The sequence below is a fragment of the Tiliqua scincoides genome, chromosome 3, assembly GCF_035046505.1.
Source record: "Tiliqua scincoides isolate rTilSci1 chromosome 3, rTilSci1.hap2, whole genome shotgun sequence".
NCBI lineage: Eukaryota > Metazoa > Chordata > Lepidosauria > Squamata > Scincidae > Tiliqua > Tiliqua scincoides.
In genome coordinates, this window is record NC_089823.1 from 161,400,400 (window position 1) to 161,472,488 (window position 72,089).

Here is a 72,089-nt window from a genome sequence, read left to right on the forward strand (position 1 = left end):
GACTCCTGAAGCCTTTTCCATAACTGGATGTAGCCACAAGGCAGTGGAGGTTTGGGATCAGAGTTTTCCTTCTCTCAGATGAGTTGCCTTCCCAGGCTAACGAGTCCCATCTACCTGGTGGTAGCATCCAGTCTAATATATTAAAAATAAAATATTGAAATGAATGGGGACCCACCTGAAATTGGCTTGTGACCCACCTAGTGGGTCCCAACCCACAGTTGAAGAAACACTGTTATAGCGAAATCCCTGATAACCTGGAAAACCATTACGCTACATCTCCCTTTCTTCTCTGTGCTCTTGCTTTGTGAACGTGCAGGGGCACTTCAGGTTAAGATGGCAAAGTAAAACATGCTTCCCGGGAAGTATAGCATCTGTACACCAGACTGTGTACAATTTGGACATGTAAACCAATCATCAGTGCTCTACTCATTCAGTTTGCTATGTTTTGCAGGATGGAGGAAAATTTGGGTAAACCCGGCATTCCTAGGCCTTCCTTTGTCACAGCTGTTGAGATGTCCCCAAGAGCTGGTCCTGTGGATGCTAATGATATTAAGAGAAATCTCTATGGTGACTTTTCCTCAGCTTCTGATATCAGCCAGGTAAGAGAACCAAGTGCCTGATCTATTTTGCTTTTACAGCATAGGGCAGGTTGCTTATCATATCCCCCCCCCCAACAAGGATGCTTTTTTGTTCTTTCATTTTCTAAATGTTGATGTCTAATTCTGCCTCATATCCTCATACAAGTGTTGTGATAATGGCCAAGCTTTTTTGTCCTTATAATAAGTTATTTCACACTCACAAATAAGTTATTTAGAATTTTTACCATGTTTTTTTCTCCAAAGGATCTTCAACATGGGTAATCATCTCACAATATCACTCAGTCTTTATTGTATTGCACATGAGTGTAGCCCTAATAGGGCAGCCTAATCCTAACCACCGCCGGCAAAGCCAAGCTGCATGGCCTGTGCTGTATCCAGCACAGGTTAGGAGGTGGCTGGAGGTCTCATCAGGGTAAGGGGATATTTTAAGCCTTACCGTATGTCAAGTCCTACCTGCTCTATGGGGCTTCTGGGATCCACACCAGCTGTATAGCTGGCCCAAATCCATGAAGCCTAGCATAAAGCCAGGAAGGGGGTTAGGATACGACAGAGGAAGATGAATACTTTAACTGCAGCACTGGCTTTGGTCTTCATTGCCTCCTTGGAAGTGATGGCTACCAATGGCACGGCTAACTGGAACTAACTTGCTGATCATTTGACTGAGGCTTCTAGCATAATTAGAATCTTGCTAAGAGCTGGCTTCCAACATTTCATCTTATCATCTGAACTGTGTTCTTACAGAGCTTGTGCTCTGAGCTATGCTTTTTTTGTTTGAGATGGTAATTTTGCTCCTTTTTCATTCTCCCCCCCCCCAAAAAGGCTGATGGAGGGGAGAAGATCTTGCCTGACGTGTTCTTAAATAACTGAGATACACAAACCTGTCACAGACCATTATGATGCTACAGCAATATCTTGCACTTTTGTCTGGTGAGGGACCAGGGCATGGGCCCTGATGACAGGCAAAGGATGAATGAAAGCCTTATTTAGCTTGTAAATTTATTTTGCCCAACAAAAAGGTAACTATATAACATGTGCAAAACCTAAATAGAGAGAAATAAAAGAAAATAGATGAAACTTGCAATGTGGTTATACTTGAAAACAGCTGGAAGAGCAAAGCAATGAAAGTCAAAGTGTTGCTGCACATGGCAACAGGCCTTCTTGGAGTCCTTGCAGCGATGACAGGAGAAGTGTGTAGTTATCTCCAGTATATGTGTGGGAGAGAGTGCCTGAAGAAATAACTTGTCTGCAAAAACTTGAGATTAACACCACAAGATATATGAAAGTGTTTCTTGAACAGTAACTATTTTATGCTCATGTTTCCTGTTTAGAGAGACAGCTTGGAATCCAGAGAACGTGTTCACGTTTGCCTTCGTGTTAGACCACTTATGCAGTCAGAAAAAGAGAGTGATTCTCAGGTGCAACTTTAAAAAACAACCTGTACACACAAGTTTCACTAAACATGTGTTCTCTGCTAGGCTAAATATTTCTTTATATTTTTACAGGACTGTATTTCTGTTCTTGACTCAACAAGTATTGTATTAAAAGCTCCCAAAAGCTCCATGGTGTTTCGTCTCAGTGAAAAAAATTTGGGTCAGGTGGTGCAGAAATTCACATTTTCACAGGTAAGTTAAAGCTGCTGGCAACTTTTTAGTGGTATGGAAGTACTGTAGATGAACAGCAACAAATACAGGGGACCCCTATATCCGTGGATCCCCTATCTGCAGTTTCAGTTAACTCTGGATGCAGGTGGGGCCCCCCATGCCTCTGCGGGTCTCAGAATGACTATTAGGACTATTAGAAAAAAGTCATTCTGAGGTTTACATAGGCCGTGGACAGATATGTGTAGCCTCTGCAGGGCTCAGAAGACCCTCTGGAGGCGAGGGGAGCCCAGCTCCCCTTCTTTCCATAGGGAGGGGGTCACCCTCCATATCCACGAGAGGTTCTGGAATGGAACGCCTTGCAGATATGGGGGCATGCCTGTACTTGTGCAATCTGAAGAGTTTTTAAGAGAATCTATTTTTTCAGAATGAGTTTGACATAAGAGAAAAATAATTGTCCATAACTTTAGTTTTTAAAGCCTTTAAAAATCCCACTTGTTAATTCATTAGGTTTTTGGACCTGAAACAACTCAAGAAGAATTCTTTGAAGGTACTGTGAAACAACCAGTGCAGGACTTCCTGAAGGGCCACAGTCGCCTAGTTTTTACTTACGGTGTTACAAATGCCGGAAAAACATATACATACCAAGGTATAGTGGAACTTTCTTTGAAAAAAAATATTAACTTTAGCTGTACTTTCTCCGCTGAGACTGCCCTTGATATCTAAGCAGGCTATAATTTAATTATTCTGATTTTTTTAGACTGTGTATTCCTTTTGATGCTTCTGCTTCAGTTGAATAAAGGTTTCATATGTGTGCAGGTCAGAAGGAATGCAGATATGGAATTGGGTTTAGAACTAGTGTGTATTGGAAACAGTCCTGTACGTCTCCGATAGTGATTCAAATGCAGGGAATCCCCTTAACTCTATGCACACGGTTGATGCTCTTCTTGCATGTCATCCCACTTGCTTAACATCAGCTTGATGAAGTTTCAGAAAAAGGTTTTATGACTGTCCATCCATGTGATCTTGTAAGAAGAAGGGGCAGAAGTTTGTGTTCTTAGGGTTTCTGGCACTGTAGTTTTGTTCATTCAGGATTCCCCCCCCCCCCCAAAAAAAAACCCAGAAATGACAATACTGGCTTAGTGCAGAGATTAGTTTAAAGAAATTGGTGCCCAAACGCACCTAAAGGTGGTGTTCTACCCATTTTTGCCAAACTGTTCTCCCCCCCCCGGTATGCCACTGATATGATTTCTGAATTTATTTTGTACTTAAGAGATGACTCTCATTCAGAATTTGATTAGTTCATCTTTTTCTGAGAGAGGAAAAACATTTTTGCTGTTCCTGATTTTTGCCCTGGTACCCAACGTCCTGATGGGTCTTGCATTCTACATGACAGGCACAGATGAAAACATTGGGGTTCTCCCAAGGGCACTGGACATGTTGTTTAAAAGCATTCAAGGTCAGCTATATCCAGAAATGAATCTCAAGCCCCATAGATGCCGAGAACATAAAAAGCTGAGTAAAGAAGAAGTGAGAGAAGAAATGGCTGTCAAAAACTCATTACTCCGTCTCATGAAAGAGGTATGATAATTTTATTTAGGAAGAGCAATTAAAAATTGCTGTGAAGAAGCTCAAAGCGGTTTATAAATACATACCAACTTAAAATTAAAAAAAAAAGCCTAAAACTGTTGGACTTGCCTTTATTGTAGCAGTCAATAGAATAACCAACAAACTTAAGTCATTTTTTAATAGCTTGACTGGTGCATTGTCAAGAAAAGGCTTTGAAGGCCAACAGGGCTAAATTGCTTAAAATATATGTGCGTACGAAAGAGGGCAGTGCAGTTCTACAGAATGATTTTTCTGATTGTTCTGTGTTGCTGCTGTTCTTTATGCAAGTATGGTGTCTTCTATTAGTGTTATATGTGTTATGATTTTTGATTTCTTCTTGTAAAAATATCTCCTGTGGATTGCAGGAGTGAATTATATAATGAATTATATCATAATTTTTTTTAACCTAAACCTTCCTGCTAACGGTGACAGTCCAAAGTCTTTACCTGTGATACTGGCAATATTACTGAAATATTTCATTATAAATATTTTATTAAAATACTATTACTAAATATTTATTATTATTATAAAGAACTTCCACGGAGCAGAGAACTTGCTGGGCTTATGCTTGGAAATCATACTGCATAGCTATATGAATAGTGATCCAATTTAGAAATGGAAATGGCGTAAAGGTTTTAATCTGGAAAAGAATATGGGCATGTAAGAGAACTTCAGTTTGGCTTACTATGGCTGGGTTCAGACATACTGTAAATCATGATTCTACACTGACTGTAGTTAAGAACCCACATCCTCGTTTGAGCTACTTACTACACATGCAGTAGGCAAACCATGGCCTAGAGCTGCTTGTTGACTCCTGATTCCTTTCTTGTCAGGACTGTTCATAAAGTTTACTCTTGTTTCCATGGTGCAGCAGCCTCTTGAGGTGAATTAATGGTCCCAATGATGGTTTGTCAATTGCTTGTGAATTCAGACATTACATAAAACCATAGAACGCACAAGCTGTGCTATAATCAACTTCATGTTGTCATGTCAGACACTGGTTAGTCATCCCCAAACATGCAAACTACATTGTGGACAGGCTTGGATTTGGATATGAGTGAAACCATAGTTTCTTGATATGTGATTAAACCCAGCCTAAGGCAAACTACCCAATGGAGGTCATATCTAGGGGGGAAATGTTTAAAATATAGTAAGGCACACATACTTCCAAGATTTTTTCTTTTGACTGCGTTTTTTTAACATGAACAAATTCGCCCCGAATGTGTAGATTGCTGATCTTTGCCAAGGCAAAGGTTGACATTTCTTTCAACATTGCAAAATTGGTTGTTTTGCTAGTCTGAAAGCTCTGAATAACGACAGTTTGCATTCCGGTGAAAGATTACATCTTGATTGTATTGATCCTAATAATATATGTACTTCTTTGGGGGAAAAAACAGAGCACTATATAAGTGCTATTGAAACCGTGCCAATGGGGCATGCACTGCATCCTGTGGTGGGGAGGCGGTCAGGTCTCCTCAAGGTAAGGGAAGGTTTGTTCCTTTATCTTGGGGCCGCATTGCAGATGCTTCCAAACTGGAAAATTGGGTAGAATTGGACCCCGAGTTTCACTGAAATGTGTTAAACTGTATTAACAGGTGGAATAACACACAGGAAAGAGTTGCATATCAATAGCCATGTGTTTTTGTAATGTGAAGTGAGGTTTAGGAAACTGAACAAAGTGACAATGTGTCACATGTTCTGTTCTAGCACATATTTTGGGGGGAGAGAGAAGAGACACTGGGCAGCTATTTTTTGGCAGCAGCCACACATCTTCATGTGTACTTTTGGCTCTGGAGATGACAGTAAGAGTTATCTTGCTCTACAAACTCTTAGAAACTCTTTCATTGGCATGTCATAAGTTTCTAATGTTGGAATATAAAGGATGACAATCTGCATTTCAGAATATTTGACTATATGCTGGTCTTAATTTCCAGGTGGATTATCAAAATGGTATAAATGGGAATTGCAGCAGAAATGCCAGTAATTCTGAAGGTAAGTTGCATATGGAAGGAATGAAAGCCAGCCTATGTAAATTCCATGTGAATGATTTATGTAACAAGAAGTGTTGGAAGCAGACTTTCTCTGAGATCTTGAGGTATGTGTGCATGTTTAACTTGGATCTCCCACTGCAAAGATACTGTTAAACAATACTGTTTTACATTTGTGATGTCTAGAATAGTGTTTCTCAAACTGTGGATAGGGACCCACTAGGTGGGTTGCAAGCTAATTCCAGGTGGGACAATGGGACTTACTTGATCGTCAATTGGACTTACTTCTGGGTAAGTGTGGGTAGGATTGCAGCCTAGGATTGTAAAAAGTTTTCCTGCTTGATGTCACTTTCGGTCATGACATCACTTCAAGTGGGTCCTGACAAATTATCATTCTAAAAGGAGGATCCCGTTGCTAAATGTGTGAGCACCACTGGTCTAGAAGGACTCATTTCCATCAGGATGTTCTTGTAATTCAAAATGTTTTAGCAGTGTTGGCAGAAACCTTCAAAGAAGCTGAGCAATGGAACATGGAGAATGCGAAAGGAGCACAATACTCTGTCTGGGTTTCATTTTGTGAAATCTACAATGAGTGCATTTATGACTTGCTGCTCCCTATATCCAATGACAAGAGAAGAAAGCTGCTGCGCCTTGCCCAGGATGTCAAAGGCTGTTCCTATGTTAAAGGTAATGAGCATTCTGGGTGTGAACAACCACAATTCCAGCAGCCTTAAGATGGTAGCTTATTCAATGTGTGCTAGCTTCCCCTGAACAAAACCCAGCCCTGTGATGCAAAGGGAAAGCACTGTTTCTTCCCCCGCCTGCCCTGAGAGTGCTTAGGGCAGACTAGGCCATCATCTTCAGTCACCAAATGCATCTTTTCCTTCTTCAAATACTGTTTTTTGGCTCTGTCAATTTAAAATCCTTTATATAAACAATAACCTTGATATGCTGTACCACAACTTTTGATCTTTGGGTTTATGCTGAATCTTCTAAGCAGGATAAAATTATTGTGTTCCAAATATTGAGGGTTTTTAAGACTTCAAATGTACTGTCTTCTATCAAAAAGCATTTCTGCAGTCTAGGAAAAGCAATAACACTTCTTTCCTCCCACCCTTGCTCTTCACTGAAGACCTTCTAGAATGAGCTTAAGTTTTTTTTTTTTAATTCAAACCCATCTGCTTGTCAAAGATAAAGCTACAAAGGAGAGCTCTGTAAATAGACACAATATCTGAGAGGTTGTTCATGTGTGGCCTGGTCATGTAGAGCACATAGTAGGCTGCAGAACCATGATTCCCGCCCCTCTTTCATTATTGACTTTGTAATGACCTGTCCTCTCATGAGCAGGCCTTATTGCACAGACCTTTGGCAGCATAAAGTGTGACATCCTTTAATGCATGATGTGGGAGTGTGAAGGTTTGTTGCTGCACTTAATTAAGCACAGATGCAGCTTGGCTGAGGTGAAAAACCAGCTCTGAAGAATACTTTTAAACCAGTCTCTTCCTATCAGTTTCCTGCTTTTGTGTGTATTGTCATAAATACTATGTGCAGTTGTTACTAAAATAACTTTAATATTTCTTAAAGATCTACAATGGATTCAGGTTTCAAATTCTAAAGAAGCTCTCAGGCTCATGAAACTAGGTCTGAGGCATCAGAGTTCTGCTTCTACAAAACTGAACGCCAACTCTAGTAGAAGGTAAGAGAGTGACCCTTGGCGAGGGCCTAGGTTCTGATGCATGCAACTCCTATTCTGTTTCATCCCCATTGGTTCTGGTTACTACCTTTTTAAAAAAAACCTTAAATAGATTAGGACCAAGTTGTTTGGAGCAGCATTGCTCCCAGTATGAAGCTACCAAGTCACAAAAACCTTCAGCAGAAGCCCTTCTTCCTTTCAGAAGTTTGGTTGGTGGGGGTGTATGACAGGGCCACTTTGTTACAGAACCCAGGTCCCTGCCCCATTAGGTCAGTCGAGCACCTTGCTATTGCATTTTTTTGGCGAAGAGCTTTTTTTCATTTCACCACGCTTTTAATTTAGGACAATTACACTCTGGTGCAGTTGCATGTCAGCGCTGCTTTGTAGCTGTTTAAATTTGTGTTTGGTTTTGTTACGTTTCAGTTGAGTGCTATCTGTTGTGTCAGGTGGGGATAGGGCCATGTTAAGGTGGAATGTGACTTGTAATTCCTAGATAAAGCTAACATGGAATTCCATGTGGAATAATGGCAAACTTGTATGATTGTCTTTATTTTCTGAGAGTGACTTGTTAAAACTGTGCCCCTAGAATTGATTGAAACACTTATGCCCACACACTCCCCCCATCCCTCAAGATATACCACAGACTCAAATCAATCTGAATGTTTTTTTAATTGCTTGAACTCCTTGAGAACCCACTGTGGTCTTCTGCATTAAGTTAGTGGGGCAGTGAAGGAGCCTGAAATATTCTAAAATCCACAGCAGTGGTATTATGACAGTACTTCCCAAACTTACTGTGGTCATGGTGCCCTTCTTTTGCTGTGGCCTCTTCTTCCTGGCTGTCCTGGGTGCCGCCATCTTGGGTTGCACAAGACCCAAGATAGTGGTGCCTGGGAGAGCTGGGAAGAAGAGGCCACTGGGGATATCTTGCGACACCCCTGTGAATTTGCCGTGGCGCCATGAGATGCTGCAGTGCATGGTTTAGGAATTGCTGTATTGGGGGTGTGGGTGTGGTGACAAACACACAAACTTCCAACAAACTTTTGAAGTTTTAGTTTTGTTGGAAGTAAGGTTGGGACTTGAATGCAGTAATGTTTTTACTAATTTTTAAAAATAGCAATGCTGGAAGTGGACTAGTTTTTTGTGTCTTATCTTTCAGCCATAGCATATTCACTGTGAAAATGCTAAAAATTGATTCTGGAGCAACTCGTGTCTTGCAAGTCAGTGAGTAAGTGATTGTGCTTTGAAAGAACTGTGCTCATTGTCAATTCTTCAAAACTTCACAAATAGCAACCTAAAATCCTTGCTCTATATTTGGTTTCTTTCTCTACCTCCAGATTATTTCTGTGTGACCTGGCTGGCTCGGAGCGTTGTACCAGAACCCACAATGAAGGAGAGCGGTTGAAAGAGAGTGGAAATATTAACACTTCCTTGCACATTCTGGGCAAATGTATCCATGCCCTAAAGACCAGCCAGCAGTCAAAGTAGGTTCTGGAGGGCATGGGAAACCTTAAGCCTTCCAGCTGGCCTTTTTTGTGAAGCATTAGCCTTGAGGTGTTGGGCCTTCGCTCTTTGTCTGTTAGACACTTGGTCAATCCTAAAAACACCATTGTGGTCTCCCAAGTGCCTTCCATCCCTCAAAAAGGGATCAACCCTGTTTTGTGTGTTTACAATGCCTATAATCTCATTGTTCCTGACATTTTGGTCAAAACTGATTATAGAGCCTGAGCATGAATGTCATGTGTTGGAGAGCAAAATAGCAGTAGTTGCTCATATCTGCCTGAAAACAAAATGAGCTGTAACTGATAAAATGTAACATTGTCTCATTCTAGACTGCAGCAGCACATACCTTTTCGTGAAAGTAAGCTAACACACTTCTTCCAAGGCTTCTTCAGCGGTAAAGGGAAGGTGTGCATGATTGTGAATGTCAGCCAGAATGCCTCTGCATATGATGAAACGCTCAATGTGCTCAAGTTTTCAGCAATTGCTCAAAAAGTAAGCATGTACATGGGGGCTGAGTTTAAACTATTGCAGAAAGCTTACTTATTTACCCTGCCATCAAACTGTTTGGGAATAGGAAAGGTCCTGCATATAGAGCAAATACGTGTATGTTTCTACTACAGTTGTCCTGACACCAATCTTGCATGGTGCTAAGCGTACCATGGACATTGCATGCATTTCTAGAACTTGATCTCTGTTACTCAAAGGATGTTACTAAAAAGATCAGTGCTTAACTAGACAAAAGACTGAGTCTTCCAAATAGCTCAACAACAATATTTAATATCCAGGTTTAGAAGTATGTCTTTGAATATCAGTTACTGAATGGCAAAGCATGGGGGGCGGGCTCCTTCCAATTACCACATGACTACTACATGTGGCATAACGTGTGTCTGGTTTTGCAACATTATTATTATTATTATTATTATTAATTTATACCCCGTCTTTTTGCCCAACAGGCACACAAGGCGGCTTACAAACACTTTAAAAAATACAACATTAAAAACAAACAAACCCCTTGGACAAACATAGGTTCCCTCCAACAAGTACTAGAATAACTTCTACGCATGAAACTCATTGTGAGCCATATACTACGTATATGTGATGTCATCTGTGGGATTTGCCAGACTGTATAAATATTCATTATTTCCCCAGAAGTTAATAAAAGCTTGCCAGTTCTCCCAAACTAATTGCAACATTATGTAATCAGTCTAAGAATCCAGTGTTGCAGCATTTGGTGTTACAATTCTTTTTCATTGTGATCCTGTGTGTGTGTAAGCATATAAACAACAAGTATGCAAAGTGTGAGGATTTGCATACTAAAACCGCGACAAATTAAGCTATATAGCAAGAATGTTGACTTTCTTGGAAAAAGTGTAGTTTTCACAGAATTTTTCTTCGCATGGGATTGCCTTAAAACTATAACTTTTTGTGGGAAGTTCTAACCAGCTACAATGTATCTTGTTGCTGCCATTGGCAAGGACAAATCTGACATTACTTTTCTTACTGAATAGGTCATGGTCCTTGATTCTTCCAGTTCTCCTCAAGAAGAGTTGCTTGATCAAATATCAGTCAAATCTGACTCTGAAATTAGTACTGAAGAAGGTGTGTCTTTACCTGTTAAAAGAGCAACTTTGTGCTGGGAAAGTACTCTGGAAGATGTGATGGAAGATGAAGAAGAGTTGCTAGCTGACAGCAGTGAGGTACATGAAGAAACCCGTATGGCAAAAACCACCCTTGGGAAGGAGGAGGAACCTGAGGTGATAGAAGAGGCCATCAGTGAGGAGGATGAAGACAGTGACATAGTCATGGGAAAAGAATACTATCAGGTATGCCTTGCTAGAGGAGAAACTGTGTTTGTCTTTAGCAGCAAGAGGCAGAAAGCCTGCGGGCCAACTAATTGTTGCTTTCTCATGAAACTTACTGTGTGACCTTTTGATCAGTCACTTGCAATCAGCCAAACCTACCTCCCAGGGTAAGAGAATTACTTGTAGCTACACTGCCCTGAGGTGTCTTCAAGGATGTGTTTTTAAAAAATAGTAAAAAATGGTGAACCAAAAGGCAATGACCATGCAGAAAATGTACATTTTGATAAAATGGGTACATACTCTGACTGTATTGGCACCAATGGTTGGACATGGGAAGCAAGTTTACATGGTGCCAAAGTATTGTTTCTTCTAGTCTTGTACTAGCCACTCCTGGCTGACAACAGCTGTCAAGGATCCCAGGCAAGCACCTCTTCCAGCCTTGCTACCTGAGAACCATTAATTGCCTGAAAGGCTGGGGATTGAACCTCAATTGATGTGAAGCCTAACCTATAGCATTGAGTTATAGTGCCCTGTGTGCTTCCCATGCTCGTATTCTGGCCGCCTCCTCCCCCCTCCCATCTACCCAAGAAATGGAAGGGATTGTTTTGGTCTATGGGAATCTCTCAATACATGGCCACTACACCCATATAGGGACAGGTCATGCTGTTGTGTCTAGAATTTTTCACTTCAAGTCAGTAAGCTAGTGGTCTAGTATGTCTTGTCTATTTACATGTAATAACACGAATATTGAAAATAAGTCTGGAATCACCAGCCTTTTAAATGAGAGATGGAATTCCAGTACTGCCTGTATTTCCATTTAATGTTTTCAGTCTAGTCCTTGTGATTCCATGATAGCATCTTTTCATTCTTATGGATAAACTGTGAGAAGCCAGAGATTCTGGTGTAATCCCTACAAAAGAACTTCCAAATGCTCCTAACTTGATGATTTCTGCATACTGACACCACCCCATGTGATCATGTTTAGAGGCTGCTGAATATAATAGAGGACCTGAAAAACAAGCTGATTGATGAAAGAAAAGATAAACTACTGTTGGAACTTAGAATCCGTGAAGAAGTCGTACAGGAGTGCTCTCAGCATCTTGCTAAAAAGGAGAGTAATCTCAGGTGAGTTTGCTGTTGGTTTATGTTTACTGCTGTGCAGGGTTGGCATCCACATAGAACTGAATGAATGACATATAGGTTGCTGAGGGAATTGGGGAGAGGAACCTAGTGTGTCTGAATTCTTAATGTGCCTGTTTGACACTACTGCCAAGCTGTCCTGTGGTGGTGGTTAGCAAAAAAGCCCTGGTTATGTACATAGCTCATCTGGGGTGATATTTATTATACTGCTTTTCAACAAAGAAGAGTTCACAAGGTGGTTTACATAGAAAATATGTCAATGAATGGTTTCCTGTGCTTGGAGGGCTCAAAGTCTAAAAGGAGGTGCAAGAGAGACACCTACCAACAGCCACTGGAAAAGGCACCATGGAGTATATTTACCACCCCTGCTAATTATAAGATGACATCACTTTAAAAGGTGCCTCTTTGGGGTAACACAGTTCATTAATATCTGGGGCCTTTTCAGAAGGTAGTCAGATTCTCTTACCCCTGTGCCCAAAATTATGGCAAATTCCTTGTGCCCTTTAAAGAAATGCTTCAAGATAAGGTTCAATTCTCCTAGAAGAGCACTTCAGTTGGCAGAAATAGCACAGTATAGAGGGTTCTTCAGGAGGAAAGCAAACTGTATAATTCCATGGCTGCTGCTTGAACCTAGGGAATATTTTGACCGCAAGGAAGAAATGATGGAGGACAACTGTGAGGCACGCATGCAGCTTTACAAGGAGCTGGTGCAGGACTGTATCCAACTGACAAATGGCAAAGATGGAGAAGAGACTTGGTCTAATGAGCAGGATGAAACTCTGGTAAGTTTGTGCTACCTCTAGAGGCCACAGATGTATTTCTAAAGGCTACCTTTGGTACTTGATGGGGGGGGGGTTAAACAGCATAAAAAATGAATGTGGTGGTTGAAAGCTTGTTTGCTAGATCTTGGGCCATTTAGATCAAGATCTTACTGGTAATTTTACTGCTATTCATTAAATTTGATAATAAGATATTCATATTGCTCACATTTTGAGACTTCAGGGATCTTTCCAATGAGTGCTTCCTTTAAAATTGAAATGCACACTTCTGGATAAGTTAATAAGGTAATGAGCTACTGAGTTTTCTGATTGTACTATTATGAAATGGCCACAGGTAGGGTGGCTTTTTACTTCAAGGACTGCTCTTGTCTCATCAAGCAAAGTTTACTGGGCTGTGTGAACAGGCTTGGTTGGCTAAGCGCTGTCCCATAGCCTTGCTCCATTGCCAGATATATCAATAGTGGCCCGGCATGATGCTCTGGCATTCTTAGTAACTGCAGAGGCTTCTGCAGATCCTCACAGACAGTTTTCACATTTACTTTACATTTTGTGTCTTGCAACAAGGGAAGTGAAGCTAGAGAATCGGGAAATGCTGCTGATCTTGTCTGCATAGTAGAGTCGCTGCAACAGAACGTCGCGGATATTAAACAGAAGGCAGAAACTATATTTGAGCTGCTCGGTGGTTTAGAAGATCCTCAAACCACCATAGAGTGGCTCAAAAAACAATTGACTGAAATCACAGCAGAGTTATCCAAAACTCAGGAGGAGTTGTTGTGCAGAAGTAAAGGTGAGCATTATGGGAACATTTAAATAGAATCATGGGCCAAGATCTCATCCACCCATGCAACCAATTTCATACTTCCAAGGTGACTCACTTAGTTCTTGAATGACTGCTCTTCATTGAGCAAGCTGCTTTTGAAATTTGAAAAGCTTTCAAAAAGCAGTTTGAGAAAGTGTAGTTTGTGGTGGTGGTGGGGGAAGTAAAACAATCCCACTGGAAAAAATATGAGCCATTGTGAATACCTATAGTAGCCCTTTGGATGCCAGCCCCAACATGGCATGTCACAAGTGCCAGCCTTCTACCTCCACCCCAATCCAAAATCAACAGATTTGATCTTTCTATGTACGTGTTGTATTTTTAACATATAAAGACATATTAATATTCTGTTAATATGTACTCTTGAAAAACCTCTGCATTATAGAGATGAAAATACAAGAAAATAAACTGAGTGAATCTGCTAAAGTTCTTCAAGATGCCACTGAGGTAAATGTCTGTTGTGGTGTTTTTCTTTAACACCAGCATTTACTATGTCATAGTCTACTTGATCAAGTCTCATTCATTTCACAGTTTTGAATTTAAGAATTGCCATGAATTTAAATACATCTTAATGTTAACCATATCTTTCCTTTTTCTGAAGAAAATGGCTCTACAGAACAAATGCATTCAAGAGCTAACGCAAGTTGTGGAGCAAAAAGATGATGAAATACACAGACTCCAAGATCTGATAAGTTACCTGGAGAGTGTCATAAAAGACTCTGTAAGTGTGTGAATTTTTCTCTTGTTAATCTTGACAGTAGGAGCTGTACCTGAATACCTGTGTAGCAGTCTTGAACTAATGTGCTGTTTATTCCGGAGCTAAATATTTTAGAATGGGGTCCAAAGACTGCATGATTAGTACTGAAACGTAGTTATGGCCAGAAGGAAGGCATCTGAATGTAGGCTGTTGCTCAGATACGCAGTGTTAATCTTCTCAAAAGAAAGAAGGGGCACCACCACAAAAAATTAGACACATTTAAGACAACAGCAGGTGCATGTCTTGTTCCATTCTCTTACCGTGAACACTTGCTGCTTTGGGTGAATATAGGGGTTAAAGAAAAACTTGATTCTTGTAGAAGCTTCACAGTGCTTAGAACACTCCTTTCTTATTCAGGATAGGTGGAGCCAGGCAGGAGGAGGACCGTTTTTCACTCTGAGTAGCACAATCCATTTCTAGCACTGGAAAGCTGGTCTAGGGTTGGAGGAAAGAGTTTAATTTTAAAAGAGAAGATCAAAGAAAATTGGAAATGCAGTGAGTTGCTGCAGCCTTATAGTGAGTGTGACATGATTGCTCCTGAAATAAACCCCACAGATTCCACTAGAACTTCTACTAGTGTACTTATTTTATAAGGACATATATGGAAAAAATGCAGTGTAATAAATAATAATAAACTTTATTTTTATCCCGCCCTTCTCCCCAAAGGGACCCAGGGCGGCTTACAACATATTAAAAAAACAAAAAAAAAACAGATTAAAACATAATTTAACAGATAAAAACATATTAAAAACACATTAAGAGAAACCATAAAAACAGTAATCAGATAAAAGTCAGAATAAAAAGAGCATAAAACAGCAGTTCAAGGGGGAATCACACCTATAAAAAACTAAAAGATGTATAAAAGTTGTTAAAAAGGCCATAGAGTCAGAAGGCTTGTGTAAACAACAAGGTCTTCAGGCCTCGCCGAAAGGTCTCGAGGGAGGGAGCCATTCTCAAGTCAAGGGGAAGGGAGTTCCATAACATTGGTGCCACTACTGAGAAGGCCCTATTTCTTGCCGCTGCCCCACGAACCTCTTTAGGTGGCGGCACATGTAAAAAGGCCTTCTGTGATGACCTGAGAGGACGAGCCGGATTGTGCGGGAGTAGGCGATCTCTAAGATAGCCTGGCCCAGAGCAGTATAGGGCTTTAAAGGTCAAGACCAGCACCTTGAATTGGGCCCGGAAACGAATGGGCAGCCAATGTAGCCCCCGGAGAAGCGGACTGACAGAGTCAAACCGCCTAGCTCCAGTGACCACATGGGCCGCCGCATTCTGCACTAATTGCAGTTTCCGAACCGTCTTCAGGAGCAGCCCCACATAAAGCATGTTACAATAATCTAGCCTCGATGTCACCGTAGCATGGATCACCGTGGCCAGGTCTGCACGATCCAAGTACGGCCGCAGCTGGCACACCAGCCAAGATACCTACTTGGAGGGTCAGTATCGAAAGCCGCCGAGAGGTCCAGCAGGACCAACAGGGATGCACTCCCCCTGTCCAGTCCCCAGCGTAGGTCATCCACCAAGGCGACCAAGGCAGTTTCCGTCCCAAAGCCCGACCTGAAACCAGATTGAAAAGGGTTCAGATAATCCGCTTCATCCAAGACCCTCTGGAGTTGGGCCGCCACCACCCGCTCGATTACCTTGCCCAGAAACGGGATGTTGGAGACTGGCCGGTAGTTATTCAGCGCAGTAGAATCCAGGGAGGGCTTCTTCAGGAGGGGGCGAACCACCGCCCACTTCAAAGCAGGCAGGTGTAGGAGCAGATGGGAGAAGAAACACACGGAGAAGGTTCCAATTTTTGGTTGTTGGAAGTTGGCCTCAAAGAGTTCAGTTCAACTTACGCCAAAAGAGAAAGTTCTACAAAATATTACTGTATACTTATACTTTTATAATTGATGCCTTATGAATGAATGAAAAATTTGTTCTTCATCCTAAAAATTCAAACCTGTCCCTTGAAGGCCAATGAAAATGTTTGTTTGGAAAACATGGCTGCTATGCAAGGGACATGCTTTGGCCGTTTGCTGCCTGAAGGCACCCATGGCAAGGTATATTACAACCTATTATGTGGAACGTATTGTAAGAGACCAGGGGTAGGACGTCAGGTAAGGAAGTTGGAGAGCTTGGACTTTCTTCCTTTGTTTAAGCCTGCATTGTGAGGAAACAGGAACCTGGAAGGAAATGAAGGAACAAAAATTCTTGCCAAATCTGAGAGAAGTGGTAGCTAGATTTCTAACAGCTCAGCATCTCATTTGTACATCTACATGTCAAAATTGGTATTCTAGGCCAAGCAAATTGTGTTGGCATCCTTGACGAAAGGGATGAACTAACTAAAGTTGGCCTATCTAAGCAGTGTGAATAGTCTTGACAAATGGATAACTGAATTTGCAGTGTTATCGCTAGGGTTTGCTTCACCCAGTTTGGGAGGCCAGCACATCACCTCCATGATGGACCTTCTTCCATGCACTTAGTGGGACAACACCCCAGACAGTGGGCATGAGGATGTACCATTGCCCCATCCCCGCTAGTTTTTTGGCTGTAACTTTGATATAATAATATTTCAATGTGGTTTAACTGCATTCTGTATGAAATTGCACATCAAATGATAAAACATGATGGTATTATTCAAAAGTATCAAGATTGAAAAAATTTTGGCCAGTAGTGGTGTCTCCCTCTGCTATGTGCATCACCTGGTGTGGCCTGCAGCCCTCTAGCGATGCCACTGAACGTAAGGGGTGCAGATATTAATAGAATTGACTGCCCTATTTTTAATTTAGGAGGCCACAATTGCAACTATTAAGCAAGAAATGGAACGTGAGAACAAGAAAACAAGTTGCACCCAGTCTAAGGAATCTATGGAGCAAAATGGGAGAAAACGATGTCTAGAAATTGAGGAGCAGGAAGGAGGCCCACCTGCAAAGCAAGGTATCTCTTCCTGTTCATGCTTGCAGAAAGACTCCTGAAATGAGAGCATGTATTTTGGAGTGAAGGCAAAAACTCAGTGTAGACATGGAAAGTTGACCATTAAAGCAAATTCATGCCTTTTGCATGACTCTTCTCTCTTGATTTTATTTTAAAAGTCAAAATAAACTTTGTTTTATTTATTCAGCTTTTGTTCAGCTTGTTGTTTGTTCTGCTTTTTCTTGTGTGGTATCTTATGTGCGTGGTATCTTAGATGTAAACAATCACACCTGTCAACTCGCTAATCACCTCTGTGTTCTTTGGAGATTTAAAGGATATGATCATCCTTCCTACCTAAACTCTTCCTTATCGTTAAAACATTGAATTCTAACCTTCATGAGAGCAGAGAGCCAAGCATTACTGCTACTTAAGTTCTCTTCTGTTCATATTCTTCAAGTGCTTGTGGATTTCAATGGCCTCCCTGTATAACCACGTATGATACTGTTTGGTTGTAGACAATACCTATGTTTGATCAAACTTCATCTGGTGGCCAGTTCTTATGTGCTCCACAACTGCTGGTTTTTCTGCTTGCTGCAGATGACAGTGTCTTTTGTGTTCACACTCCTTTTTGTGCTGCCTACATATAATTTTTCACACTTGCAGGGGATATGGTATACATGTTGCTGTGGAGAGAAATCTAGTTTTTAACTAGAACACAGTTTTTAATCCTAGACAACTTTAATTGCAACAATTTATCTCAATGTTTAGATAAAATTTTCCAAAAGCAGTGCACAATAGATACAACTAAAAACAATGTGTTTAATATTTAAGACAGAATTACAACTGGTTCTCCATTTGTTTTTTCCCAGTAGAAAAACTGCCCATTTGGGGAGACCTGTCAGTGCAGGGCCTCTTATTAAGAACAATATATATATATATTTTTCCCCATAAAGGCTGTTCTTTCCCTCATTCTCTTCTCCTGTTCTCCCTTCCAAAGAAAGATGGCCTTTAGTAGAAAGCCCTTAATTGGAAAAAAGGGATAAAATAACCTACAAACATAATTACTGGTCTCTTTTATCAGAGGTCTGGATTTTATTACATCTTTTTAGGTGCATCTCTGGTTACATCCTGGGATATTGGGTGGCACGTGTGAGTTCTTACAGGGATCTATATGTAATATCGACACTGGGAGAAAAAGGCAATTGCCTATCTGAAATTACTGGGTAGCTCTTTACTACTTTAAATTAATTTAAAGTAGCTCTTAATGCATATTTATGCTCTCAGATACTGCTTTTAGCAAGTATTTTGCACATACAGATTTTGTGTTCATCTGTTTACATTCTTCTCCCACACCCCTTGGCAGCTATGTCTTTTCAAGGTTTCTATGTGCTACTCCAAATTGGAAGAAGTATTGCTTCCCTTCCCCCCCCAAAAAGCATTGAGACAGGAGAGAGGGTGCCATCAGAGGAAGTAGAGAGACAAGCAATCACTGCTTTCCTACAAAACAACTGAAAGATGCAGAAGAGAGGCTAGCAAAGAACCACTAGAAAAAGATGATGTGCTGGAGTTAAGAGAGACTGTTGCTCCCTGCCTACTAAATCTAAGGGGAGTGCCGCATGAAAAGGTGCCCCTTTCCCCAGTTAGCAGGGTTTGCTGTGGTGAACTGCAGAAGCTGCTGTGAACTCTAATGGTGGAAAAACAAATTTTTGAAATAGTACTCGATTTGCAGCATGTGTAGAATCCAGGTCAGCAGTGCTAGATTAGTCCACTCTATTGCTGTATGGTAGAACTCCAAACTTTCCTCAGAACATAAGTTGTGCCAAAAAGAACTATAAGTCAATAGATCAAGGCTGAACTGTACAGACACTGGTCAAACGCTCCTCCTGGAACTGGGCACTGTTCTGTTTAGACTCTGGAGTTATAAGACTGCTATACTCCTCACACTGAAGTGCTAGCAGAGTAGTATCCATCTAGGACAAAACAAAGTTGGATCAACCTGACAAAACAAAAAGCGAGATGTGGTGATAAGGAGGAATTTCTTGCATTTATTTTGCAGGGAAATATTTCTAAAAGAATTTCCTTGAATCATGAAGTTCTACTCATTCTGCTTCAGTTCTTTATCCGTAAGAGACCTTGACACAGATTAACAGTGTAACTCATTTGATGTGAGTTTCTTTGGGTTTGCAGGCTCCTAGGCTTTGCCTGGTACAAGTATTGGATACAAATGACCATATCTTTTGTTTTTGTAGGGCCCACTAACAATGGTAAAGATAACATAGAGATAAAGAAAGTGGAAGAAATGCAACCCCATGTTTTCAAGGAAATTGTAGTTCTGGAAGAAGAAAATAGAAAGCTGGAAACAAACTTGGCTACTCTTGGAGGGCATTTGGAAAAAGAGAAAATTGAGAGTGAGGGATTATCTGGAGAGATTAGTTTGCCTTCAGAAGAAAAAACTTCTGACTTGAGCAGGGAACTCCAGCAGCAGCAGGCTTATTGTGGGAAGATCATGTCTGAATTGGCTACTCTGAAAGATACAAATAAGGGACAAGAAGAAAAGATTCAGGTGCTGCTTAAAGAAAGAGAATCTGCAAATCAAACTAATGCAGAAGAAAAATTTAAGGTAAAAGCAGTTGAGATGAAAATAGGTGAGCTACACAGGTTAGCCTTACAGCGCCCTAATGTAGATGTTGACTTGGCATGTGGAAAGGAGGTGCTGGGGCTTCCCAAGGAGATGCTAGAATTTCCCAATGAGAGACTCGACCAAACTCCTGTGAATGTTGGTCAAAAGAACTCATTTCATGGTAGTATTGAAAACATCTGGGAAGTGAGCAAGCAAATCATTCATGCATCTGTTCAAAAGAGCAACTTGATTGAAGACCTTCGGCACCAAGCTGAGCAATTGCAAAGGAGGATGTTGGCTGCTGAAGAAGAGATGCATCAGCTAAAGTTGAAGCTAAGTGAAACTATGAATCAGGTGGACACATCCTTGCAGGAAAAGGAAGGCCTCCTTTGCCAGTTAAGGAACCTACAACAGGAAAACACTCTTTATTCTGAAAAATGTAAAGATGCTGAAAATAAAGCCCTTGGCTATGTGGGGCAAATGGATGGCCTCTTGGAAGAGTGTAGGCTGAAAGAGAGTAAAATAGCCTGTTTAGAACAAACACTAGAAGACAAAGAATCTGCCATTTTAGTCCTGGAAAAAAAGCTAAAAGACATGCAGGGGAAACTCAACATTTCAGAATCCGAAACTAAAAAGTTATATGATCAGGAACTGCAACTGAAGGAGCAAGTTTTAGAGCTCAAGAGCAACTTGGAAACAATCAGACTTCAAGATGTGGGAAGAGAAGAAACAAAGCAAACTCTGGAGCAGTAAGTACCTTTTTGCTGCCCTTCAATATTGTAAAGAAATAGCCATAACTTCAAGCTCAGATTTCTGTATGGTTATACAGTGGCTGTAAAGAAACATGCAGTGGCTTTCATGGTACTCAAGAGTGAGTAGCTTATGATGTTATTGCTTGTTTGCATCTTCTCTTGCATCTGAGCAGAGAAACAGTTATTTTTATTCTATTTCATAGCTGTGCTATGTGTCTTTGGGCTATTCTCTGAGCCCTTTACAGTTAGGTTTGCAAGAGTTTGGGAGTAGCACATTTGAAAGCAATGAGAAAGTGGTAGCTTTCAGCCCTTTAAGATACAGGCAGCCCAATCCTAACTTGCGCTGGTCTGCCTCATATCCAGCGTGAGGTTGGGGCCCAAAGCAACACTGCCTGGGGCAAGGGAAATTGCTTCCCCTTACCCCGGGCAAAGCCGCAGCAGCCCCAATGGGGCTACTTGAAGCAGCCTGGAGTTGTGCCAGGCTGCCCAGGAACTCAGGATTCGGCATAGGTGCCAGATCCTGGCCCCACCCCTGCTCTCCCGCCACCAGCCCATGGGACCACCTGCCCTCGCCCCACCCTGGAATGCCTCCTCCCTTCCCTCCCCATGCCCCCCCAAGACCCCCATGCCTGCCAAGTTCGGCTGGTGCAAACTTGCCCCTGTCACCTCAGAGGCTGGATCTGGCCTCTGTGGGCTGGCACACCTGTGTGCGCCAGCTTGGTTGACTTCAGAGGAGGCGCAATTGTGCTTTATGGCATGTTTGCGACACTTCCAGGTCAGCATAAGGTACTTATTGCCAGCCCAGTGCAATCTCAGGATTGTGCCCTAAGGCAGTAATCCTATCCTCACTTTTTTTGGGAATGGTCTCCGCTGAAAACTTCTCAGTAAATGCACTTGGGATTAGATTACATTTTTAAAGATTCTTCAAGGATTAGATTTTCAAAAAATAGTTAAATTTGGTATTTTGAGCATTTCATTGGGTATTGATTGCTTTTTTCTCTCCCAAGTGTTCTGAATGTAATGTTATGAGCAAGTAGCTCATGGAACAGGACAGGAACTCTATTGCATGTAGAACTCATGAGCTAGAATACTATTTATAAACAAGGATCAAATCTGGCTCTGCTTGAGTTGACATCTGGCCAAGGTGCATTCTTATTGTCTAACTGCATTTTGTGCAATACATTTCACTGATGTGATCATCTTGTAGCTATGTTGTTGTGTATATGAATCCAGAATTCTGCTATCCTGTGCTTCTTTCAGCTCTGTGGTGTGTTTGGAAATGTTCCATTGATAAGCCAGTTAGCTTTGATATTTAAAAACAAAAAATTCCTGCTCACACCAGCAGTCACTATAGCTTTCTGTGTGTGGTGGGAATTGCGAATTCACATGGACTTGTTGCTCCACTTCTTTTGAAGAGGACAAATTGCAAGGTGCAGATTCTATGTAAGGAGGAAGAGCCATGATCTTGGCCAAGTTCATGTGTGTACATTGTTCACCTGAGCAGGGCTTGTTTTGTGTTCTTAGTTGTCCACTACTCATGGTGTCTGAGGTGCGGAAAATGCAGCCACTTGGTAGTGAGACGACCATTGTTCTGTGCCCTGATGGAGAACCGAAGTTTAACATTTGGGTGGGGTCCTAATGGTGCCAGTGAGTTGGCAGGACTGATGTGTGTTCCTACCAAGTTATATCAGCCTGCTCTTAAACCACTTGTCATGGATGATTGTGACTGGTGCTTGCTCTTTCTGAAGGGCAAATTCTGGGAAGACATCAGTAGAGCACTTGCTGGGTAAGAAGTAGGGATTGAGCTGAAAAGTCTACAATGACAAGTGGCAATAGAAAAATACCTGAGAGCCCTAGGTCTGTTCTGTTTAGCCCTTGGACGCCTGGGGATATTTCTTTAATGCTTCTCTTTTCCCTTCCAGGTTGAATAAAGACCTCTTGGATAGCAAGGCTCTTGCCTCCCGTCTGCAAATAGAACTCCATCGGAAAGATGAAGAATATGCCGATCTGAAAGAGAAGCTGGCAGATACCAAAAAACAGATTGAACAAGTTCAGAGACAGGTTTGTAAGAAGAGCGGTTGGGGAAAGAATCTTTCTACAGTGTGTAGCTCCTCTGTTCTCCCCTCCCCACACCTCATTTGGATAGTCATTGCTGGAAATGGGATATGAAGTGCTGTAAAATGTTGAAGAACACTAGTGAAACTGGACAGATCAGCATACCAAAATCAGCATACCAAAATTCAAAAGCTGGATTACACACCTGACTTAGTCATTTTGTGGGTCTGCTGGTATTTCAGTGGACTGTGTTTCATTTTCCCCTGTAATGTATATATTGTAAAGCGAGGCACAGTTTCATTTACCTGTTCCAGCTGGTGTGTGTTAACCAGTTTCTTTTCCTACACATATTTTATGGCTCCATATTCAGTGGTCCATTTGAACACCTATTCTCAAATTTCTTGGTCTCAGATATTTCCTACAGGTGGGACCTCTGTATCCACTGGGGTTCTGTTCCAGAACCCTTAGTGGATACCAAAATTAATGGATACTGGGGTCTACCTATCAATGACTTGTAACAAGGTATAAATGCTATACCACATTCAGCCACTAGATGGGGTGAATAATTTTATTAGATTCCATTATTCACACATCTAGTGGCTGAATGCAGTATTGCACCTATACCAATGTATTCTGGGATGCCAATAAAGGAGCAGGAAACCCAGAAGTGGTTCTTTAAAGCTATCTTTTACCCTGAGAAGCTTGCAAGTGGAGAGGTTTAAATCATTTCTGCTCAATGTAGCATATACACAACAGGGGCCAAACATGTACACCTGTGGACCGGGCAAAAATGGGTTAACAGTGTGAAGGTAGGAAATGGTATTTCGGTGTTTTTTTTTCCTTGTTACAAGACATTTAAAGGTGGACCCCAGTATTAGTGGCAAGTCAAATCAGTGAATATTGAAAGGGTGGACTCTGAGGTCTCACCTGTATTTCTGTTCATATATGCACTTGCATAAAAACTGAGCTATTTGACCTATGTATGTATAATATCATACATACAATGGCAGATGATGCCATTGTCCCTTTAAGGAAGCTACCTGTGGGAAAAACTATGGCAAGAGCAGCCTCGACCACCTCCTGACTGTTATCTGCTCCTGATTTGGTCTGGAGGTGGGGGGCTTGCTGTTTGTCTCACAATCATTGAGGCATCAATAGAAGACGTTGTCAGAGGGTCCTGGCCCACCAATGTTACCCTCCATAGTAGACACTGAATGGGGCAAAAAAGTCCTTTGCTTTGTTCTAGGTGGAAGAACTATGTATGAAAGTTCCTGCTACCACTGAGGCTAAAAAAACTACATTCAAGCACATTTTAAGCCATCTTAAAGACCTAGCAGGTGCTGGAGTGGGAGGGGGAAGGCAAGTTTTATTGATACAAGACAAATTCAAATGTGCTGGCACATATAAACATCTGTCTACTAATAACTCTGTGTGCTCTTATCTACCTGTCCCTTTTCACAGCAGATTGCATTGCAACCCAAAATTAGCTGAACCTGAGTCATGAGGCTGATTTCAAATGCATGATGTAAACATGATGCTTAACATGCTTCATAGAAACTACAATAAAGCATTGTGTAATTCCATTTTATGCTATGGCCAACTTTTCTAGGTGTGTACCATGCGTACTGAAGAGAAAATGCTACGGAATAAAGTTAATGACCTTGAAAAGGCTAAAAACCAACTCACTGAGGAGCTAGACATCAAACAGAGAACAATCGAGCAATTTAATAAGGTAACTTAATTTTTGTTCTATCTCAGCTTTCGGCTTAGGTAGCTTTCAAAATAACTAAAAAAGCTGATTTAGCATAATGTTTAAGATCGTGAGTTAAGAAGTCTTCTCCTTCCCTCACCACACTCCCCTCAAGTTGTATATGTATTGTATTTTTATTTGTTGCAGATTTTTTTTCTCCTTGAGCAATGGTTTAGAAATAATTTCACAGTAGCTATAAATTGCTTAGGCGGCTTTTCTGCAATATGGAGTTCATAATACTGCCCTTCTAAAAATTAGAGATGTCGGTGGAACACTCTGAGTACTCTCTATAAGAAGTACTCAGTAGTACTATGTAAAACAAAACTTTTTTTGTTAAAGAATTTATTACTGAATTTACAGTTGCAACCTATTTATCCACAGATGTTTTAATCTGCGGATTTGTCTCGGGTGGGGGGAATTGAAAGTCTCACACACCTTTGTCTCCTTTACCCTGCGCTGGCGTCTCTCTCTGTTTCAAGGCAGCCCAAAACACTGCAAAAAGGCTCCTCGAACAGGCAGGAAAATAGCCCCGGAGCCATGGAAGAGGTTACTCTTGCGAAGGAACAGTAACACTCCTGGAGCCCCTGAACCAGCAAAGAGGCTGAGGAGGGGAAGGGGGGGCCCCAAAACCTCTGTAGCCAGAACATGTGCAGCAAAGTAGAGTTCGCTCACAGGGGCAGGTGCGGTAGCAATAGAGGGAATTGCTTTAAAAAACCCAGGGAGTGTTTGCCGAATTCCCCCCTCTTCAGACTGAGATGGTGCTCCAGCCTACGCAAACAAAACAGCCCAGCAAGCAAGTCTAGCAAGCAAAGCATGAGATTTAGGCTATAATCCGATCCACACTTTCCTGGGAGTAAGCCCCATTGACTATAATGGGGCTTACTTCTGAGTAGAAATGCATAGAACTGGACTCTTAAAAGCTCAGCATCCCACCTGTGAAAGAAGCAGGGACAGCTGGCAACAGGGAGGGCTGAGTACGGAGCAGAGGAGGGGGAGGCAATTGAGAACCGCTGTCTTAGTTTCCTTCCAGCCCCAAGTGTCAGGCTGCAGTGTATTTGCGTAACTCTATGGAATTTAGTACAACGCATTTTTTCTTAATTGCGCCAGGTCGAGGAACGGAACTCATGCACATAAATGGGCTCCACCTGTATTATGAATTTATTATTAAACTGTTCCAAAGGTTTTGTATAATCTCTCTGATAGATCTAATAAGACTGGAAATGATCAAGAACTGCTTGTGTGATGTTTGGATCTCTGTACGATTAGCAACAGAAGGCTATTTTGTTTATTTTTTTAAATTTAAATGGTCATTTAAATTTAATGTTTCTCTTTTCCAGAACACACAAACCAACTGTCATTGCATTGCATTATGCCATAAATTGTTTCTCCTTTTCTTTCACCATTCCTGGGAGTAGATTTGCCCCTGTGTCTCCAGGAGGCAGGGTCTGACAGGTCACATGCTATTCACACAGAGGGCTCTCATGCCCAGACCGGCCTTGCCTCTCTGGCTTAACAGTCACAGGTCCTTTTGCTCCCTCTTTATGAGGTAACAAGAGCTCAGAAGTACGTTCAAAAGAGGGCTACCAGCTACTCAAGAATGTCTTGCTTAATTGCTAACTGTGTTATGAGACTTTAAGCGTTTGGTCAGTGAATAAGGTAGATCTTACCTTATAGTTCTTGTGAAATATGTATCATTTCTTTTTCTGCCCAAATTAGGAAGAACTGAATAAGAAACTGGAAGATGTTTCCAAGCAATTCCAGAGAGCATGTAAGGGTATGTAAGCCAGAGTGGTCTCTCTTCTTATTGAAGCAGTATAGAATAGCGGAGGGCAAACCCCAGCCCACAGGCCAGATCCAGCGCCCATGAAAATCACTCCCTCGCATGAATGGAGTTTACTGGTTTGTGGAGCAGCCTAATATCTTCGTTGATCTCCCCTAAACCTCACACAGGCCAGTTGCTTCTGCATTCCGTTGCCCCAACAGGCTTTGTGCCCAGATTTATGGGCAGTTGTGACTGGCCAGCCTGAGGTTTCGGGGAGATAGCCTGATATCTTTACCATCTATCTGAGGAGCAGAAAGCTCTGTCATGCTGGGGATGGGTTTTTTGGCATGCAGTAATCCTGCTGATGTGAACTGTTCTAAAATATTACATGTATTAACATGTTTGGAATTTTGATATATTTTAGACTGTGTGTCTCAATCAATCTTCTAAAGTGGTGTTTCTCAACCAGTGGTACGGGTACCACCAGTGGGACTTGAGAGGTGGTGTCTAGTGGTACTCATGTGATCCCTGGACCCCTGCTGCCTGGCAGTGAGACCAGGAACGTGACACAACAAACAGCAGCAGGATGCCCGACTTGTCAGGCAGAGCTCTAAAGTATGCTTTTCTGCACTCAAAAAAGCCCTTCTGCCCACCATGCCTCTTACTGGTGTTGATTGTGTCACATCTGGACTCCCATCCCAGCAGTAACTGGTGATGATGTAATCACCAGTTACTTCCGGTGGTACTTCAAATAGGTGGACCATGTGAAGTGGTACATCAGAGGACAAACGTTGAGTAACACTTTTTTAAAGGGTTCACCAATTAAGGCACACTTGATGAAAGGAGAAACTGAAAGATTTCCAGGGCCTAGAGCAGAGATCTCCAAACCCCAGCCCAGGAGCCAGATGCAGCCCATGGCAAGTCTCGATCCGGCCTGTGGCTAGTCTATGGTCCCCTGAGAGCCTCTGGCACAATTGACCAAACATGGCCAGAGCTGTGCTTGTGGGGTGTGGGTGTAGGGGTCCATTTAAGTGTGTACTTTATTTCTGTGTTGTATGTTGGTGCTTGGTGAAATCCTGGAAATTTGAGCCCATTCACTTATTCATTCATCTAAGTTCCATCTCTAATGTATTTATTTAAATTTTATATTTAATTTTTTTTCCCTGGCCCTTGACACTGCCAGATATTTGTTGTGGCCCTTTGGCCAAAAAGTTTAGAGACCCCTAGCCTGGAATAAGCCAGGATGAACTTCTGTTAGAGAGCTCTATATTGGATTAGGTCTAGTACCCCTTTCTGGTGGTTGCAGGGGACGGGATACTGTAAAGTCGCAGGAAGGATAGCAGGCAACACACATCAACACCTGAAACTAAACTGGTGATCAAACTGGGTGGGTGGGAGAAACTGTTAAGAATCTTGGTCTTTTGAAAAAGGGCCCAAATGCTAAATGACTCACCAAAGAAAATGTTGATTTGCTGTTCAAAAAAGCCCTCTCAGGCAGCAGAGCAGGTATTTTTCCCCTTTCCCATTTCTGCAACTTAGAAACTTGAAAAAGTCCATTTTAATAAGCCTCAAATAGAATTTTCCTGACAGTACAGACTTGACAGCTGCTGTTTGAAAGGTTTTCCTTATATAAACAAAATACTGGGATATCTGTTTTAACAATTTTAAAATGGAAGGTGCTTTAAAGAAATAGTTAAGGCATTTATGGAAATGCAGAAGTGACTGGTTGTCATAGTTGATAAGGGACAAAGAAACACTCTGACTCATGTCTATAAGTTATTGGTGTACTATTAAAAATTTGTGCCAGTTGATTGCTTTGTGTTCTGTAATCTAAAACTTAAAATAAGAGCAGGTATAATGTGAATGTTGCGGAAATCAATCCTTTTGACTACTAGATGTTCAACATATTCCACTTTGCCTCATTCCGTGCCTGAGGTAAACAAAGCAGAATGTAATATAATGTAAGTAAATGTAATATATCAAAGCAAATCCACAGGTTGTAGTCCTTCGCAAACAAAGGCTTTGCTTGGGAGGGGGAAGAGCTACCCTAGTACAGAGGTAATATAAGAGAAGATACTATTGGAACTGCCTTCTGTTAAAACATTTAGTCTTGCTTTAAACTCTTTAGATCTTTGTTCCAAAGAGAAAATCATTGAAGACATGAAGTTGACTTTGGAGGAACAAGAAAAGACTCAAGCAGAACAAGATCAATTGCTTGAGGCCAAGTTCGAAGAGACTGAAAGGTTTGCGGCAGGTAAGGTAGGAAGGACGGCTATGGTTTCCCACCCATTTTTGTTATAATAAAAAGAAAAAAAGTAACGATCCTACTGAAATTTTGATCAAAAGACCATTTGAAAGACTTCATCAATGTGACTGGTGCATTGGTTGAATTCCAGTCAATTCAACTTGTGCTAGCCAATAAAAGAATTCAGTACAGTGACTTGAATGCTTATTGATGCACTTATTTTTCCTCATTTTAGAACTTGAGGAATGGAAGAAAAGATGCTATGAATTAGAAAAGCAGAAGAGTGATTTTGGGCCACCAAGCATTAACGTAGAATTTAGAAGCGAAGAGTTGCCAAGTGATGAATTAAAAAGATTGCAAGAGAAACTAGAGGTAATGTTCAGGTTCCTGCCACTTGCCTTCAAAGAATATATGAAGTAAATTATTGGAGACTCGTGCTTGCATTGTATTAGTTATAGCCAACTGTCATAAATCAGTATAAACCGATTTTAGGAATTTTTGAAAGGCACAGAGAAGAATAGAAGTACACGTGCTCAGCAGATAACTAAGGAATATTTTGGTAGACTGACACTTTTATGGTGGCCTTAGTATATGCCAATTAAAATTTGACCTTTTGGAGATCCTTCCCAATTCCCTTAGAATAGTTGGGCTCAGATTTGATTATTTTCAAACAGGAATGTGAAGAACAACACAAAATGGATCGCAAAAAGTTTCAGGCAGAAAAAATGAGCCTCATTAGTCAGGTGAAAGAAGCAGAGATTCATCGAAACAGAGAGATGAAAAGGTTTGCTGAAGATCGAGAACACCATGCAAGGCAGCTAGCAGAAGCCGTAAGTAGTAAACCAGCAGCTCTGACTTGTATAGCTCAGTAACAGACTGAAACTATAAGGCAGCTAAAAGTTTAATCTTGTGCATAAAGTCCCATTGGGTACAATTAGACTTACTCCCAGGAAAGCATATATAGGCTTGCAGTCCTGTGTCCCAATCCTATCATCGTTGTCCCCACTGGTACAGCCGTGCTGAAAAGCTGCGTGCTGTATCCAGCGGGGGGAGGGGTAGTGGGAGGCTTCAGGAGGAACTCTCCAGCCCCACAATGACTCTCCTTGGACCTGCACCAGCTCTTTAGCTGGTGCAAGTTTGAGGGAAGGGAGGAGGCTGTGGAAATAGAGGATAGGATCTGACATGTGCCATTGCCACTGGGTCTTCCCCCACAGCCTCCATGCCACCATTCTTCCCTGTGTCATTCCATCCTGCCCCCATCCCCACCCGCACTGGCTTACCTGCTTCAGCGGATGGCCAATATTGGGACAATGCAGGCAGAAAGGTTCTGACCTTTCCACCAGTGCACTAGCAGTACACATTAGTGGAACATTCGTTCTGCCAGCTGGGTTGTCCATTAGGATTGGGCTGTTAATCTTGTAAACTAAGAGCTTCTTGAGAGGTTCTCGATGACATCCAGCTCATTTCTACTAGTTTGTAGTGTAAAATGCCTTCTTGATGCCCTCCTTTCTTGGTGGTTTAGTCAGTCTTGGTCTGTTACACTTACATCCTGCCCTTGCTCTGAGGAAATAAAAACACAGAAGCTGCCCTACTTACAGAACCAGGCTGCAGCAGAAGGAGAATAAAAGGTTAACCAATTGCTTCTAAGGAGCTGTGCCTGCCTGCTGCTTGAGAAAGTTGGCGCCTGTCTGCTGCTTGAGAAAGGAAACTGTTCAGAGTTGAAAGGCTTTGCCCTCTGATTGACGCGGAGATAAGGCGAAGTGAGAATTGGAGCTTGATTACTTGGCAAAAATTTAACTTACTGTAGGCGAGTATCTATGGTATGTTTCTTTTTTGAAATTCAGTGCTGCACCTGCACAGGCTGATGGAGTCAGGAAATAGTACTTGTTGTTAATTGGGACACATCTGCTTTTTCTGCTGAAGTACACAAAGTGGTATATAATTTTAAAAAATGGTAGAAATACAAAAATAATTTACCTTGTAGTTTAGGCTACACAGGAAGGAAGCAGCATGTAATTCATATCTTAAAGGAGGATTGCAAGTTTTCTTAATCGCTTTTTTAATTCCTTGTCTTCTCATAAGGAAAAACTTGTGGCACAAAAAGATATTGACCTTCAAAAATGGCGTGCTGAGAGAGATCAGCTAGTAGTGGCTTTAGAAATTCAGCTGAGCTCTCTAGTTTCGAGCAATAGACAAAAAGACAAAGAGATAGAAGAACTGAAAAAATCTGCACTGGACAATTGTGACAAGGTTAGTATAATCCACTTTCTTGCTGTCTTTTTGCCATTGATTTTTGTCTTGTCTAAAATTATGACTTGAACCTAACTATGAAATGTAGGAACAGTGTTTCTGAAGGTAATTTCCACTGGAGCAAAATTTTAGCAAACAAATGGTCTCTAGGCCCTGCACAGTACACAGCATGTACATCATTTGATTGTTATACATTTGAGTGCCAGCTGAATGTGTGAACCGTTGAAAAGCATTGCAGGAGAGGTCATATGAAAGTTATGCCTGGTTTTTGATTCATTGCACATGGAAATGATCATTTGATGATATTGGTACCCAACCCTGGCAGTAGGATATCCTGTTTCTCATTCTGATTTAAAAAGTGTAAGTAGCAGGCAACCCTAAAAGCTAGACAATTAAACTTTTTGGAGTCCAATCCTAAATTGGTGATCTGCTGGTATAACAGCCTCTGCAGTGTGATGGGGGTGTCATAAATTTGCTGAACGCAGGTTACGCCACCTGGAGAGCAGGCAGCACTGGCAAGGAGGCCTGGGTCACCTTGCTAATACTGCATCCAGTCTGATGGCTGCCAGCAATGGTAAGGATTACACCAGGCAGCAGAGTGGTGTGGGTAGCGGGGAGGGGGTGTTTCAGGGCAGGGTGAAGGCAGAATGGGTTGGATCAGGTCCAGGAGGGGGCAAGATTGGTGGAAGCCTCCTCTGCTGTATCCTAACCCCTGCCCCTGACCTTCCAATATTACAGAAGGCCACTTGAATTTCCACCAGCTGTATAGCTGGTGATCAGAGTAGCCCACAGGACAGGCTGGATCATTATGTGGGAAAAGGGGAAAAATTTCCCCTTACCCGAGGAGACCTTCAGCCTGCTCCAAAGCTGCATTAAATGCAGCAGAGGCCATGTGGTCCCGCTGCGCCACCACAGTTTAGGATTGGGCTTTCTGTGTGTCCTACTTCTTTGACCAGGCACTTGATATTTTTGTGTTTGCTGGATTCTTGATGGAAATGATGAAAGTACAGAGAATATGAAACAGGATTTTTAGAGATGAATATGTATTCTTTGTGTTTTTTTCCCTTCTTATAATTGTTCCTTTTTTGTTTGTTTCATATTCAAGATGATATGATTTGGTAGCTGTGTAATATTTGATTTGAGAGAAGAGAAAATACATGTTAGTATTTTATAGGAAAATACATTTTTATTTGCCTAGGCATGTCACAGTGTGTAAGTGGGTTTTAATCTTCACTGTTTATGACCTTTTGTTTTGTTCTGTGATACCAATGTTGCATTTATTGTTATAGTTATGATTGTATGTCACCCTGAAAGATTTTGCTGAAGGACAGCTTGGATGTCTTAAATAAATGAAGGTAGTTTCTTAGTTGATTAGGACTGCCACCTTTAGATGAATCAATATTTTACGCATTTAAATTGGAAAGGTATTCCATATGCTATTTTGAATAAAAATTGCAGATTGCAACTGCCAAACTAGAAGGGATTTTCACTCCCCCTCCCCTGCCTCACAAGGAGATGATGCTTCCTATGACCCACATGTGCATCATCTCTAAAAACCAATGGAAGTTGGCCTTTTAAACTAGTTTTTATTTGTATGCAAACTTATTCAAACAACTAAAACTCGTATGATTGATTGACTAAAACTATTTGAATTGGTTGCCAGTTCTACTTCTGATGCAGACTGGCCTAGTGTTGGCTAGTTCTTTTTCACAGATTCAACAAAATGGGGCGAATCAGGGGAGGAGTTGGTTGGCATTTTCTAACTTCCAAGCTAAGGAAATTTTTCAATGCATTGTATTTGTTCATAAACATCCAGCGGACTCTCTGAAATTTGAAACCTGAGACTGTGTCACCAATCATCTCTGAACATGTAGTGTTTAATATACAGCATTCTTTGTGTGTTTGGTTTTTTTAAAGGCTCATGAAAATACTGTGGAGATGTGCAGAATATCGTCTCCTGAGAGAAGTGATGTTATCAAGGAATTAAGACGGATTAGTTGTGAGGACTCTAAACTGGTAATGTCACCTGTCTTTGAAAGAAAAGAAGAAAATAAAGCAGAAGAACTTTATAACAGTAAATGGGTAGCCTTAATCATCTTAATGGTACTAGGCATGCCTCTGTCCTTAGAGCTCTACTGCCCTCTCCGTAGCTTTCAAATGTTAACATCTATTAGAATAATGAGAACAGTGATGTAACTGAGATAGCATCCCACAAATATAAACCATCCTCCAACATTTCTCTTAACATCTCAAATGCAGTTCAGCTTGAGTCCTGGCACTAGCATCCAACGTTTTGTACTGAAACTATTTCTCTGGTGATTCTGTTAAAGTGTGTGTGGCAGCCTCTTCTGATATGGCAAATGGAAAGGTGCAATCACTTTCAGTGTAGGATAAAAACTTTGTATTGTTTTGTCTGTGGAGAAGTGGTGGTGATGATGGTTGTCGTGTAACGTTCCTAGCTAAAATGTCAGGCAATCCCAGTAGACTTCCTATTTTTGAGTAGGTTATGAATAGAGAGGCACTTAGTTTTAAATTGCTTAGGAATGAAATGTTCTGTATTTTGAAAAATGCCACCTGCAAATCTAAAAACAAACTCAATTTATAATTCATAAACACAGTGTTTGTAAAGCATCAATTAAAGAGAATACTCAAGCGGAGCAGTCAATGATGAAATCCAGAGCCATTTTTGAAAAACACCTTCTGGTTTACCTGGGGGGAATTCATTCAGGAAAGCCAAGGATTGGTTTATGTCACCAAAACAAAAGCTCCCAGTATCGGGTTCAGGTGAACTCCCTTGTTGAAGGTGTTCTTTACTGTGGGCGCAATCATGGAAAAATCCTGTGTCCAGGTCCTCTCCTGTGAAAATGCATATCATTTGTAACTGTACCAGCACCAGTGGTATCCGATTACAGAAATATTCTTGAATTATAAATGGGCACATGGGTACAGTGTGTTAAATTGTTGTCCTGCCCTTTTTGTTAATCCTCAGCTTAAATCGAAACAAATGGACCCAGGAAACGGCAATGATGTTAGGGACACGGATTCATTGCTGCCAAGGCCTAGCAGGACATCCTCAGCAGCAGATATTCAGGTAAGCTGCTCTTGTCAAAGTATTATGTGATGCTTTTTCTTTATTTTGTAAATAGCCCATCATAACTTCTGGAGGTTTTGTTTGGGTGCCACCTTAGGAAGACTAGCAGCAATTTAGAGCTGTGAATTGTAGTATCTAAATTTTTCTGTTTCTGCTTTCTCTTGTGGCAGTTGTTTGGGAACCTGCTATGTGAGTTTTGGGGAAACTGATTTTTACTATATGAAGATTTTTATTTGTTTGTTTCCAAGCTGATGATGCTGTGGGAGTAACAGCTTTGTGCTCCTTGGTGTATCCTTGTAATTTTGCTCGATCTGTGTAAATAGAACACTAAAGAAAAAAATGTCTCCCTTTGCTTGCTCGTGCTCTCACTCATCCTCCGAAAAAGGGTACTGAATTTGCTTTCCCTTTGGGTGGGGAAAATATTAAACTGTGTTCTTAAGATACTCCATTTTATAGTGGTTGATGAGTGACAAGGCCGTTTTTCTCTCAGGATTTGTGGTGAACTTTGTTTTGTTTTCTGCAATTCTTAAAAAAAACAAAACTCTTTCTGCCCCCCCGGGGGAGGGGATCCCTTCCATTCACTCTTCTCGCCATTCATTCTAGATTCAGGAACAGTCAGAAACCATCCTAGACTCTTGTGAAGTATCTTCAGAAAGTGACCAAACCAGCCGCTTTCCAAAACCTGAAATGGAGATTCACTTTACACCTCTGCAGCCCAATAAGATGGAAGTGAAGCATCAAGGGGACCCTTCTGTAGTGACTATAAAAGTGCCCAAGGCAAAGAAAAGGAAGAGCAGTGCAATGGAGGAGGTACTAAAACTGACCAAAAAAATACAAGCAAATGTGTGTTAACCCTTGTGTGTACATAATCATAAATATAATTTTTTGAACTGAAATGCTTATCAGACAAAAATTGCTGAAAACAATCCTTAACTTTTTTGCTTTGCTTTGTGTTATATTTTATCTTCAGGACAGTTGCTGACGCTGGAGCAATTTGTTCCATGTCGATCACAATACAAGATAATATACATTAATTGTATTAATCAACTTGTAGAATTAGTACAGATTTAGTTCAAACAGACCCTTAAACATCCAATAATCCTATGTTGCAAAAGAGGCTTTCGATCCAACCCATTTCTGCCCAGCCCACAGATGTATGCATTTGATCCCTGTTGTGTAATATGCAGCATTGGGCAGACATGGTTTAAAGCAGTGACTCCCAAACTGTACCGAGGCACCTCAGGGTGCTGAGGCAACCTCACATTGTGGAGTGTCCCCAGCAGCACACAATCGCACACATCCCAAGGTGACAGCACTTGGAAGAGCTGGGGAGAAGAGGCTGCCCTGAAAGAAGGGTGCCGTAATCGCAGTACTGCTGGGTTTAATGTTACATGTCCTGGCCCCTTCTCTCACATCTAGAAGAATTTGGGGCATTTTCTCTAATCATGTGGGGCGCTATTTTAAAGGTGGCTTTTTTGGCACGCACAGCAATTCAAATGTCACTCCCTCTTCACAATGTGAAAATGCCCCAAAGTCTCCCAGAAGGTAGGCAAGAGGCTGGGACGTGCCTGGAGCTTTCTGCCAAGGACATCTGAGTGCTTGTATTGGGTTATTGCATCTGGTAGATAAGAAAAAAGATCTTGTTAAATACTGGCAGTTTAAAGATTAAACTTCAAACGAATATTATTTTTCTAAGGAGTCACTTGTGTTGGAATTCAGCATTGCAGTGTAATACTTGGATAAGACAAGGTCACTGGAAGAATAACTTGTCTCCCTGATTTTCTTTTCAAGAGCAAAACATTGTCAAGTTTTTGGAAAAGCAAAGTTAGAAATAAATACACTTCTGAAGGTATCAGTCAGGTACTGGATTTCTTTATGTGTAGCACTATAGATAAGAGGTACTTAACTGAATCATTTTATAGTCCTTCATATTTCATTCTGGTAGTTCATTTTAGATGACATTTTTAGCAGCACAGAACTTATCTAGAACCTACTTCTATAACTGTTTCATCATACCCCCTACTTCCATTTTCGTATTGTGGACCATCTGTTCTTTGAGTCTACTTGCTTCTCACTCATAATTGAAGCTGCCCAACAAGCAAAATCTGCCAGCTGTGGATCTGAATATGTCAATTAAGAAATATTTAGGCTACACAGCAGTGTCAAACAAAAGGCCCGTGGAACAGACCTGGCCTACAGAAGCTGTTTATTTGGCCTATGTAATAATTGGGCTTTCCCAGCACCACCATCATCTGTGAAGTGATGCATCAGCAGAAGCGGCACTGCTGACAGGGGGGCCTACATGATAATTGGGCTGTCCCATACCTTGAAAATATCAGGATTTGTTTATTTTCTCTTCTGTCATTTGTAGCTAATGAGTTCCAAGGTGAGAAGAGTGCTTATTTCTGGTCATCGCTTGCTAAATGATGTCACTACCAGCCCTCAGGGGACACCATGAATGCTATTCGGTTCTATGAGCAAAATCGGTTTGACCCCCAGGCTACAGTGTTAAGCATATGTACCTGTAAATGTCACTGAAATTTTTGGGGTTTATGCAATAACCCTGATCCTGAACCTGGTGATCTTTTGATTCAGCCCTCTGCTCTGTGTGTGAATGAGCTGGATGCCCCTCTGTGGATAACAGACTGTGTTCCAGATGTTACTAGGAGGGGCTTTGGCAATGTAGCATTGCCAGGTCAGGCCTGGCATTTGGCCCTTGTACTGGAGTTGGTGTGCTGTTGGTGTGGCATTTCTAGGGCTTGGGATATGACTGATGCCACACCAGCATCCATGCAATATTGGTGTGGCATCCTAATAGGATTGTGCTATAATTCTCCCAAATATACATATTAAGTTTGCCATCCATTGGAGTGAGTTCTGCAAAGAGTTCTAAAAGCAATCTTTTTACCCTACTGTGGCATTCTGAACTGTCAGCCGCTCAGTGCTAGAGTGCCTGACTTGATAACTAACCTTAGATTTTATCTTATTTCATTTGTCTGAACATTTAACATGCAGAAGAAATGTTTAATGGGAATGAAAATGGCAGTATGAATGAAGGTGGTTACCATATTTTGCTGTCATTTCATTAGAGAACATGTTTCTTGCATGATTGCATTTGAAATTTGAAGTTGTATGATAGCTTGAGCATTGCTAATGTATTCTATTTTCTTATGAGAAGTTATCTAACAACTTGTAAACAGTTGTTGGAAGTTGAGCCTTCCATTTTCTTTTTAAGGAAGACAGCTCCTTGAAGACTGAGAATGAGAAGAATGCTGCATCCCTGGCTGATACAAATACATGGCCTGATTCATTAAGCAGACAAAAGAAAAAGGTAGGACTCTGTGTGTGTGTGTGTGTGTGTGTGTGTGTGTGTGTGTGTGTGTGTGTGTGTGTGTGTGTGTGGTAGTATCACAGTCCACTTGCTTTTATGGGAATAACTCTGTTTTGGCTAGCAGATTGTCCCCAATTGCCTTCTGCCTCTGCAGAAAGGAGACATTGTGGCACATGGTCTAACTCCAGAGCTTTTACTCTTTCTTTGAAATCTGCATCTTATGGACCAACAGACGCAGTGAGCATCTTGATGGGTGAACCACTACATGATCAACAGGCATCTGCTTCTCTAAATGATATGAATTGCATCTTGGACCGGAAACATACCAAAAGAAACAAAATACACAGAGCATATTATCTGTGCATATAACTTCCTTTGTTTTAGAATCTAATGCAGTACTGTATTTGGCTATTTTGTATCCTGCCTTTCTACCTCCAGGAACACTCTTGGTTGCCATCTAGGCACTAGTGTTGCAACTCAAAAGGGAAAGGGGGTGAGGAACACCACTTTTGGCATGTTCCAGAGTTGAGTCCTGTTTTAAATGTTTAGCGCTGCCTAAAGATTGATGGAAAATAAAGAATTCTGTTTTGTTTGTTATTCCAGTGTAGTAAGACTATGTTCTTTGCCATAGAAGAGTGGCTACTAATATTAGCAAGCACATGTTTACAGCATAGGGGCTACTGCCATCTTCGAAATGGTCTGCATCTTCCATCTGATACTCTGAATGGCTGTTCCCTTCAATGATCTGCCTTTTTTCCCCAGATTGCTTCTGACCCATCTATTAAAAAGGAGTATTCCTTGAGAAAGAAACACTGTGTATCAAGTATAAAATCGCCTGGACATGCAGGTGGAACACTACAAAAATTTGGCTATTTCTTGCAGAGTTCTCCTACGATCATCCAGTCTAAAGGTAAACAGCAAACTGGACAACAAGTTCCTTAAATATTGGCTAATTATTAAAATGTTTCCTTAGCTCCTGATCTAGATTCCGTATAAGGAGTCTGTGCTAGCCCTTCTCTTCCTGAGCAGCATCGCAGTGCCATCTCTGGATGCTTGGTGATGACGCGCAACAGTGAACTTTTGGGTTGCTGAGCTCCGTAATGTGCAGAGCTTGACTTCAAGCTGCATGGCTATGCAGCTTAGCAGGAACCCTGCTTCTGAAAAATCAAAGCAAATTCTATAGGAGATGGATATTTAAGATTTGAGGTGGTGGTAGTGAGATGAACGCTTGTTACTATTCCATTCTGTATATCTTGTCCTTGTTTGTAGCATTTGTTGTATGCAAACTTTAGCTCTTAATGATGCTTTCGCACATATATGAAAATATATATGAACACATATATGACAATATTAAGAGGTCTACAGCCTACTCTGAGTGGCAGCAGCTGTAAGAGGATCTCAGACAAAAATCTCTCATCTGCTATAGGGGGTTCCCTTTATAAGTCGGGGCTAGGGACTGAAAAGCTTGGATATATTAAAGGGGCAAAAGGCATATACAAGAAATATACATGTATATAGTACACTTACAGACTATCAGTGGGTGGCCTATTTCTGATGCAAACTGGAAACTTCACATCAGGTTGGTAGGTAGTGCATAGGAGGGGGTATTTTGTTCATCTACAGCCCCCCCCCCCGCATACCATCTCCATGGAATCTAGACCAGTTCCATTCTCATATAGAAGTGTGTGCATAAGGGGGGTGGGGAAGTCTTACTTCTCTCCCTCACTGTCATGCACCACTGCTGCTTCCTCCAACAGCCAGAAGTAGGAATGCTGGCCTCCTACCATTTCTTCTGCCAACCATTAGAAGAGAAGGAGGCATTGTGGCAGGAGAATGAGGAAGGCTTACCTCTTTTCTGTGGTGGCAGCTGCCACAACCTCCTCTGATGGCTGACGGGGGATGCTCGGAGCCAAGATTCCCTCTATGGCCATTAGAAGAATTGTAGTGGTGAAAGTGATAGCACTGGACACTGAGGAAGAGAGGTAAGTGAAGCAGGCAGTGGCCAGGGGTTCACTCTGCCTGTTATTCCAATTGATGACTATGATGACAACCATGCCAGGAATTAGCATTATTGAAATAATGCCCCATTAAGAGCTTGGGGTGGGAGGAGAAAGAAGAGCTTTCAGACACAGTGACAGAAAAGTCTAAATAGTCAGGGATGTCCCTTTAAAAGTTCAGACAGGAAAGAAGCATGCATAAACACAGCTATGGTAGTACATGTCATAAGCACAAGGAATTTTTTACATCTAGTTCCTCAAAGCTGAAGACTTGTAAGTCTCCCCATTAAATGTGGGGGAGCCTATAACAGGAATCCCTTATACCTAATGCATCTAACTGGAGCTGCCTGGAATTGACCTGGAGACCTTCTGCTCTGCCACTGAATTATGACCCTATTGCTACGCCTTATTCTGCTGCAGAGCAAGGATTTGGGGAAGTACCCCTACACCCTTGTTCTGGAGCAGTCCCAGCCATTGGCATAACGTCCTAGCATATGGCATGGGGCGGGGCGGCAGCAAGGAATCCCTATTCCACACATTTTTTAGCACATGCATTTCATATGTGTGCATTATGGATTTTGAAACAGGATTCTGTGCAGTAACTACCTTTTTAAAAATGGAAACTTTTTTAAAGTTCATTTTTTTTATTCTGTTTAGATAAAGATATGGCCTAACCCATAGCGAAGTGTAAACCACTTTAGCATACTTACATAAGACAGGTAAAATGTGTTCAAATGTCTCTTGTAGCTAAGAAGTTGATGACAACAATAAAATCCCCCAAATCTGCAGAGGAAGAATCCATTAAAGAAAATGATCTGAAACCAAAGCGATCTAAGCGCAGGCTGTATACAACTGATATTTCATCACCTATGGAATTTTCAGGTCATGTGGTAAGTCATGCACATTGTGCTAAATTTTTTTTAAAGGGAAACAAGCACAATACAAGTCCAACAAATCTGAAGACCAGGCATTGTAAAATTTAAACACTGTTGTATAGTGCAGATATCTTAAATTCATTGTGTTTCTGGTTTCTGCAGGAGGCTTTGCAAACTGAACATACTGACTTGCTATGCTAGGGTTATGATGGAACAAATGCACAGTGACTGCAATATGAAATGCTTCTCGTCTGTCTCTGTCATTGTCCCTCTTTCTTAACAGCCTGATCCTATGCGTATCTAGTTTAGAAGTAAAGCTCCCTTAGTTCAATGGGGCTTACTCTCAAGTAAGTACCTATAACATTATGGTAGTCTTAATCTGTATTAGAGTGAGATTCTGTTTTTGCTAAAGGTTTTCAATGAGGGTATAACCAGTGTTTCATAGGCTGCATTTTTTTTTAGCTTCTAGCACTAGAGAGCTGTCCCCCCCCCCCCCCCGCTTTCCAGCATGCTCGCATGGTGTTCAGTTTTTTTAAGGTTCTAGTGTTAGGCACACTAGAATTTCTCTAAGTGAGATTGGAGCTAGAAAAGTTGGGTGCTACCATGCTTATATCACTACTTCCTATTTTCTATCAAAACTAATAGAGGAATCTGTCAGGAACATGACAGCTTCTATAGTGTATGGTGAAAACGTGGCTATCTCTGTACAATAGATTTCAATGAGGGAGTGCCATTTTTCCATTCTTAAAATAACTGAGCTGGAAGCATGCTAGCAGCATCCTTGAAATGTCACTTCTGCATTTTTCCTAGATAAAAAAATAACCCGGCCATAGATTCATCCTTAACATTGCGAAGACCTAGCTTAGTTTTGCCCTCCAGCTGTAAAGCACTTATACCTCATTGTGGGCTTGGCATCTGTGTATTTGACTCTGTGGGTGCCAAGCTCCCACAGCTGGAGGGCCTCAGAAACCTCCTGAATGGGACAGGAAGTGCATTCCAGTTGGGTCTTTGGAGGGCAGGAAGGCCACGCGAGGTTTCCCCATGCATCAGAAGGCATCTGGGAGGTCTCTCGAAGGCACTTACGGTTTTCTAGCTCCCCTCGCTAGTGAATTCCATTAACTGCAGAATTTGGTATCCGTGGGGACCCCCTCCACATTTACTGAGGGCCCACTATACTGTGTTTGTCTGCATTTTTGGTGAAGTGTGAACTCAGATAACTAGTCAGCCCGTGTAGTAAAATATTACTGTATTTTATTACTGAGCACATGTAAAATATTAACTGATTTCAACATGAATTAGGGGTTCTAAATGAACAAACATTTGCTTTATCATAAGTATTCTTATACATAGCTTCTGAGACAAATGTTGGACAGGACAGAGATATGTACCCCATTGTCATGAATGCACCTAGGAGATTGCTGACAGTTGTTGGTCATGCTTTCCACTTCCCTACATTACCAATAATGGAATGAGCAGAAATTGTAGGGCAATTGAGTGTAACTACTAGACTAAAGTAAAGAGCTTCCTTTAATGCCTTTTCAGATTGTTATGGATCAAAGGGAAAGTGATCATGAAATCATCAGGCGACGTCTCAGAGCAAAGAAAAACCACTAAGATTTTTGCCGAGAACTACGTGCATAACTTAAATTTCAACGGTTACGTTCCAGAGCGTCAGCCTTCTGAAGTGATCATGGATCAGAAATGGAGGGTAGCACCTGTACTATTATATGTACATAACAAACTTTGTGCTCTTATTTCTAGAATTTCTTGTTCAGATTTTGTTTATAACACTAGAGCCTATTAAATTGGAATGGAGATTAAATATATTAATACATATCACTTTTAATTTCTATTTATTCTTCCCAGAGACAGTACACATACTGTCAGTACACAATACACAGGGCTGGATGCATTCTGCAGTTATAACACACAATCTTAAAAAGAGACTTGGCAACTTCAGAATCTTGGCGTGTGAGTGACGGCTTTAAAAAAGGCCACCAAGTTTTCAGACCTGAAGGCAGGTATTGTACTGTGCATACAGTATGGGTGAGGGGCAGAGCTGTAGTCAGGGTGCTAGCCTAGGCTGCTGGTGCAGCATTTTAAACTGTGTCTGCTTTCAAACATGAAATAAAGTGAAACTTCTTGAGAGCTCTCCAGCCACTTTAGGACTATTCGCTACTTTTGTTTCTCTACAAATTATTATACAATTGTATTATATATACAGTATTTATATTATACAATTATAATCTCTACAGATTATTCTCTAAGAATAATCTTAGCCCTGTTCTGAAAGAAAGCAAACTGATGGGTGTTCTCAGGCTAAATTTTAGTAATAATATTTACTTGGTTTAATGTGTGTGCTAATGGACACCTGCACAACTGGGGAGAAGAAATTAAGTACTTCAAAAGGCTCCCGTATGCTTAATTCATTTCCTCAGTCAAGCCCAAATACATGCTTTGTTTCTTCTAGTGGTCAGCTAGTGCTTGTTGAAAAGCTGTATAGAAATATTCTTAATAACTACTGAGGGCTGAGTTCCACATTAGTTCCATTTTTTAACCATATATATGCCTGGTGTCTCTTGAAAAGCATGTGTATTAAACTTCTTGCACTATATTTTCCTATATCTCAGGACAAATGTGTGTCACAAATGTCTCCCATGTATTCTCAATGTAAGGTAGGAAGCTCACTGATGTTTATGTAGTGGATATTTGGGTCCAGGGGCAGGGAAGACCATTTGCAGTATAGAGCTAGGGCTTAGACCAGGCCTGGGTTCAGATTCCTGCTTGGCACTGTAGCTCACTTAGAGCCCAATCCTAAGCAGTGCACGCTGTGCCAGAGCTAGCCCAGTACCAGGCAGCGCTGGGCTAGCCCCAGTGGAAAGCCGGTGCTCTGCCGCTCAGCAGTTGCCTGAACCGTTGGGCGGCAGAGAGGTAGGTGAGGGCAGGGGGGAGGCATGCCTGGGGAGAGGGAGTGGGGTAGGAGGAGGGCGGGGCTGCTAGAGCTCAGCTCCACCACATCCTGAGCACCATGTCCGGCCCTGTGGCCGGACACGGAGCTCTCCAATCTTGTGGCACCTTCAGAGCCGCTGTAGAATCGAGTAGCCCCACTGTGAGAAGGAAGGGGAACGAATGTTCCCTTCTCTTAAGGAGGTGGTGGTGGCTGCCTAGGGTGCATTAGATGCTGCGGCATCCATTTTCGCCACTGCAGCTGCCCCGTGCTCCGGGCAGCTCAGGATCGAGCTGTCAGTGATATGTTCCAAGGCCACCATCATTTATTCCAACCACCTCACCAATTTCAATCTCAGCTATTCATCTCCGTAACTCCACTTTGGATCTTATTTCTTCCAACAGTCACATCATGATCCCATATGACACAGGGCCAGCCTTCTGTCTAATGTGGAGGATGGGTGGGGTTCTACCCTTCCTGTAGTCACGCCTCCAAGTGCAACACTTTACTTTTCTCATAGGAGTGACTAGCAGCTAAGAACACACACACAAGCAGGAAAAGTGTGTGTACTCTTGCAGAGGGACATGCAAGTTAACTCATCCAAAGGAACCAGTTCTCTGAGGGTAGCAGACCTGGTCCTTTCAACAACCTCACCTGTTGCAACTAATTTGCTTTATGGTACTTAGCTGAGGCCATTGCAGATGGCCTGCCTCAATCTACAGGGCTAGATCTATTATTTCCTATGCTGTTTTAGTTCCATTTTTTGATCACCATAAAGGATGACAGAACACAGGTGCAACACAGTGTGCTTTTGCTGATATAGATATAGCAGATAATGGTAATGTATACCTAGGAGGCTTACTTTGCAATACATAATACCAACATACATACAGATCAGAATTTGCTGCGTGTTTCCCCTGCTGCCTTTGCAGCATATTTTGACAGACACATGGACAACTAATCCCGTTGAATTATTAGTCTTGTAATCCTGTCCCCATGCTGCCTGCCCCAATGCATTGGATTTGCCTTTAGACGTATGTTTACACACATCCCATTTAAAGGTTCCATTGTTACCTACCCTTTTCTCCCAAAACATCAATTTCTAAGTTGAAAAACTTCAGAGAGAAGATGAAAGGAGGGCTAGCGGTGTCACTAGATTTCAGCTAATTGATATGGTAGACTGTTTACTGCATAAACCCAGAACTGGTTTCCTCCTGCTGGAACCAGGTCAGAATGTTTATCTAAATGCACTGAATATGCCACTGCTTAGCCATCTTGCTGATCAAATCATTACACATCATTCTCTTGACTAAACTTTGCAGAGGTAAAGTCAACCTCCACTAGATGGCACTTCAACACTTCAAATGGAAGAAAAACTGCTCTCAAATGATTTCGCAGCCATGGAAGCATAAAAATTAAAGTAATATCTAAACAAAAATGTTATATCAGACCTACAGGTCACTTTTGAGGTATAGCCAATTTACCCAGCTTCTAGTCTTAGTTAAAAGACAGAAAGCATAATTGCACATGCCAGGGTTCAGTGTTTGCAGTGTTGAGTGGTTTCAGGTCATAGCAGTGGTTGTTGGGAAGGTGAATTAAACTTCAGATGTACAGATGGCAGTTCTTGCTCTTCAAACACTTTCCCATTGTTTATATGATCCACTTTTAAGCAACTTGTCAGAGGCAATTACTGCTTGAATCCTGAATTACCCTGGAAAATTTATAAAGGCCCAATCCCATCCAATTTTCCTGCACTGATGTAGCTGTCCCAATGGGGTGTGCACTGCATCCTATGGTTGGGGGGGGGCAGTTATTTGATCCTTACCACAGGGCTGCATTGGTGCTGGAAAGTTGGATACAATTGGACACTTTAAAGTTAGAAGCCTAAATTGATAGTGTTCCTTTTTTAAAGTAATCCAAGCAAGGGAAGCATCAGGATAACTGTAATTCTGTGATGTCTCCATCTGATAAAAGGGATGAAAAGATATTTGTCAGTAGCTTCAGAGAGCTCATGAAGTATCCTTACTGTTAGACTGTTTCTCAAAGCAGTGGGGCTGCCCGTGTTTGGGGAGAGGGCAGGGCAGCCCATTGGTGGTAATAACTTATCCTCCACTGTTTCTGTAAATAGTGGTGCAAAAGAGATCAGAATTAGGGCTGCAGTGTACAAGATGGGGCCTGAACCCCATGAAAATTCCCCCTTATCCTACCCTGCGTTTGCCATTGGTACCAATGGCAGCCTCCTAACCATGGGGGAGTCCACTATCAGAACTACATTATGATGTGAAAGGGTTAAATGACTTCTTTTTGTGCACTACAGTCTCAACCATGCATGGGATTCCTGTTGCTGCCATTTCCAGAAAATAAATGTATTTGTACTCATTTTCCCCATTTTTTTAACTGGTTCTGGACCTTTCTGGCACGTCGGAAGTTTTTGTGACACCTCAGCAGTCTGAAGGGGTTGTTGAATCAACCAGATGCAGTAGCTATTCCTTTTGTGGTTGACCTTCTCCAGAAACAGACTGGTAAAGAACTGGATTTTGAGTCAGCTCATTGGATCATGAACCCCACCTGATCTCCAGCAGCAGGAAATTCAGGAGCTCATGTGACACCCCCACCTCACAGGTGAAACCTGGTTAATGCCCACAGGTTATAAAACTCAGAACTGGGCATTCCCCTTCGTGCATTTACTTAGGGTACATGTCATGGGGGGGGGGGCAAAAACACTGGGTAACGAACTGGCTGGAAGCCAAGAGTGTCTTCTACATCAGTACTGCAGTTGCTTTTCTGGGACTGATGTTTCAGGATTCGTACTACCTGCTGCCTGTTTTCCTACTACTATGTATGGTCTGTGCCAGTTTGGTAATATCTTTTCATTTATAAACGGCTTCCCAGTACTTTGTCCTTTAAAAGGAACCCACTGCTGAAAAACTGTCTTGGAACTTCTTATCACTCAGGGTGGGGGAACACAAAGCATGTTCACATTTTGTTTCCCACCTTGTGCTTTTTAAGACTGACCAGGAGCTGCCAATATTATAAAGTCCTGGTTGGTGCCTGGAGCACCCATATTTCTTATTGTATTAAAATTTATATACCACTTTCCATTTATATATCCATTTCCACAAAAATGGATGTAAAGGTGAAATACAAATACTTAAAATGCACACACTGATTTTCAGGAGATTTAGAAAGGGCAAAAGGAGATACTTCCTCACACAGCCGAGGAAGTATTCCTCCCATAATCTGTGGGAATTTGCTGCCACGAGATGTGGTGATGGGTACTCACTTTAAAAGGTGGTTGGACAAAGTCACAGAGAGATCTAACAATGGCTTCTAGTAATGATATGTTCTACCCTTGGTTCAGTTTCAGAATGCCACTGCATACACAGGCCTACAAAACTGAGGGTCAAAAGTTTTTCCCAAACTTTATGGTGGTGTAGTATGAATTTTGGGTGCTGATTCCAAAAATGGCATCTGTTTTGCCCCATCACATCTAATTTTGGAGATATAGTATAGCGCCATTAGTGAATGGTTCAAGCAGTTTCCTCATGAGGAAGCCATGGTGTAGGCTTCCTCATGAGGAAGCTGCTTGAACCATTCACTAAAGAGGTTATACCGTGTCTCCAAAACTAGACATGATAGGGCAAAACGGATGCCATTTTTGGAATTGGTACCCCAAATATACCCAGGAATTGGTGTAACATTTAAGGAAGCAAAATGTGTGTTGGCCTGTGAATGCAAGGGTGTCATGGCGGGAGAGAAGTAAGCCTTTCTGTTCTGCTTGTGGGCTTCATAGAGGCAGCTGGTGGACCTCTGTGAAACAACATGCTGGATGAGATGGGCTGTTGGCTTGATTTAGTAGACCTTTTCCAATGTCATTTTAAAGCAACCTGGATAAGTGTGATCTGGCTAGATCTATTTCTATAGCATTTGCGAACTCAAGACAAACTAAAACCAAACAGGCAGGTTGGGCTGTTAGTAAGACTCTTTCTTGGGTAAAAACTAACAATCTGGCATTCATTTACATTTGTAGAACTTAAACCTCAAAGGCATTTTATGGACAAACTCAAACCCTTATTTTAGAGTACCAAGTATCACAAGTACTATTTGTTCATGGAATACTATTGCTGAAAGGCACTCCAACAGGTTAATAGCTATGCTGAAATGAGAGTTTTTAACCGTAGCAGTCTTGCTTTCTTTTGCAGCAGGTCACACTCCCAGCAAAGCTGTCTGTGTGAGGTTTGATATTGGGATATTTATTTCTAAATGGTGGGATATCTATCACTGGATATCTATTTCCAGTGTCATCTTGCTCTGTCCTGAAGGGAAATCTATTTCAATCTGTTCCAGTGAACTCTGGAGTTCATTAAAAGCTTAGGACAGGTTTGTCAATTAGACCATCGGTAATGACTTCTGTGCCTAATACTATCAGTTTTTACCTACAACATGCAAGTGTAGGGAAATATGGAGGGTGTTTGTGTATGCATTGCTAGCCCCAGGGTTCACTGTTGCCCCCTGCACCATGCCTGAACTTTGTGTCCTTGTGCATGGCCCCAAATCTTCTGTTGTGCACAAAGTTTAATTGGTAGAGAAGTTGAAATGGAAAACATTTCTTGAAAGGTGGAAGTATTAAAATTCACCACTGCCACCACTGTCCCTGTAAGAGCAGCAAGTCAACAACACCATATGAAAAAGACTGAAGGTTGACATTATTGACCATGCTCTTGATACCCCAGCCAATCTAATACTATTTAGGAAGAGGGGGAAGGCTTTTCTTTAATTGTATTGTTTTGGGAAAGAAAACTCTATAGAAGTCTGTCTCCCCTTATCCCCTGCCTGACCTTATGCTCAATTCTTCTTTTGCCATTGATCAAATATTTATACCACACTGTCATTTTGTTAATGTTGACTGTACTGTGGGAATGGGGTGGAAAATGGACCTCTTTAATGGAGACTAAGAGGTGGAGGAGAAGCAGGATGGTCAAATGTCAGGTATTTGCCACAGACCTGCCAATGCCTGTCATTTCTGTTCTGTCCACAGAATTCAAGTGCTGTGCTGCAGTGGCTGAACGGGGCCACTTTACTGTGCAATCCAGTGCATGTTTCCTTGGAAGTAAAACTCACCATTTTCAATGGGGTTTATTCCTAGGTAGCTGGAGTAACTATAGGATTATAGTCTGTGACATTTAAGCATGTTTAAAAGCTGCCATCCTGATCCTTCAAAGTTGAGATGAGGTGTAAAAAAATAAATAGGTAAAACATCACTATACACCTGCTGCTCATGGGATGCTGCTTGCCATCCCTGGTGGAGGCCCAAAAGCGCACACAACAACACACTCCAATGTAATGGCATTAGTGACGCCATAATGAGTGTTCTGTTGCTGAAATGCAGGTTCTAGCAGTGGACCCTGCCCACAGGGTTGGGTTGTTTTATTCAGTCCTTTGGAAATTCATTGCCACAGCTCAATGAGATTTTAAAAAAGTAGAGTTGGGTTACAGTTTCCCAAGTGATCTCTCCTAGCCGTTTCATGTGGCTATTAAATAGCACAAGAGACAAGATGGAATGCTGCTGCTGCAGCACCCACCACATCAATACTGTGGCATGGAGAAGTCTCCTAATGCCACCTTCTGAAATCAGCTGACAGGGTAGGATTAAAACTACTAAAGTACAGTGACTCCAATTCCCAGACTAGACAAGCTAGTGTGTTATTGTTGGTATCAACAGCTGCTGAGAAGTCCAGGAGCATCAACAGATGCTCATTTTTCTATCCCAGTTTGGGGCCTCAACTAAAACTCCCTGGATTGCCTGGGCTGAGGAGCTTGGTCCAAAAAAAAAAAAAAAAATGGGCAGAAAAATGAGCAGGTAAATGAGTCCCTGATGGTATGGCTGACATGATTGGTCATATCCTGTAATGATATTGTTTGGTGAATAGAAGGGGCAGAGTTGGCATCTGTTTGTTGCAGGGTCCTCTATTTGTATCTCTGCTAAATGGTCTGTTTGTTTCTAGTGAACTACTGTTTAAGCTTGGGCTGCCTATAAGCAAAGACAGATCTAGCACCCGAGGCCTGTGAGAAGGAAGTGTCATTCCAGAATGGACTGTAGGTCCATCACCCCAAATGATACTTTGGGGTGATATTTTAGGTGACCACCAGTGGTTTTTTGTCTTCTGGGTCTGTTCTGCAGCAGGTTACTCCTAGCATCAATTTGACTTTGACAATCTTTTTATCGCGCGCCCCCCCCCCCCCACTTCATTAGGTGAGTATTGTAGTTTCAGGAATACCTGTTATAAAACCTTCAGATGTGAGTTCATTGAGCTGGATCAGATCCTAAAAAGCAGGCTATAAAGACGCTAAGGACTTCCAATCTGATAGATCAATGCAAAACACTCCACCCCAGGCATATTACAGTTTGTGTCTGAAAGATTCAGGGCTGGTGCTCAACAAAACAAATTATAATGACAAGAAAAGACCTTTGGAAATTGCTTCAGTGAGGTGACTTGCCAACAGTGAAACCTTAATGTAAAGCATTATCCATCAGGTCATTTTGGCACCCCAGGTAGAAAGCTGTCATGCCAGTGTTGGCTATCTCCCCCAAGTATTAGGGCAGGTGTGAAAGCAATCTGCGCTAGGTTTCAGAATGATATGCTGGCAAGCACAATGCTACAGCCAAGGCAGGTGCAAATCACCACATGGAGGCATTTTCTGGCAGTGCATGTGATCTTCATGTCTTATGCACCAGCTTTCAGCTTAAAGCAGTTGTATGATAGCCCTTTATAGTATTCATGACAGCTGATCATGCAAATTGCATGGCAAGCTCTCCTTAAACAACCTGACCAAGAGAATGTCAGCACTGAAAGCCTCCATTTCTGCTTTAACCTTCAGATTTGGGAGACATAACAAAGTTTATTGGCCAATCTTGAAACCAGTGTACTGCCTTTCTCACCATCAAGCCCAGGCAAACTGACAACTTGTGTAATACAACTACCTCTTAAAAATTAGATTTTTCAAATGTCTTGTCATGACAACTATCTCAAGTATATGGAGTTCAGTGAGAAAAGCTTAGGGAATGGTTCTTATACTGTTCAATTGCATTTTAGTTTGGGGGAAATGTCATTTTCAAGCATTGTGGTTCATGCTCTTAGGTTTGACTCTTTAGCAGTGCTTGTGTACTTCAAAATGCCTAAAGGGCATATCAATTTTCCAGCTTTTGAAAATGCCTTCAATAAGTTTTGATCCACTTCTTTGAAACCTGGAGGCATTGAAAATACCAGTTCTCTACTGCCGGAACATTCTGTGCACAGCAGGCTTATAAAACAAAATGGAGCTGTAACATGCATGCGCTTGAACTACCATCCATCCAATTTACTGGATGTTTACTGCTTTTACACACTGTAACATATGTTAGGTGAGCTGCTGCCTTAAGACTAGTCAGGAGCTAGTTTTGTGCTTTGTGAAAGTCCCCATTGATTAGACACTTGAGCATGCCTTTTGTGAGTGTGTATCAGAGGCAGGTTGTAACAGGTCTGTGGGGAGGAAGCAAATGGAGTGTTCTACCAGCAAGTGAATTGCTAGCAAATTAAACTCGGCTGATTTTAAGGTTCTAGTTAACAAGGTTTGTGCCAATATCACTCTGAAGTAGGATTGCTTCTTGCCACTCAAGGGAAAAGAAAAATAGCCAACTGAAACTCTGAACAAGCAAGAGTAAATAGCCTGACAGACTTAAGCAAAGGCAGAACTTCCTTTTGAATCCCATTTGTTTATTGAAATGAAAGCATCTCTCTGGAATTAATACAGGATCAATAGTTTGTACATCTGTAAGAGACAAAATGATTTTTTTTCTAGACTAATGCATCATAAGCTAATGTCTTTCTTTTCATGGACCTGGCAGTATTTTTCATATTCTTGATAAATGTTGATTTTTACAACATTTCTTGACATTAAGTATCACAAGGAAAAATAGCTTTCATCCCCACTTACATGAGGTTGCATGCTGAAATCCATCTAAGTGTGAATGGCTTTACCGAATAATTTGAGAACCTCCAACCTTTTGGATGCATACCTTAGTTGTGTAAATTGACAGGAATTCCACAAAGGAGGAGTTTGTATAAATCGTTGACTGGGAAAATTTAACCTATGGAATGGTGGGAATAACTACTCCTAGCAAAATACCTATGTGAGATTCAGGGGTGCCCTCCAGGCCCTCCCTTTCTTATTCAATTTGGAGGAAAGTTCTATAACCCAGCCTGCACCATTGGTTTGAGGGGATAAAAGGCAAAAAAGCAGTCAGCCGCTCAGAGCGGGGTGTAACTGCTCCAAGTACCCACAATGCTCTCCTGGTTTGACACCCCCTCAGACGTGGTACCAGGAGCCCTGTGTCCCCTGCTCCCGCCTTAGCTACACCAGTGTCTGAAACAGAAGTTTTGCAACAATGACCACAATGCAACACATAATTGAATGTATGCAAGCTCATTGTTTTCACTGGATTTTAATGTCCCTGTGATGGACTTAGTATTTAATGGATGCTAAATTTACTTTTTATGAGTGGAAGGAAAATATGTTCTTCAAGGGTGCTTCCAGACTGTAGCTTCTCTAGCCATTAGAGTGCCAACAAAAGCAAATGACAGGTGTAACCTAATTCATGGATTTTTCACCTGCAGTTTTATCTCAATACAATGAGAAGGGCCCTTTAAATTAAAGGAAAAACATCCCTGTAGTCAGCCTCACTTACCTTTGCAATGCAGGAGAGCAGCAGCAGACAGGCAGGCAATAAATCAGTCAAACTCCAGGGGCTTAGAACAGCTTAGTTTCAGTTCACCTGAGGCAAGTGACCCCTCCCTTCCCCCTGGAGCACACAAAAGAATGCAAAGGGGAAGTGATTATCACCTCCTGCTTTTCATTCTTTTTGCATTGTTTCACCTTCTCCAGGGGTGGCTTGTCTCAAAGTGAACTGAAACTAAGTTGTTGATTGATTGTCTGCCTACCTACTGCTGCTCTCCCACATTACAATGGTAAGCGAGGCTATTTTTAAACCTCGCTATTTTTAAGTGAGGCTGAGTAAAGGGATTTTTTTTAAACATTTCATTCAACATTATTTTCATCATCCACGACGGTTCTAGGAATGGAAACCCCCATGGATACTGAGATAGCACCTGTAGACAGGAAATACCTTAAAGAAACTCTTCTTAGTGGGAAAGTGGGAGCTATACTGTCTGCAGCAATCAGCATTTGTAATCTGATGGAAAATTACAACCAGTTAGGGTGTTTTTAAAAACATTGTGTATTTCATACTTTTCAAAATGTTTTAATTCTCTGCTGTCCTGTTGACATCATTGGCTCATGCCCACCTTAGAGGCACATGTCCACTCATCAAATACATGTATTTGCTGTTTGCAGTTCACTCCAACAGTTGAATGGAAGGGCAGACATTCCCTGCCCGCCTTGATCACTCCATAGTTGAAGGAAGAGATTTAGCCATTGTGGCAATCAAATATTTGTAGTTTGAAAGGAAGGTGGATGATAAGCCAGAGAGGGAACAAGCAGGTTCATGGCTGCCTTTTATCTTTCTGCAATAGGCTCCTGAAAGGTGATTTTCATTCTCTGGCTGACTGATCTGACAACTCTTGGCTAGAAAGTACATTTAGTTTTAAAAGGTGCTTGTCCATTTTTTCTCATTATCACCTATCCTTATATGCACAAACAGCACATAAAAAGTCTTTAATGTATTCAACAGTCCAATCCTATTGGCTGCCAAATGCTGGCAGGAAAGCATCCCGCTGCTGGAAAATACATGCAGTCTGCCCTGGATCAGGATAGTGGGTGATGGTTTGTGGATGGAGAGGAGTAATGGGGCATGTTGGGGGAGGAAAGGGGTAGATCTGGTTGCAGTCATGTGCACTGGATTTTATCCACCATTTTTCTGCCTGCCCGCCCCCAGCTGTCCTTGGCCTAGCACAGTGGTCCCCAAACTTTTCAGCTTCAGGACCCACCTTAATTTAAAAAAAAAAAGTTTTATCAACCATTCAAGTTTCAGTGGCTATAAAGGTTATTTGGCAATAGTGCTCCCCTCAAGTAGCAGATTGTTTACCATGATGCACCTAGTCTAATATAATTGTCCAGTCTAGTCATAGTCTAGTCTGATTGTCAGTTTCATGACCCACCAAAAACTGAGTCCGGACTCACTGGTGGGCCACTAGACTTACAGTTTGGGAACCACTGGCTAGCACAATCTGTATAGCAGGCATAGGTCCAAGGACACTCATCGATGATCAGGCAGCCTTTCAAGTGGTAAGTTAAAAATATTTACCTCTTGCAGGCTATCCGATCACCCCTACCACTGTAGCATGCAGGTCAGCCTCTGCTGGTACTATAACATGGCAATGGGGGAGGGTTAGGATTGGGACACTGATTCTGTTATGCTATATAAATACATACTATATTTTCTGTCTCATGAAGACACACCTTCTTTTGAAATTGTTACACAGCTAGTGCAATGCTGGTCATGTCTACTCAGAACTAAGTTCCTCTGAATTTAATGGAATTTACTCTTGGTTAAGTGTGCATATGCTTGGACCTCTGAAGGAGGAATTGGGTTCTCTCCACTTGAAATAAGAACGCTTTTGCAAAGTCTCAGATGCCCAAGGCTGCTGGTAACAATTTGATGGAGAAAAAGAAGAAAGTGAAAATAAGGAGGCCTGTTTCTCTATGTTTGCATCTCCATAAATCACACAGATTATAGGAAAGAAGAGGAGGAAGCAAAACAACATTTTGCTTATATGTCATAAATACTCTAGTAGTTTATTTTACGATTTTGGTCTCTGTGGCTCTAATGGCACTAATAACAATGGTTAGCATTTATATAGCTCTTTTAGAGTGCTCAGACATAACAGTGGAAGTTGTCTCAATGATAGAAGCACAGTATAGAGAAAGAAACAACATTAGAGAGCCATCGCCTGGTGGGGACATCTGTTCTGTCAGACTCTGGCAGGGGATGCAGCCAGTGCTCAAGCACCAGCTGTACGTGCTGAAGATCCCAGGTTCAGTGCTTGGCCCATCTATGAAGCAGGTTGAGAAGGTCACCTCAGGTGCCATATTTGCTGAGGCACTGCCATCTTCCATGTCTACCTCCTCATTTTCCGCTGCTCCTGCTGCACTTTGGGAATTTGAAAAGGAAGAGAGGAACAGTATGTGAGAGGAAAGGAGAGAACAGAGTGATAGGGAGTCTTGCCTGCAGCAACTGTAGCACATGCCTGATCTCGGAAGCTAAGCAGAGTCAAGCCTGGCTAATACTTGGATGGGAGACCTCCTGCGAATACTGGGTGCTGTAGGCTTATACCATAGTCTTTCGAGACTGAAGGTTGCCAACCAGTCTTCCCTATGAAATGTCCAATGTCACTACTCTTCTCTCCTCCACAGTTCATCTTCCACCCCATGACATGTCCTTTCTTTTCAAATGCAAAAGGTGCAGAAGAAGATTGTTGTGGATTGTTTTACACTGCCACAAAAGGGGGTGGGGAGAAGGAGGAGGAGATCCGTAGGTGAGACTGGTGGAATGGGAATATGTGGCTTTTTCTTTTTTATGCACTTTTGCAGGCATAAAAGGCACTTTTCTGCACTCCCCCCCCCCCTTCCTCAGATCCGCAATACTGGTTGCAAGTAAGTACAAAACCTCCATCCTGCCCCTGGCAGCAGCATGATCCTGGGGATCATGTTGCTGCCTTCCCTGTCATGATTATCACCCAAAGTGTCAGGGGCAAATTAGGGAAAATTCCAAACCCTGACAGGATGCAACCTGCACCCGATTTCACCAGCCTCATCTTCCTAACCCTTGAGGATAATGTGGTCCACTTATAACATCATAAGCACCCAGGTTCTTTTGAAAGACTTTCCCTTGGTCAATAAAATGGATTGCACTTAATCTTTGAAACAGAAGAGCTTTTATTACAAGAAAGGTTAGTTCTTAAGGGAGCCATTGTTCCATAAGCACTAGTACTGTGCATTTACAGTAGCATACAAAAACAAGAACAAGTTAGCTAGCTTAGCTACAGGATAGTAAGGTTACTGAATCACCAGCATTGTAGACCAGTCAGCAGCATAATACTCCATAAGCCACCTTCTAACATGCTCCAGCATAAGGAGCATAACCCAAGCTTTCCTTTCTCTAAACCACACCCAGGTTTTATACTCCAAATTACAAATTAACTGTACACCTGAGTAGCCTCAATCTTCTACTTAGTAATCAGTTTAAAAATCTCTCTTTGACCACTTGCTCAACCCTGTGACATTCCCCTCCTCCTCACTCCTTTAAGGGACATTGGCCAGTGCTTCCCAGGCTGGTGAGTCACAACCCACTGGTGTGGGGACCACCAGAGAAGATACAATCAACAGCTTATAATCAACACCCAGTTAGAATACAGCCTTTTCTAAAGGTAGTCCCTTTGAAATAATGCTTAGGGATGCAAATTTGATGGGTCTGTGGAACTGTTGGGATAGCAGGGAAATAGGGGGCCACATGTACAGTCTTTGAGGTGATTCTTTGTTTTTTCTATTTCAGGAAAGTTGCCTGAAGTGGGCACGATTTTAAAAATGTTAAAACATTTCAGTGGAGTCCGTTTTATCAGGCTGGTCACTCCTTTTGGTCTTTAAAGGGGGGGGGGGAGAGTTACACACAGCTGTGAAACTCTGATGCCTTATCTTGATAATGTTTAGCAGCAAAGACCTTAGAGTAGTGTTTCACAAACTTTGGGTCAGGACCCACTAGGTAGTGAGTCAATTTCAGTATTCATTTCAATATTTTATTTTTAATATACTAGACTTGATGCTGCCATGGTATGTGACTGCATTTGGGGAAATATTACAGACCTATACTTTTAACAAGCTACTATATATATTATTTTAACAATGATAGTAAGTGGCACTTACTCCTGGGTAAGTGTACGTAGGATTGCAGCCTAGGATTGTAAAACATTTTCCTACTTGATGATGTCACTTCTGGTCATGACATCACTTTCAGTGGGTCCTGACAGATTCTCATTCTAAAAAGTGGGTCCTGGTGCTAAATGTGTGAGAACCACTGCCTTAATGGGATCTTGGGTACTATATTAAGACAAAAGTTATACAAGTGACAGGGACTATGTGACTGCAGGGGTTTTCCAAGTGATATGATCCAGCAGAATCCTGGGGTGATTTGATTGGATCCCAGTCCTATAAGAATGGTGGCTTTATTTTTTATTTATGGTGGCTACTATTTTACAAAGTAGCTATATTTTGCCTGATCTTGGCCTGGCACGGGGAGATGGTGTTGGATTGTCCCATGAATGGGTTATCATTGCTGCTGACTTGGAACTTAGATTCAACTGCTGAGATGTGATAGGTTACTTTCGCTAGTCTATTATTTCTTGCTATGTGGCACATGCTTACCACTTTGACTCACTTTCTGAGCTCCTTACTTACTAACCTGGAGTTTATTTCAAATACAATTCAGTTTTACATTGATTCTTGGTATTTGTGTTTGAATGGGAATAAAGCAGTTCACCTAAATTCAGTCCTTGAACTCTGGATTACATTACTGAATTGGAGGGTACAAGGGAGTAAGTTGGGGCTCACTGTGCACTGGTACTTCTTTCTTACTCCAACTCTGTAGAGCAAGAAGGACTCTTCAGCTCCCTTCGGTGAGGATCCAATGCCATTGTAAGGGAGTGGTGGTAGCGCTACTGAATTAGTACTGCAGAAGTTTGGGCTTCCCTCTAGGGAGTGAATTTGGCATTGTACCCCTCCGCACTAGTTTTCCTAACTGGAAAGGGGGTAGCATAAAGAAGGGTTGCACTTCATGGAGAGTGCACAGAAACCTGTGGGTGTGTGCTTGCCACTGAAGAGCACAGGATGTCCATGGAGTATGTAGGTGAAATTTACAAGATCACCACCACATCACCTTCAGATCACATGTTGTTATCCTTAGGACCTAGCTGTGATGATGTATAACCTACAACAAATGGTCTTGATATGTGTGTGTGTGTGTGTGTGTGTGTGCAAAAAAAAGACTCTTCAGTATATCAAAAAGCAGAACTTTGAGCTTTGCTGTAGATCATCTGTCTCTCCCTCGTCACCCCAAAACCTGAAATGGTGCCCTTGGGCTCTGGTTTCCCATGGTTTGGTTGTGAGTGAGTACATGGGTCCTTCAATGCTGTGTTATGGACACTGGCATTGCTAGGGGGTGTGGGGGGTGCACGCTGCACCAGGTGACGCGCTGGGGGTGACGTGCCCTGGGGAGGACGCGCTAACTTCGCGGGGTTAGGAGCTTCCATGTCCTGCCATACACCATTGGATGTGGAATGGCCAGCGCAGTGCAGTGCAGTGCAAAAAAAAAAAATCGAAATAGCTCCTCTCGTTCAAAAGTTGTGGCCAAAAAAACGGAAGGAAAAATTGCATGCAGCCCTATGGAAAGTGAATGTGAGCCGTACTGCGCGTTTACTCATTAGTAGGTGCACTTGCCATAGTCCGTTGGAAAGGGCAGGCTGAGAGGAATCCAAAGACACCAGAATGGTCCCGATCCAATGAATGCAGCCCCCCAAAAACACCCGAGAAGCTCCCTCCTCCCAGCTGCGAGTCTGAGCCCGAAACAAAGCCACGTGGCTGTGTTTACTCATGAGTAGGTGGGCTTGCCTTAGTCAAGGCAGGCTGAGAGGCTCCAAGGGTGTCAGAATGGTTCTCATCCAATGAGTGCCCCAAAACACTGGAGAAGGAGGTTCCTCCCTCGCAGCTGCCTCCCTCCCAGTTTATGGAGCCCTAAGGAAAGCAAAGCAGCCTCAGTCATGTTTACTCGTGTGTAGGCAGATGTGCCTTGGCTGGTGGTAAGGCCAGGCAAAGGGGAATGTGAGGACACCAGAAGGGTCCTGATCTGATGGAGCTGCTCCAGAAGGCAGCCTCCTCTTCCCCCCCTGCCCAAAAGAACAAAAAAAGAGGCTTGAATGGTAAGGGGAAAGTTTTCTATTTTGCACTTGCAAAGCCAGGTGGGTCTTTATTCTGATGTGCCTGAAATAGAAGAACTTTAAACTGGGCACTGGGAGGGCTGAAGAGCTCACTGATTCTTTTTGGGGGGTTATTGCAGGCAGACTACAGAGTAAGCTCCATTGACCACTATGGGACTTACTTCAGAGTAGACATGCATAGGATTGGGCTCGTAGGCTGCAATCCTACCCACACTTTCCTGAGAGTAAGCCCTATTGACCACAATAGGACTTACTTCAGAGTAGATTCACTTCGTGGAACAGGACTGGCTCCCCCTTATTTAATTATTTTAATTTAATTTAACTATAATTATTTATTTTAATTTGCTTGATCATGTCACTTATGGCCATGACATCACTTCCAATGGGTCCTGGACAGATTGTCATTCTAAAAAGTGGGTCCCAGTGCTAAAAGTTTGAGAACTGCTGCAATAAGGTGTTAGTAAGTTGACATGGGTTTGTGTGTGTGTGTGTGTGTGTGTGTGTGTGTGTGTGTGTGTGTGTGACTGAGAGAGAGAGAGAGAGAGAGAGAGACTCTACAAGTTTTCAAAATCACTAAAATCAGAATTTGGAGGAATAAGACCATCATGTTATATATCAATCAATGTGTACTTTCATGCAGAATGCAATGAAACAAACCACATTGAAATATCTGTATTATAACAAAAGGCACAGCCAAAAAACCGGTGGGGGGCGGGGCGATGGTACATCACCACGCCCACCTGGGGCACTGCCCCGCCCACTACATGGGGTGACACACAGGTCCCCTGCAGCGGGTGGCGCGAATCCTAGTGACGCCACTAGTTATGGAGAGTTCAGCCCCATCATCAGGTCATCTGTACCCACACTAGACAGTGTTGTGGTGGTTGCCTTTTATCCCTAAAACTAATGTTCAGAAGGGAGAAGATTTTTTTCTTTGGGGGGGGGGGGAAATGTTTATGGAGTTGGTTTTGTTTGATTCTTCAGTGGCAGGAGAGTGATAACAAGAAGTGCCCTAAGGTCAGATGCATGTGGAAACACAGAGCTCCTTGTTAGTGGATGGATGTAAGTGCTCTTTAACTTGGAAATTCAGTGGAAATGAACACAAAACTTCATCTGTCAACTACAGCCAAACCATCACCTTTAAACTCCTCATGCTGTCAGTAGCCTACCTATCAATTAATGATTGCCAGGTGGGCAATGCTGCATTCTCCAGAGCAACAAATTCTAATGTTTAATTTAGCACCAGAATGTTAATGTCCAACATAACAAGTCTGCAAATTCTAAAACGGCCCATGATACAAAAGACACTGCAACAAGCTGAGAAATCATTCAGTCCATAGAACATTATGTACTTGAATCGTTGCACTGACGCCAACATTAGCATTTCAGAAAGGATGTGAATGTTACTGCCGAATCATTATCAGTTCCCTGCAATACGATTCTTGAAAACTCCACAATTAAGACTTTAGACCCCATGCAGCATGGCTCACTCCATTCAATTGTTAAATAGAAAGCTAACATTCCTTCATTTTGACAGACATTGACAAAGACATGTGTGTTGTAGATGGAAGACAGCTAAATTAAGAAATATGTGTGCGTGATAAACCAGTAATGGGCCGTGCTGTTTTAATGAGAATTGTCTGCCAAAGGTCCTAAATTGCACTGTGTGAAATGATCAACAGGCACTGGGAGGGTTTTTCTTTTGTTCATCACGGTGAGAGGACAATTCTTACAGAACATTTAAGACTGCAAAGCCAAGTGCCACCTCCGTGTTGCTCCAATGCAAATAGCTTTGGAGCAAGTCACAGGCAAGATAACGCTATCACTTTCCTTGTCAGTTCTAACCTAAGTTTCATCAGATCAGGTACATATATGCACTGGTAGTGTACATGTAAGAACAGAAGTTCTTCTGGATCAGACCAAAAATCCATTTAGTTCATTGCCCAATCCTAAGCAGTGTGTGCCAGCTGATCATCAGTGCACACTGTTTGCAAGGCTTAGTGCTGGCCTAGCACTGGAGCTAGCCCAGGTGCAGGTGCTGGGCTAGCACAGTTGGACCACCAATACTCCACTGCTTCATGGTTGCTTGAACTGCCAGGCAGTGGAGAGGTAGGTGGGGGCGTGGAGGGAGGTGGGGAGAAGGCATTCTGGGGCAGGGGGGCGGGGAGGAGATGTGCCAGGGAGAGGGAGCGGTGCGGGACCTGTGGAGCTGAGCTCCACCAGATCCTGAGCTCTATGTCGGGCCTGACACAGAGGTTCTTGATTCTATGGCAGCCCAAGGGCTGCTGCAGAATCAAGTAGCCCCATTGCAGGGCTACTTCCCTTACTCGGGGGAAGGGGATGAAAGTTGTGCACAAGAAGCCACAGCAGCTGTTTTGGCGCCATGGCAGTCCCGGCAGAATGGGTAGTTCAGGATTGGGCTGTCAGCCTTCTGTTTCCCAGAGTGAGCAGACTACAAATGGGGCCTAAAGGCAACAGCCTCCTATAGATTCTCTCTCCCCCTCCCCAGCATCTGATATATAGAAGTTCACTACTTCTGAACATGGAGGTTTTGTTCTACTGTGATTGAGAACTTTCCCCCATGACTTGGTTTACTCCTCTTTTAAAATTATCTAAACCATTGATGCATCTGGTGGTTAGAAAACTATGGATTAATTATGGATTAAATTGGTCTTAAACTTCCTGTCAATCACCTTAATTGGGTGACTCAAAGTTCTTATATTTTGAGACTGTGTTACAGATGCCTTGCACTTGTGCATGCACAGACACGTACTCCTTCCTGTGGCTATCCTAAACTACCAATGGTATATTTAGGAGGAGTAATTATCAAGATGTTTGTATTGCATGGTAACTTAGGCCAAATGGGGATGTAACATTTGGGAGCATCTCATCAATGAAGATTAACAGAGTGTTCCAATACCAGATCCACACATTCTTGGTGGCCGCTAACACTGCCATGGAATCTCTTTATGTGATTGAGCTGATCCACACAGTAAGATACTTCATAGGTTCTGCCAGATTTGAGGGTTGCACAGCAGTCTTCTTGTAAATACATGGCCCCATGTAGGAGCACAATGTATAGAAATGTAAAGGGTTAACTACTACATAGGCACAGCATCCATTTATAGATAATGGTGACACAAGAGGGCAGGCTTATCAGTGTGTATGCCTGAGGGCCATCACAAATCCACCCCATTATTAACTGACGCAGGACTTCTAGCAGCCTAGAAGTTAATACTGAAAATCTAATCACACAGTGATAAGACTCATATATAAAGTTAAGAAAAGCTATATTTACGATATGACTCTAGATTTTTAAAGTTGACCTGCAGGCTGCTGTAAGTTCTATAGCAGCCAATGAGGTTCTGTCAGAAGGTTTGTAGGCAGGGATGCGCCAGAGCCACAGCACCAAGACTCGAGTCGAGTCCCAAGCCTCTGCCTCTTGACTCAAGTTGCAAACGAGTCATAACGGTGGCTGTTGCAACTTGTCCAGAGCCATTTTTCAAGTCATTTTGACTCAAGTCTGAGTCTTTTTTCAAAAATGAGTCAAGCCCCAGAAGCAGTGAAGAAAAAGCGACAAGCAAGCACATACACGCACAAACAAAACAGTCACAAGCACACACAAAAGTCAGCCTTGACTCATCTATTCAAGTCTTTTCATTTTTAAGGTGAAATTCCTGAGTCCTGAGTCAGTACCCAAGTTTTTGACATGTGTGATTCGAGTCCATACGAGTCATGGAAAATGTTCATTTTCATGACTTGAGTTTGAGTCATCTGAGTCTTGGCCCATCCCTGTCTGTAGGTTCCCTTGGTAGAATCCCTATTGGCCTCTGGAGAGGTAAGGATGGAGGGCGTGCCTGTGGAAATGCAGTGCCAGTCCAACTGGGATGCTTTAGGAAGGCTCAGGCTGCCTTATAGCAAGCCAAAGTGGAAGGGGATGAACTGCTGGTATATCCCAACCCACAGTGAGGGAAGGAATAGTGGAGTAACAAGCTTGATGGTCATGTGTGCACAGATGTTCAGTCCTGATGCATGCTCTGGCATCAGACCTGTTGATAATTCAGAGTCCACAATTTGTTTTCGTGATGTGCACATAACCAACATTTTGCCATTACCTGGAAATTTATTATCCAAAGAACAAAAGAAAATGGCTAAAGGATCAGAATGAACTGTAATTAATAAAACACACTCCTCTGTTTTGTTCACTTTCAACCCAGTCTTGATCACTGTACAGATCCACTACATGCAAAAAATTCCAAATCTTTTTTGAACAGTATCCATTTGTCAATTTGATAATTTTATAACTTGATAATTTTTATTAACCTTCAAATATTTATATACCATAAGATGAGCTTCCTTTAAACTTAACTGAGGAGAGACCCCCTTAGGTGTATCGATCCATTTTGTAACTCAAAATACTGAGTTAAAAATTCAGCCAACTGAATCGAAGGGCAGGACCAAAAATTATAAGGGAAACATGGAGGTTTGCAAACTCCTGTTTTCCCTTATAACACTAAGATGGAACTGAGAGAAACTAGTGATAGAAATTTGGTGGATGGGATGGAAAGGGGATTGTATTTCATTGTTCTCCTGCTCATTTATTCATCCCCTCATATGCCACTACCCTGGCCATTTTTAATTGGCTCTGAAACCAAAAGTAAGTTCATCTAGGAAAACAAAATAACCACAGGGGTGTTTGCAGGGCTGAAGTAGCCGGTATGGAAGGGGTTAACCCCTCTTTCATGCCTGCCTAGCAATTCCCTCCCTGCAAGGTTTCCCCATACAATCCCATTATCCCAGCAAATGAGGATTTGAAAGCATGCCTCTTCGTAAAGTAAATCTCTTGGTCAGCCACAAGTAATCAACTTTTCTACAATTACTTTTCTTCTTGGAAATAAAAATAACTGGCCCCAAAGAATGAGCATTCTGGAGAGAGAGAATATATTCAGTTGCCTGTATAGTAGATTTCCATTGGCCTGTGTGTGTGTGTGTGTGTGTGTGTGTGTGTGTGTGTGTGTTTCAATCAGTTCATTTACTTTTGGAAAAAATATGATAACAGCTGCTTTTGACCATGTACAAAAAAGAGCACCCAGTTTTTTGTTCATTGCCAGTTCAGAGGAGCAGCAGGACAAATGTCCCCAGTGCTGAGTGTGGAGGCAGAATATCAATATTTCCTTTCATTCTTGCCAAATCTGCTCTGTTGCAATATGTGCTTTCCCTCTCAATATGTGCTTATTCAGGAGATGGGATCCTGATGCCTTTGGAGACACAGGGCAATGAATTGAATTAACCTCTTTCCTAGCACAATTTATCTGAAAAAAGGTCACTATGCTTTAAGAAAAGTTTCTTTGAAACAAAGAAAAAACTTGACAAAACTTAAACAAAAAAAATTCAACTTGTTAACAAGGGGAAAACGCAACAGATGCATTCACTTTTCATCCCTTTCCCTGCTGTAACATGTTCTACCCAGTGGTGTTGCTATGGGAGTGTAGGGGGGTGAGGGCCGCACTGGGTGACATGCCAGGGGGGTGACGCGCCCTGGGGATGATGTGCTAAAATCACGGCATTAGGAGCTACCTGGTCATGCCATAAACCGTTGGATGCAGAATGTCCAGTGGAATGCAATGCAAAAAACAGAATTGAAATAGTTCCTTTCCTTCAAATGTTATGGTCAAAAAACCAGAAAGAAAAAATGCATGAAGCCCCATGGAAAGTGAAAGTGAGCCATATCCAGCGGTTACTTGTGAGTAGGCATACTTGCCATAGTCCATAGGAAAGGGCAGGCTGAGAGGAACACAACAACACCAGAATGGTCCCGATCCAATGAATGCAGCCCCGAAAAAACACCCGAGAAGGTCCTTCCCTCCCAGTTGCGAGTCTATTGACCCCGAAACAAAGCCACATGGCTGTGTTTACTCGCAAGTAGGCAAACTTGCCTTAGTCTGTCAGAAAGGGCAGGCTGAGAGGACCCCAACAAGGTCAGAATGGTCCTGATCCAATGAATGCAGCCCCCAAAAATACCTGAGAAGGAGGTCCTCCCTTCCAGCTATTGAGCCCTATGGAAAGCAAAGCAGCCTCATGGTTGTGTTTACTCGTGAGTAGGCGGACATGCCTTGGCTGGTGATCAGGCTAGGCAAAGGGGAATGTGAGGACACCAGAATGTCCCAATCCAATGGAACTGGAGCACAACAAATGCTCCAGAAAGCAGCCTCCCCCCCCCCCCCCCACTAAAAAGGACAAAAAAAGAGGCTTGAACTGGTAAGGGGAATGTTTTCTATTTTGCACTTGTAAAGCCAGGTGGGTCTTTATCTGATATGCTTGAAGTAGAAGAACTTTAAACTGGGCATTGGGGAGGGCTGAAAATCTCACTGATTCTTTTTGGGGGGTTGTTATTGCAGGCAGACTCCAAAGTAAGCTCCATTGACCACTATGGTACTTACTTCTGAGTAGACATGCATAGGCTTGTGCTCACAGGCTGCAATTCTACCTACACTTTCCTGAGAGTAAGCCCCATTGACCACTAAGGGATGCGAATCCTAGTGACGCTACTGGTTCTACCTAAGAATTGCACATTGTGCCACAACAGTGACAATTTTTCTTTCAGAGTGAAGTTCTGTTTGAAACACATTAAAAAAAATCCCAGCAAGTCAGGAAGACACACTGAGCACAATTCAGCCACAGTGAAGAGCTTTTAAGCCCCATTTGTTTGAACTGCTTAACAGTGCAAGTCTATACATGTTTACTCAGATGTAAGACTCACAGTGGTCAATATGGCTTGCTCTCCATGTGAGTATGCACAGAATTGAAGCCTAAGGCTTCAATCTTATATCGCTTACTTGGGAGTATGTCCATTAAAGTAGTGGAACTTAGGTGAATGTGTTTTGGCTTGCACTGCAGATCTCTCCTCTGGGAGGTCGAATCCACTGGCGTAGCTGGGCCCTCTGGCACCTGGGGCCATGATGGTCAAGGTCACCCCTTCTAGAAGTGCCTGACCCAGAAGTACTTGCAACAACAAGATGATATCACTGCCAATTACTCTCAGGTTGGGGCACTTGGAGCGGTTGTGTACTTCTCTGAGTGGCCAACCATTTTTTTTTTCTTCTTCTGCAAAAAAAAAAAAAAGTCTGCTGCTCAGGTCAGCTCACAACTGCTTCAAGTGCCCATTGTGGGCACAGGAGAAGTTACTTTGACATCTCTCAAGGCATAGTATCTGAGACCCTATACCTCTCCCTCCCAACTACACCAGTGGGTCAAGTAAGTGAAGGAACAATTAGTTCCTATTCCCCTCATAGTCCAGCTGCAGCCAAAGTCAATATACAGGATTTGGGGGAAGTATATACCAGGGACCAACCTCAGACCCATCAGCCATTATATCCACCCTGCATGGCAGGAGCGATCAACCCCAATGGGGCACTTGTAGGATGGAAGTTTTCAGCATGTAGGGAATTGATCCCCCCTTCAACTGCAGCTCAAGCAACAATGATCTCACCAGATGCATTTGCTAAGTGTGTGCTTTGTGACTACCTTTGGCGTGGTCATAGGAGTAATTAAAGAGAGGGAAAGGGGAAAAAATAAACCCTGGACAATCAGAAAAAAGGTACAGTGATGTGCCAGTCCACTGCTCCTCTTTCATTAAGGAACTTCCAAGAAGGAGAAACAGCTGACATGGTGACTAACTGAAGTCCTGCCAATTTCTTTCAGGATGGAGGTATTGAACATGAATACTGTACTAGGAGTTATTTGAATATTAATGGACATATTAAATATTAACAGATTGGGTTGGACTGAATAATGAAGGACCAGAGAGGATGGAATATTAAAAATCTGAGCATCTGAATTCCAAAGAAATGAGACAATAGAGCGAGAGGTAAACAAATTTACAATGGGAGCTAAGCTAAATTATTTGGAAAGGTCCTCTGAGCCGAGTGACTCAGTACTAGACAGCCTCCTAAAGACTTGCATGATCATGGTGGAGCACACATCAACTCACAGAATGGACAAGCATTTAAGTCAGAAAAAAGAATGGAGTGAAATATCCAGCTAATTGGCTAAGATAAAAATCATGTTATATTGCTCAGTTAAGTAATGATTATTTCCCCTGTATTTTAATAGCTACTTAAACTTTGAGAACTAGGATTTTTTAAAAAAATGAGCGAGAATGTGTCCAGGCATACAAATGTTCACTGTCACTTATAACCATTGAACTGTGTTGAAATTTTCCCCATTCAAGACCTTCAGTATTAGTCTGAACTTGACCTTCCTCTGATCTCAATTTAAAACTGGCAATTTTTCAATAGGGAGCAGCCCTCTACTGGCGAGGACATAGATCAGGGAAGCTATCAAAACATTTTCTAATTTTTATGAAATCGTGACTTCCTGATCCCTGTCTGGACTGCGATTCAGGAGCTCTCGAACAGAAGGCCTTCTGATATTTTATGACACTTCTAAGAACATTTGATTGCAGTGCCAAATGAGTGCTATTGAAGGATCCGCCCCAAGTTCTTTCAAATGGAAGTGAAGTACTAATTGTATTAATAGGTATAATAAAAAATGAGAGCTTTATCTTTTGTGGGATCTACTGTATAATTTGTATATAACTAATTTCCCAAAAAATCTAAATGGAAAAAGAACTGTATGTTGAAATGTGCCTTAAAAATAGCAGCCATTGTCTGCCAGATTAAAATGCTTTTTGAGATTCTTATGCAAATAAAGCCAGAAAAACTAGGTGGTTTTATGTCCTGCTGTGATCCTTGTATTAATATACAAAATATCGGGAAAAGGGCTTAATTTTGCTGTAGATCTAAAGACTGACACAAATTCTGTTGGAGAAAATGCTATCTAAAGAGGCTTTTCGTGCACATTCTCTTTTGTCTCTGAATCCAATTGCATACTAGCAGTACATCATCATGTCTGCTTCAATCAGAGCTACTTTGCTTAAAATAATCTGCCCCATTTTAATAAAAGGAAGGTACTTTTTAACTCCTCCTTCCTGTCTTCAATTTAGTCCCCTTTTCAGATAGTTTCATCTTCTAAGAGAAATAATCACTCATGCACTTCAATGCACTTTAGTGCGGTTTAATGAATTCTAATATGTCTTGGCTGGAGCCACAGGGACTGTAACATGATGGCTGCTTTAAGGAGCCTGAATGCCACCAAAAGGACAAATAAAGTGAAAAGAGGAAAACATAAAGTTGAAGAGAATGCTGGGATAACCCAATATGCATTCTGTAGTGTGCAAAGTGGAGAGATCATACCCTGGGGAGTTCATTTCCCACCAATCATAACCTTGCCCTGCAAATTATATAGCCTATCAGATGTGTGGTAGAGAAGCATGATTCATGGGGGCGGAGAAGATTTTAGTGTACCCAGGAAACTCTGATTTATCCCCCAGATTAAAAGAAGATAGGTCCATCCAGGGCTTTTTTTCTAATGGAACGTGGGGGGACGGAGTTCTGGCACCTTTTTGCAGGGGCCACTCCCCTTCGGAGGCATTCGGGGGGGAGCAAAACAGAGGCATTCGCTGGGTGGGTGCTGGGGGGTGCAGGGTGGGCGGGCGCCTGGCCCCTGCCTGACTGCACAACGACCCCCTCCTGCCCCATCCCCAAGCTCTCGCCTGAGCCCAGCCCGCCTCCTGTCCCCCGCGCTCTGCTTCCCCACACAGCTTCCAAGCCGGTGGAGGGACACGTGCTGACGCTGAGGAGGAGGACGGACAGCCAGCCAGCCAGGGAGATGGGCTGCGGCACCCACGGAATGCCCAGGTACTGGCTTGGCAGAGGAGGAGGGGAAGGAAGCTGGCTGGTGCAGCCCCCCCCCATGCCAATCTGCAGCATGAGCCTAGGCATGTCTACTCAGAAGTAAGTCTCATTGTGCTCAATGGGGCTTGCTCCTGGGAAAGGGTGCTTAGCCTTGCAGCCTGAGAGCCCTAGCCTATGCATGTCTACTCAGGAGTAAGTTCCATTGTGTTCAATGAGGCTTGCTCCTGGGAAAGGTTGCATAGCCTTGCAGCCTGAGAGCCCTAGCCTATGCATGTCTACTCAGGAGTAAGTTCCATTGTGTTCAATGGGGCTTGCTCCTGGGAAAGGTTGCATAGCCTTGCAGCCTGAGAGCCCTAGCCTATGCATGTCTACTCAGGAGTAAGTTCCATTGTGTTCAATTGTGGAAAGTGTCATAGACTTGCAGCCTGAGAGCCCTAGCCTATGCATGTCTACTCAGGAGTAAGTTCCATTGTGTTCAATGGGGCTTACTCCCGGGGAAAGTGTCATAGCCTTGCAGCCTGAGTAGACAGGCAGAGGAAGGGCTCTGAGGCTGCAGTCCTCTCCACACCTTCCTGGGAGGAAGCCCCACTGCCTCTAATGGGACTGACTTCTGAGTAGACAGGCACAGGATTCACAGTATCCACAGTAAGCCCCATTCACTAAAGAGGACATCTGAGTAGACATGCATAGGATTGGGCTCTTAGGCTGCAATCCTAGGCACTTTCCTGGGAGTAAGCTCCATTGACTAGAACGAAACTTCAGAGTAGACATACCTAGGATTGGGCTCTTAATCCTGGCAGAGATATATATCTGCACCCATTTTCACTTGCTAAGGGCAGGTGAAAAGGGATTCTACGTGTGTACAATGTGCTGTCCAGCCTTGCCAGAGATCCTCCTCATCCTTCCCCCACAAGCATGCCCTCTGCCAGCCAGCGTTTGCAGCTCCTCTCCAGCAATGCACAGCAGCTGCTCAGGGCAGCAGAGAACATACAATTGCATGCCAAGCGCCTTCCCAAAGACACAGAGTATTCTGATACCTGAATTAAACCATATTTAATTGCTTGTTTGCAAACGTAGCTGTTTCTATGTGCACCTAAGGACCCCTCTCGTGTAAGAATTCCTTTTTTGTTCTTACTCCCACAGTTGCTTAGAGTAATTTTACTACATAGAACTCATGTAAGCCATTTTTCGGAATCCATTCACTGCTTCCTCTCCTCGAAGTAGTGCCACACTATACACTACACGCTACAAGTGCACTTGTTCAGTATTTTTCCCCATGTGTAGAAAAAGTAGCTTGGAGGAAGGGGATGTGGAGATTGACAGCCCAATCCTATGCATGTCTACTCAGAAGTAAGTTCATCTTTAGGGGGGAAGCACATAAAAAATATTTTATTTCTCCAATAAAAAATGGTTTAAAAACAAACAAACAAACAAATAAACAAATAAATAAATAAATAAATAAGTTGTGAGTTCCTGCACCTTTTTTTTTTTTTAAAACCAAAAAGCACTGGGTCTATCAATTACACAGGCCAACACACATTTTGCTTCCTTAAACGTTACACCAATTCCTGGGTATATTTGGGGTGCCGATTCCAAAAATGGCATCCGTTTTGCCCTATCACATCTAGTTTTGCAGATATAGTATAGCCTCATTAGTGAATGGTTCAAGCAGCTTCCTCATGAGGAAGGCTACCCCAAATTCATATCAAACCACCATAAAGTTTGGGAAAAACTTTTCAGACCCTCAATTTTGTAGGCCTGTGTTACTAGTCAGCTCTAGAAACCTCCACATTTGAAGGTTGCTCTATACCAATTGCTGGGAAGCATTAACCTAGGGGGTAATTGCCATCATGTCTAGCTTGTGGGTTTTGTAGGGGCCTCAGATTGGTCATGGTGGGAAGTGTGAGGAAGGACTGGATGGGCTTGTTGTTTGATCCAGAGGGGCTCTTCTCAGTTGCATGAAGGTGCAGGGATAAGGAGGGAGGAAGCTTGTCTACAACCATCCAGGTATGAAAGAGAAGGATACCTGTGAAGATATTTAGGATACTCATTTTAATAACATTCATAAAATTGCTTGCTCCATTAAAAGAAAAAAAAAATACACAGGCCTTGTCTACAGGACATCAATCTAGAGATAGAGTTCAGCAAACTGGGATCAATTGGCAGGGATTGAGAGAGTCAGAAAGTGTTGTGTTTGCACTTGTATACACATACCCTAGTGACTCAGCCCATAGAACAGGTGATCAAGTCAACAAGTTGATGAAGAAATCAAACAGATACACCAACTTGTCTTAACTGCTCAGATAATTAGCCACAGAGGTTTTGGACTGAAAGACTTTGTGCGGTCAGCTGCCTCTAGCAATGGCATAGCTAAGGAAGTGGCAACTGAACTGGGCAACAAGCTTTAGGGGGCAACAACCTGAGCTTGACAGTAGTGGGCAAAACTGTGAAAACCTTGGTATTTTCAAATAATACCATCATGTTATATACCATTCGATGAGGAATTTAATGCAGAATGCAATGAAACAAACTGCATCAAAATATCTCTATTCTATCCAAAGTTATAGCCAAAATAACCAGAAAATAACACAACTGCCTTATGGAACAAAAACCAGATTTTCTTAACTCTAAACTAACCAAAGAGACTGATAGTTCTGAAAGCCAATGAGGTATTATTATGATACAGCAGGGAACCAATGCAGTGTTAATATGAGTCAGCTTTCATTTTCATGTATCTTAATACAGTTACCCTGCTATCCCTTCTGGGTATCTGCTATCCCTTCTGCTATCCCTTGTTATCTGGTGTGCTCCCTGAGCATTTGGTGGGCCGCTGTGAGATACAGGAAGGTGGACTAGATGGGCCTGTGGCCTGATCCAGTGGGGCTGTTATTATGTTCTTAAAGAGGCACTTTTTCAAGTGGTGCTCCTCTCATATTTTGTAGAGGGAGAATAACAGTCCCTCTTCCCCCTCGGCACAGTGTCTCTAACCAATAGGGGGCATACTTTTTATTTATTTACTTAATTAAATTTGATATTGTTGTAGGGGGGGGGCTTCAAAATCTTCTTTGACTCTAGGTAGCAGATGCCAGGCTGCTCAATCCTCAGCTGCCCAGAGGGAGGGGCTGCCGTGGCACCAAAAACTGCCATGGGGCTGCACATTTGTCCCCTTCCCCTGGATAAGGAGAGTAGCCCCGCAATGGGGCTACTTGATTCTGTGGCAGCTCTGGAGCTGCCGCAGAATCAGAGTTCTGTGTTGGGCTGTGCAGCCCAACTCAGAGCTCAGAAGCCGGTGGAGCTGAGCTCCACCTGTCCCACCCCCCTCCCACCTCGCTCGCTCCCCCAGGCACGCTTCCTCCCTGCCCTTTCCCCGCCCTCTCCCCACCCCAGAACCCGCCCCCATGCCCCCACCTACCTTTCTGCTGCCTGGCTTTTGGGTGACGATTGAGCAGCAGACCATTGAGCGGCTTTCCACTGGCACTAGCCCAGCACAAGCTTGCTCTTAGTGCTGGGATAGCACTAAGACCTGCAAACGTACCATATGGCACATATGTGACAGTGCGTGCCAGTGGTAAGCTGGCTTGCAGAGCTCAGGATTGGGCTCTCCGTTATGCTACTGGCTGGGGGGGAGGCAGCAGAGCAAGTGGGTGGCGAGCTGCTGGGGGTAGGAGATGGATTTCCCCCCATTTTCACTTTTTTAAAAGCCTGGGTGTGACGTCACTTCCAGGGCATCATTTTGAGCTTGGTACAATCATTAGCTACACCACTGTACTCTAGTTGTAGGCTGCCACTTGTCTAAGCAGAGTAGCAACTGTTCCTTATTCAGCAGCACATAAGATAGCTTCTGAGATAGTTCACATCCCTTTTTCTGGTCTGCTAGTCCAGGAAACAGGGCTGCCTGGATGCTCTGCCTGTTGATTCCAGCAACATTGTGAAACTGTGGTAGGCTACAGAAACAAATGATGAGCTGTTGAGCTATAGACTGAGGGCACAAGCCTAAGTAGGCCTACTCAGAAGTAAGTTCTATTTTATTCAATGGGGCTTACTTTCAGGAAAGTGCAGTTAGGATTGCAGCCTGAGTCCAACATTGAACACAGTAGACACAGCACATCAGTGAATAAGTTGGGGTGGAGAATTAAACATCTCTCTCTCTCTCTCTCTCTCTCTCTCTCTCTCTCATATACAAATCCCTGTGATTGAGTTTTTGAACCTTTCAGATATGGGTGCTTTGGAACTTGTTGCAAGCTCATGTTTCCCCCCCCCCCCCGAAGAGACTCTCAGTTTTTCAAGCTGTAATCATCTTCATTAGGTCTTGAGGAAATAAAGCTTTTCTGACATTCCTTGTCCTTTCTGGGGGAGGCATTGCTCCCATCAGGCATTGCTAATAATCTTCAAATATACACCCTGCTGGGTTCTGCTTAATTGACAAAAGTGTTACAATATTTTTACCCTGATTAAGACGATTAATATTCATTGCAAACTGCAAACTTTTGGGGGGCTCA

General features: G+C 42.4%; 1 protein-coding gene across 1 annotated transcript; it reads left to right on the plus strand.

Moving 5' to 3' along the window:
• Positions 1-452: 452 nt before the first annotated feature.
• On the plus strand, positions 453-41,718 carry KIF20B (kinesin family member 20B). The gene is made up of 33 exons (XM_066619720.1): positions 453-599; positions 1,928-2,014; positions 2,102-2,221; positions 2,708-2,846; positions 3,594-3,778; positions 5,740-5,797; positions 6,286-6,480; positions 7,378-7,489; positions 8,643-8,711; positions 8,821-8,967; positions 9,316-9,478; positions 10,495-10,809; positions 11,774-11,913; positions 12,563-12,710; positions 13,272-13,494; positions 13,910-13,971; positions 14,126-14,245; positions 17,056-17,203; positions 19,429-20,548; positions 22,474-22,612; positions 24,216-24,338; positions 26,073-26,130; positions 28,247-28,372; positions 28,599-28,735; positions 29,038-29,193; positions 30,446-30,613; positions 32,531-32,629; positions 33,603-33,704; positions 34,308-34,514; positions 36,940-37,035; positions 37,798-37,945; positions 39,780-39,922; positions 41,450-41,718. Exons 1-33 carry the CDS (start codon positions 453-455, stop codon positions 41,519-41,521), a joined length of 5,472 nt encoding a protein of 1,823 aa, XP_066475817.1. The 3' UTR covers positions 41,522-41,718.
• Positions 41,719-72,089: the final 30,371 nt, after the last annotated feature.

Bases quoted from the DNA above. Each gene is read 5' to 3' on its own strand.
- KIF20B (XM_066619720.1), top strand. From the start codon at position 453: ATGGAGGAAAATTTGGGTAAACCCGGCATTCCTAGGCCTTCCTTTGTC. The intron at 6,481-7,377 runs GTAATGAGCATT...TATTTCTTAAAG, and splicing joins AGGCTGTTCCTATGTTAAAG to ATCTACAATGGATTCAGGTT. The intron at 24,339-26,072 runs GTAACTTAATTT...TGCCCAAATTAG, and splicing joins CAATCGAGCAATTTAATAAG to GAAGAACTGAATAAGAAACT.